Source organism: Mus musculus, chromosome 11 (genome assembly GCF_000001635.26).
Source record: "Mus musculus strain C57BL/6J chromosome 11, GRCm38.p6 C57BL/6J".
NCBI lineage: Eukaryota > Metazoa > Chordata > Mammalia > Rodentia > Muridae > Mus > Mus musculus.
Window position 1 is genome coordinate 28,648,036 of NC_000077.6, and position 72,089 is coordinate 28,720,124.

At 39.5% G+C, this 72,089-nt stretch overlaps 1 long non-coding RNA gene across 1 annotated transcript; it reads left to right on the forward strand.

Moving 5' to 3' along the window:
* Positions 1 to 33,528: 33,528 nt before the first annotated feature.
* 2810471M01Rik (RIKEN cDNA 2810471M01 gene) lies at positions 33,529 to 45,241 on the forward strand. The gene is made up of 3 exons (NR_045906.1): positions 33,529 to 34,084; positions 35,489 to 35,641; positions 44,354 to 45,241. It is a non-coding gene; the product is annotated as an RIKEN cDNA 2810471M01 gene (long non-coding RNA).
* The last annotated feature ends 26,848 nt before the right edge of the window (positions 45,242 to 72,089 follow it).

Sequence of the window (72,089 nt, forward strand, 5' to 3'; positions counted from 1 at the left end):
TATCTATTCCTGTTGACTCTTAGCCCTGTTCTTAGATCCCTCTAATGCTTCTATTTTACAATGGATAGAGAAGACACAATATGAAGAAGTGAACAGTCTCCCCATGTTAATGACCAGAGCTCTCCTTTTTCTCAGTTCTTGATTGGAAAATATGGAGGAAATAGTGCAGGGATACAGAAAGCAGAGTACTTGTATCTGCTGGAGGGCAAACGAAGTTCTGATGGGAAGATAATGATACAAAGCAGCTATGTAACAGAGGGTGCTTTCTGTAAAATGTTTGCCTGTTTCACTGAGTCACACTATCATGGCTATGCAGAGTTACAGAGAAGTGGACCCATTGTTGCCCATTCCATGGTGGCTCAGTCCAGTCCATAATTTCACCAATGTCACAGAGTATCCAGTCTCATCAGTCTAGTGATTGACAGCTCTTTCTAGTAACAGCCATTCAATTGCACAGACCTCGTTGCACTCAGCCACAAACTCATTTAACAAACAAGCAAAATAGCACTTGAACACACAGGAGGAAAAAAAATTAAAGCAAGGCAGGTGCTGGTGCTAAACCCTCAGGACCCATGTAGTGGAAGGAGAGAACCATTCTGAAGGCTGTATTCTGACTTCCAGGAGCTCACAGGGTCAAGCCTCTATCACCCATAGGCAGATAAACAATGACACTTAAAATATTTTTAAAGAAGTAAATAAAAAACTCCCTCCAAGTTTTCTAATATCCTAGTAAGTAGTGAAGCCTCTGACTCCTGACCTGATCTGTACCTCCTCCTTCATTTACATGATTTGATCTAAATGTTTCAGAATTACCCACAATTCTCTGTACAGCTGGAGCTCTGTATAGATAAGGGAAACTAGTATATGGAACTGTTGTGATTTTTCCATGAACTACCTTCCGAGAAAGTCATTCTCTAGCCCTTTCACATAGTTATTGCGAAGAGGTCAGCTCAGGAACTTTGAAAAGGTCATGGAACATTTGCCCCCCTGGAAGGGAGAGGCTAATTAACATTCCTCAGACCACAGAGGGGTGGGGAACCAACCTGTGGGTGGGTACAGACAAAGGAAGTCCCTACCATCTCATTCCCTAAACACCAATAAGTTTAAAAGGTCACAATGTTCTGCCAATCACATTGTGCCTAGTGGCAGCAGCTCTGAGAACTGTATAAAGGCTCACTGGATGGACTGGGTGAGGTCGTTCTCTCTCCTTGTGCAGGGTGACCCCAGCATGCTAGATTAAATAAAATTCCTCTTGCTTTTGTATCAATTCCTGTCTCCATGTTGTTCACACACCTGAGTCTTACATTTGGTGCATTGGCCGGGAATCTGACTTCTTGTAGGGACACACTGGAGCAGTGAATTGGAGGTCTCTAGCAGATTCCTTTTTTGTCTGTCTCACTGTTTGTCAAAGTCTGAGTCTATAAGCCTTTCAGTTTGCTTGCAAGCATCTGGGAGGCTTGAAGAACCTACAGTGTCTGGTTCAGAGTGCAGCCTGCTTCGGTCAGGTGCGGTGGGCTAATGGGCCGGGAAGGCTCTGCTCCTGGAAACAGCAAGACAGTATCAGCAGGAGCCCAGTCTTGATTTAACCTGATTTATCTGGCTCCTGCCTTACAGGCGGGGGAACCTGGTTTGTTTCAGCTTGGCTAGAGCTGCCAACAACTCTGTTCTGCTTCTGTAGAAGGGACGAGCTGTCTGTAATTGGGTCATGGATGAGGCACACTTTGTGTTAATTATTGTTCTCTGTGTTCTTAGACCTGAATGCCCGCCCATGACAGAGTCGATTTGTCTGTGTTTGTTGGTTTCTTATTCTGTGTTCTTAAACTTAGACTGGTGATATTTTTTGGACATTGGACAGACTGAAAGACAAGTTAGTACTCTCTGCTTCTCTTAATGACCCACCATCAGAGTAGGGTGGCCACCCAAAGGGACCTTCAACTTGTAGGTTATCAAAGCAGTAGAGGAGGGAGTCTTTAGGCCAGGATCCCTTGAGCACCGGGACCAAGTGCCCTATATAGTTACCTGGAAGAATCTTGTAGAGGACTCCCCTCTCCCCTCATAGATAAAAGCCTTTTTTTCCCAAGACCCACCTCATAGGTTCTGACCTTCAGGAAAAAAGAAGCACAAGAGGAGAGATCTGGACCTGAGAAGAAGCAACAGAGGACCTGTTGCTCCAAGACCCTGCTCACCCATCCATATTTCCCTACCCTTGCCTCCATGGCCCTGACAGTGCTGGTACTGGTTCTGGGATCCTCAGCCCATACGGGACCAGGGAGAAGCAAGAGGAGACCTGAGAGCCACCTCCCCTGATACCACGGTGGCTCTCTCACTGAGGGCATATGGGCCTCTGGGAAAAGGCAATCAGGCTATACAATATTTGTCCTTCTCTTTAGCCAATTTGTACAACTGGAAGGCCCAATCTACACTCCAACCCTGTCTTTCCAAGGGATGGTTAATCTCTTTGAGACAGTTTTGTTTATAATGCAGGAAGCTAGAAAGAATGCCCCCTCAGACACAGGGGCACCATGGATTGACCAGGTTGTCATGGACAGCAGGCTTTCCCTGACTAGACCTAACTGGGACTTTAATATGGCAAAAGGTAAGGGGCACCTGAAGGTCCACCACCAGACTCTACTGGCAGGTCTCAAGGGGGCTGCATGACGACCCACAAATTTGACCAAGGTACATGAGGATAAGCAAGGTCCAGATGAGTCACCCACAGCCTTTCTAGAGTGGCTCATAGAGGCATTCCACCAATATACACCCAATATGACCCCAGCAACAAAGAACATAAAACTACTGTGACAATGACTTTTATAGAACATGCCAGTAGAGATATCAGGAAAAAGATTCAGAGGCTAGAAAGACTAGATAAGCCATTGAGGGATTTAGTGCAAGTTTCTGAGAATGTCTACCATTACAGGGAGATAGAGAAAAAGAAGGAACAAAAAGAAAGAAAGGAAGAAAGAAAGAAAGAAAGAAAGAAAGGAAGGAAGGAAGGAAGGAAGGAAGGAAGGAAGAAAGAGGGAGGGAGGGAGGGAGGAGGAGGAGGAGGAGGAGGAGGAGGAGGAGGAAGAGGAAAGGAAGGAAGGAAGGAAGGAAGGAAGGAAGGAAGGAAGGAAGGCAGGCAGGCAGGCAGGCAGAAACTCGACAGGGAAGGAATCTACAGAAAGTCCTGGCTACAGCAGTAGTTAGGGAAAGCAGAGAATAAAGACTCCAACCAGAATGTGACAGAAAAACCCTTGAAAAGAACAGGGTCCAGACTGCCTCCCTGAATCCTGGGTAACTCTGAGAGTGGAGGGAAAACCAACTCAATTCTTGGACACAGGGGCTAAATACTCGGTCCTCAAAGCCAATGGCCTCATTTCCAAGAAAAGATCTTGGGTCCAAGAAGCCACTGGCACTAAAATGTATTCATGTACTACCCCAAAAACAGTGAACCAAGGGATGAGCCGAGTATCCATCTATTTAGGGTTGGCCCAGACTGTCCCTACACCTTGTTGGGGTGAGACATACTCTCCAAAATGTGGACCCAGATACACTTTCTGCCCAACAGGCTGCAGCTAGCTGGTCCAAAAATAGAGACCTCTCAGCCTGACCTCTCTACCAAAACCTCAAGCTACCTGGTTTACAGATGGGAGCAGTTTTCTCCATGAAGGTCAGAGACAAGCAGGTGCTGCTGTGGTGGACAGCACAATGTCATCTGGGCAGAACCTCTACCCCCTGGCACCTCTACCCTCTGGCACAGTGATACAGAAAGTGGAGCTAACCAACGCCTTAGAACCTGGAGCCAGCAAGAAAATTGACATCCATGCGGACAGCAGGTATGTCTTTGCCACAACCTATGTCTACAGGACTATATGCCAAGAGAGAGGACTGCTCACATCAGAGGAAACAAACAGGAAATATTGGACCTCTTAGATGCCCTAATGAAGCCGGCAACTGTGAGTATTATTCACAGCCCAGGACATCAGAAGGAAAGGGACTCAGTGGCTGGTGCAATAACCAGACTGATCGAACAAATGGCTCAAGAAGTGACTTTGCAGGAGCCTATCCCGGTAATGGGCCTGCAAGAAACACCTGCTGAGAAATGGGATTGGACTAAGGGATGGCTTCACATAAAATATATGAAAAAAGAAAGGGCCCAGATTGCTAGCCAATCTACCAACTATTACCAAGAAAAGAAAGGACAATGGTACACACAAAAAGAACTAACTATGCATCCCAAAAAAGTAAGCAAAAGACTTACTAGGCCAAATGCACCAGATGGACTCATTTAGGGGATAAAAAGCTTGTTCAAGCAGTTAAGGGACCAAAAGTATATATAACAGACCTCAGGCTCTGGGCCAGAGAGATAGTAGAATAGTGTAAGGTATGCCAGCAAGTAAATGCTTATGTAGCAAAGAGTAAACAGGGCAAAAGACCTAGATGAAAACAGCCTGGAGTATATTGAGAGATTGATTTTAGAGAAGTTAAACCAGAAAAATATGGTTACAAATACTTTTTAGTGTTTATAGATTTTTTTCTGGGTGGGTTGAGGCATTCCCCACCAAGCAGGAAACAGCTACCATGGTAGCTTAAAAGAGATTAGAGGAAATATTCCCAAGGTTTGGAGTGCCCAAGGTAATTGGATCAGACAATGGTCCTGCTTTTGTCTCTTAAGGTAAGTCAGGAATTCGAAGAGATATTGGGGACTAAATTAGAAGCTCCATTGGACGTAACATCCCCAGAGCTCATGGAAGGTAAACAAAATGAACAGAACCCTATGAGAGACCTTAACTAAGTTGACCTTGGAGACTGGTATGGACTGGGTGGTGCCCTTCCCCTTAGCCCCATTCTGAGCCCGGAATACTCCTTACCATTTTAACCTGACCCCTTTTGAGATCCTGCTTGGTACTCTAACTCCCTTGGTGTCCACTAGGCCCTCCTAGGAGGTATCCCACAACATGAGATTTGGCCCAAACTGTCTGCCTTAAATGCTCCAGGGATGCGAGAGACCCCTCACACTGTTCTGCCAATCACATTGTGCCTAATGGCGATGGCTCTGAGAACTGTGTAAAGGTCCACTAGATGGGCTTCATGAGGTCATTCTCTCCTCTTGTGCAGGGTGACCCCAGCATGCCGGATTAAATAAAGTTCCTCTTGCTTTTGTATCAATTCCTGTTTACATGTTGTTCCCTCAGGGGTCTCCAGTAAGTTAAGGCTTTCCAGAGTCTTACAATTAGTCTCCTTGCAGTATTGTGGGGTCAACTAGTAGATACCATGCTGTTACTTGCATAACTAAATCACTAATGTATAATATTGATGTGTTATATATTCTTGGCCCCTGAGCAAACTGCAGTGTATAGAACTCCAATAGCTGATTTCTTCCTTTGCCTTCTGTGGCATAATCTCTTGTAGTGTTAAGTAGAATTATTATTGTACTAATAGTGACATGTGTTTCATGAGTACCCATGCTCTGCTAAGTGTCTTTTTATCATTATTTCATTTAACAGAACCACTAACTTAATATTTTAGATAGTAGAACTGAGGATGAAGAAGGTTATGGAATTTATTTAATCCATGACCTGTCTGGTTCCTGATTCTCAAAGACTAGGCTCTCTATTCACCTTCACTAGCAACTAACAGTACAGCTACTAAGTGTTTTGTTAGAACAATAACTCATATACAGACAGATCCCATCAGGCCATCACAGCCCCAGGGAGATGTTTATTGGGGGGAAAGGAGGAAAGAGAAAAGGATGATGGGGTGACAAAGAAGGAAAGAGAGAGAGAAATTCAGGGGGCTCTGCCTTTTATTTGGGCCATGATCTAATCACAGGCACCACTGTGCACAAGTAAAGAAGGGCAAGTGAATTCTGGAATGTATGACAGTTCTCACCACAGCAGACATACTAGTCCTTATCGCCTATGGGTGACATCATCACTGGATTCAGAGATTGTATGCTCTGATGACAACATACCTCCATTTTTCTTATCAAAAGGGGGAATGGGGAAGCCAGTTGGTGAAAGGGGAATAAGGGAGTCAGATCTCTTAAATTGCCTCCTGTTGTCTAGGTGTGTCATCAATTTTGGGGAATAGCTGACTTTCACCATCAGGGTCCACTTAGTAAATGTTAGCATCAGGCTCTTCTGTGGACAGTGACTGGTAATCTTGTAACAGGAACTGGGATTCCCTGGATCTTGTATGGAGAAAAAGAGTGTCTTGCATTGTTGATAGAAGTGATTTGTCCATGATCCTAGCATATGTATCTGGCAAGACCAATATGGGCAGCCCCCATATTCACCTGGCCATCCTTTACAATCATCTTTTGTCTAGTCAGAGAGAAAGCAAGCAAAGAGATAATGATATTTAGATGGTAGGACAGATACAGGGATGACAGCAATTTGGATCAGTTTCTGGCATTTGGCTTTGGAGCAATTTCCTGACCCAATTTGGAAAGACTGTTTGTTATTGTCAGTGGGGGTTTCTTGAATCTCTCCAGATATAAGGGCTACCCTGAATGGAAATGACAAGCAGGGAGAGGATGAGAAGCCCATGTCTAATCCAGTGGTGTGGAGCTCAGCTGCTGAAGTGAAGTTTCATTTTCTGAGACTGGGGACAAGATGGGTGGTCTTGATGTCTTCTGGAGCTTAAGAGAGCATGATCCTATTAGGGTCGATGCGTAGGAAGAAGAGTCATTTTTAGGCGGAAGGGTGAAAGGTTTGAGGTGAGACAGGTGGACCCAATGAGGGAGTCCCTTGAGTTTAGCAGCTGTAAAAGTCACGAGAATTACCTTGAAAAGGCCCTGTGATTTAGGAGAGGGGGATGAGGGCCGATGGTCTGGAGGGAATAGAAGAACTTGGTCTCCAATGTTAACAGGCAGCGGACAAGGGACAGTGTATGGCCATGGTACATGGTGGTTAGCAAAGTTCAACGGGAGAGAGCACAGGTGACAAAGTAATGGGGTAATTAGATGATCAGGGAGGGGAGAGCATTTAGGTGAAAGATCAGGAGTTGATATCAGATGTTCAAAAGGTGAGATGAGGAGAGGTCACTTGAGGAGGGCTTGTAGCCTGAAAAGAGCCAGAGATAGTTTTACCCAATCAAGGTCTATGTGGTAGAGATCTATGTTCCCCAGCAGCAGCAGCTCACATGGTAGAAGTTCATGTGTCCTGTGGAAGCAGCAGCTCACCTAATAGAAGTCTGTGTGTCCTGCAGTGCAGGTAGCAGCGGTCTGCAGCAGTGGTAGCAGAAATCCATGTGGCAGCATCAATGGCTACAGCAGCGGCTGCAGCGACGGCTAGGTAGTAGTCCACATGGCAGTGGCTGCTGCGGGTCACTGCCTCTGCTGCAGCAGTCACACCTGGGTCTAGTGATTCCCCAGTCTCAACACCCAGTGTTGTATTAGAATGGTGGCTCGACTCATATATGGACAGATTATACCAGGCCATCACAGCTCCAAGGAGAGATTTATTGGGAGAGAAGGGGAAAAGAGGACAAAGGAAGGTGAAAAAGAAGGAAGGAGAGAGGTCAGGGCACTCTCCCTTTTATTTGGACCGTAAAGTAATCACACGCACCACTGCACACAGGTAAGGGTGGTCAGACGAACGCTTGGAATGTATGGTGGTTGCCATGGCAACAGACATGTGGGTCCTTGTTGCCTATGGGTGACATCATCATTGGATTCGGAGGCTGTAGGCTCCGATGCCAACATTAAGAATTTTCAATTTTTTAAATGATTGGATGAAATAGATTTATTGCTTTTGTTGCAATCTCTCTAGAAATACATTTTAATATCTACCCTAAAATGACACTGCAGGCAAGGCTAGATGGGAGGTGGAGTTGGAGCTATGTCTGCTAGACATGGCGAACCATATAATATTTAAAAGGCATTTTAAGACACAAATATAAAACTAAGCCCCTGCCTCAGAGATCTTGTAAGCCTCGTTCTGTTAAAAAACAAAAACAAACAAACAAAAAAGAAAACTGGGTAACAACTGTTTGTTGTTACAGAAGCAGTTACCGGAAGTTACAGAACAACAATAACAACAACAAAAACTAACGAAAGAAAGAAAGAAAGAAATTAAGAAAGAAAGAAAGAAAGAAAGCAGAACAACCCAATACAGTAGAATTTGCAAGTAACAAGGGTAATTCACCCTTGTAAAAGTATAATAATCACCCTTTGTTTAGAATGAGATCCTGTGTTCCAGAGAATATATAAAAGGGTCGGAAAGAATTTGAGAGAAGGGAAAAACACTGAGAAAGGAAACAGAAATACTTGATGGTGCAGTCAATCACGGCAGGGAAGAGAGAGGCTGGGAAAGGCAGTGGGTAGGTACTGACTGTCACGGTTATGGGTGTAGATGCAGGGGAATAAGAGTGAACAATGAGGTTCGTGGACCCAACAAGAAAGGAGGAAAAACCAAAGGTCTGCTTAAAGGAAAACTCAAAAGAATACTCTCTTTGAATATCCCTTGACTATACTCCCTCTGGAGGGTTCAAGATTGTTACTTTTAATTTGAAACCCCTTGGGAGGAAATTTGTTCAACATGGTTTTGATTCATAAGGCTGCAAGAAAATGGGTTTAGGTCCATGAGCATATTTTGTAATTCATCTTCCATTCATGAACTAAATGTATTGGTTCAATTAGGGGTAAAACAGTACAACTTCAGACCCTCTCAAAACCTCATTTTCCATTTGGGACAGGTCACTGCTCATTACAGAGAGGGAACTATTTAGTTCTGAAAATAACATAAATGTCTCTGTGTTCCTGTCTGATGTGGAAGTATGAGAAGAGAAGTGTTCATGACCCTAACACTTGCTGCAGAAGCAAGGAGGCATGAGATGAGTCTCTCTTTGGTGCTGTATCTCTAGCTGACTCAATGCAAGTTTCATACCAAGCCAGGCTTGGTAGATCGTGCCTGTAATTCCTGCCTTGGGAAAGCAGAGGCTCAAGGATCAGGAACTCAAGACCAGCCTATGTATATGAGACCTTGTCTCAAACATTAATTAATTAAACTTAAAAGTCTTCTATTATAACAAATAATGACTGACATATATGCTTGATCCTGTGTACTTCACTTCCTGTCTTTTCCTAGCAATTTATCACTCAGTTATTTCATGTATCTATTAATAAAGTATGTTTTTAAATGGCTTGTGTTTTGAGTGTTTCATCCAGTTCTGCTGTTTTGAAATGCAACTCACTTCCTGGAAACATGAGGATAGAATTTCAGTCACCATTCCTCACAGCTCAGATGTTGCAAGTAAAGAATTCACAAATGTTTAGAGTCCGAGCACATGGCACTGGTAACAAACATTGCATCTCCAGATAGAAGTTCCTAGATACAAAAAACTAAGCCACAATTCACAGCTCCAAGCATCACTCCTAATGGGGCTTTAGGAAATTGAAAGAAAATTAAACAAATTAGATCAACTGTAAACAAGATCTCTTTTTTAAATTAAATACATTATATTAATAAATACACATTTATTTTTCCTTTGTACAATAGTTGAGCAAATGACATTTTATCTTGATTTTAACACTTCTGACACCATGGCACATTGAACCAAATTGCATATTTTTTTGAAGCACAACCTCATTTTCCCAATCCTATATGAATGTGAACACAGAGAGTTTTCCTCTCCCTGTCACACCCTCCCTCTGTCTGTTTTACCTTGTCTCTGATCGTCTAATGCTCAGAGTGAAACAGACCTTATAACACTGAACTAGATGGGAAAGACAGTTGGAAAAGGTGATAGAAACTGAACTCAGAGTGAGAGAATTTAATTTTGGAGACACATGAAGTTCAGTGGACAGCATCAGCCTCCTGTGAGCAGCTTTAGGACAAGCAGCTTTAGGTGGTTCAGAAGTACAGGACCCTGAAATTGCATCATCAGAAAATGGAGCTGAGGATGAGTGTAAGCAAACAGAGTCTCTTCCCAAGAAGCTTTGCTGGAGAAGCATGTACTAGCTGAGATTGCTAAAAGCTAAATAGCTTCTTTCCCTTGTTTTATTTTTCTGGGTCACTTCTGTTTCCAATGTATTTGCATTTGTAAGAATTACACTGGACATGTTCAGAGGGACCTTTGTTTAGCTCAGCCCTAACGAAATTTTCTTCAAGTGCTTTAAGATGAAAGGGCAGGCCTAAAATGTAGGTTTGGGAGTGCTCTGTAGAAGCTCAGACACACTGGTGCTATGTGCTCCTATTCTTGGTATTGTCTAAGAAGACAGTCTTCTCTGAAGCCAAGGGCTTTCTCCCTTCACCAAAGGTTTGTTTTTTTGTTTTTCCCCAGATATTCAGTCACACTGGGAAGCCAACGATGGGTGTTAATCGTATTCTATTCATTGGCAAAAAGGTAGACTACTCAGAATACTCTTATTAAAACATGTAATTTTAAGTGTCAGTTACTAATCCTACATCATACAATAAGAAATTAAGGAGAATGTAACACTTTGAAACTCCAATGTCTTCCTCCCTTCTCTAATAGTCTAAATAAAAAGTCTCCACCCCCGACTATTCCGTAGTCCTTCGAGTCCTGAGATAATCTCAATGTCTGTCTATTCACCCCTCTCAGCACCTGACCTGAACATGAGAATGCTTCTGTTAGCTTAGCTTATTTGGAGTGTTCATTCCTGGTGCCCAGCTGCACTGTGCTGTGCAGGTGAGTCCATGTATTTCTCAGATGAGGCACTGAGTGAGGCCACAGTAGACAGGCTGGCTACAATACAGGCTCCCAGTAGACACAAAGCTATACAAGCCTCTTCACTTCCTCTTCTATTTAATAAGTAAGCATTTTTCAGGATGCCATCAGCAAGTGATACACAGAGAGATACATTTGTTTAATTGTGGGTAGAGGTTAATCAATATTTCATTTCTATTTCTGAACAACCAGACACTCACTTGGGTTACTTGGTTGCTCTTTAGCTTCATACTAGTTAAAAAAATTCAACAATTATTTCTTAATTGCCTGCAACAGCACTTATTAAATAGCAGATGCTTGTAACTGCTGATTGACATGTATCAAGAACTTGCTGTATGCAGACGCAGTTGTTTCTTTGCCAAAATGGTTCATAAGCAAAGATAGCTTTGTTTTGTTTTTTGTTGTTTTCTTTGGGGGGGGGGTCTCTTTGTTTCTTTTTGTTTGTTTGTTTTTTGTGGAAGAGCCCTGACTGACCCTGAAGCCATTTGTGGACACAGTGTCTTCCTGTCTGGCTTGCTGCTTTCTCTACTCCCACCATTCATTCTCACTGCTGCTGATGCAAAGATAACACAAAAGCCTGAAAAGCAGGGCCTGAAAGGCCTCCTCTCTAGTTCCCCCATGTTGGGCCCACTGTGGGAAAACATGCTCCATCCAGTAACTGAACCATTCTCTGCCCCAGCAGACCTTCCACCAGGCCCCTGGCTGTTGAGTGCCCCTGTCTCCCTCTGTGCAGCAGTGCCAGAAGCTGTTACCAGAAACACAGGTATTGCCAAAATGACTCATGTGCCAGTGAAGAACTCAACTTAAAAAAAAAAAAATCCTAGGATACCAACAGACCTTCCCCACCTGGGAGCCTGTAGAACATCTCACATTACTCTCAGCAGAGATTCCTCAGTTCGTTGGGTTTTGTTTTGGTTTGTTTTCTGACTGCCCATTTACTTTGAAAACTCTCAGTAGAAAAACTTAGCACTTTCCATTACAATTCTTTATCTGTGCCCTTGCCTGGACTTCCCAGAGTAGGCAAACCATTCACTGCTCCATTCCCCTTCCTCTCCAAGGTATTAAGAGCAAAAGCCTTAATCCCAGGTATACAAGTAACAAATATGGAAAAATACAATATATGCTGTTAGATGTATATAAGCAGTCTCTCATGGACAGGGGGAGTTGCCTTTGGCTAAATCTTTGGCAGTGAATGAGCTATAGAATAGATCTTTAGAGTGACCGTGTTTGAAATCAGTGTCCCAGATGGGCCTGAAGTATAGAACATTCATGGTTTAAAATAAACAAAGAAATAGAGAACAAATATACACAAATAATAAATAAATAGATAAATAAATAAAGGAGAACAACATTTCCTGAGGTGCTTATCAGGAAAGAGCTTCTTCCATTAACTTCAAATGTCTATTAAGCAGGTGTCTAATGCAGCAAGGAACTGAATTCTGAGCCTACAACAATGGGTGAAACAAAATTCTTAGTCTCAGGCTCTTCAACATTATGATCAATAACTACCAGTAATTTTAGACAGCCTAACATACCAATCCTTCACACACACACACACACACACACACACACACACACACACACACACACACACACACGCACACACAAACAGTGTCAGAAATACAAAGTTCTGTGACTCAGGATTTGCTGCTCAGCACTCCCATACTACTGCTACAAGCCACAAACCTTCAGTTTTATAAAAAGCACTGTAGATCCTGTATATCTCTTTCAAGTGATCTCCAAATTGAAGGCAGCTGTGTCTAAATGCTATGAAGTTTTGTGGATTATGCTGCTACAACGGATGGGAGCAGCTTCAGAGCTGAGCAGAATATAAGCCACAAAGATTTCGGCAAGAGGAGAGACAGCTTAAATCCCTCAGCAGTCACCGTCCTCTAGACGGGAATGCTGTGATAGATTCTCACATAAGTCACAGTTATTGCCTCCCTTCAGTTGCCAATGTGAGATTTTGGAAATACTCACAAATCAGAACTGTATTCATAGAAGTTACAGACTAAGACTGGAGATGATTCCACAGTGTTATATAATACACATTACTCAAGTTTACCTTTATATAGCTCAAGATATAAAGTGATATGTAATGAATCATAAAAACTGTTTGAATGGCAACCAGACAGATGAATATCCAATGTTAGAATCAAGATTACCTTTAAATTTCTAGAGATAGTCAAGTTTTTAAAATGAATTTAAGAAAGTTTAAAAGAAATTGCCATATTTTTCAACCATAGTTTTTATTTTGCCTTACTTTTAATAATTTCCAGTTATCATAGGAGAAATATAACTTTAATACATATAGAAGGAACAACTGAAATTTTATATTGTGTTTACTCCATTTTTAGCAGAAAAAATTTAAACTACATAGTTTGTTCACAAGTATATTATTACTATTCATTACCCCATTTTTTATTACGTATTTTCCTCAAATACATTTCCAATGCTATCCCAAAAGTCCCCCACACCCTCCCCCACCCCACTCCCCTACCCACCCATTCCCGTTTTTTGGCCCTGGCGTTCCCCTGTACTGGGACATATAAAGTTTGCCTGACCAATGGGCCTCTCTTTCCAGTGATGGCTGACTAGGCCATCTTTTGATACATATGCAGCTAGAGTCAAGAGCTCTGGGGTACTGGTTAGTTCATAATGTTGTTCCACCTATAGGGTTGCAGATCCCTTTAGCTCCTTGGATACTTTCTCTAGCTCCTTCATTGGGGGCCCTGTGATCCATCGAATAGTTGACTGTGAGCATCCACTTCTGTGTTTGCTAGGCCCCGGCCTAGTCTCACAAGAGACAGCTATATCACGATACTTGCAACAAACTATTTCTAAAAATAGTTATTAAATTGTGAAAAATACTGAGTATAATAACATAACTAATATTTTCACTAAAATTGTGTTGATTAGATTTATGTTAACTCAATTCAAACTAGGTTCATTTGGGAAAGGTTCATTTTTTTTCTCAGTTGAGAAAATGCCTCCTATAGACAAATCTGCCAAGAATTTTCTTGATTAATGATTGATGGGTGAGATCCCAGCTCACATGGAGTGTTGCTACACCTAGGCAAGTGGTCCTGAGTTGTGTAAGAAAGCAGCCTGAGCAAGCCATGAAGGACAGGCCAAGAAGAGTTTCCCTTACATGGCCTCTGCATCAGCTCCCTGCCTCCAGGTTTGTGCTCTGACTTCCCTCCATGATAAAGTGTGATCTGTGAGCTATGAGCTGAAATCAACCTTTCCTCCCCACACCATTATTGGCCATGGTGTTTAAGTAATAGCAACCCTAATTAAGACACACACAACCCCACTCCTAGTGAGTAGCAAGCACAAAAGTGTTGGAGTCATTCCTTGTGTCCTAATGACCCCAACACAATGCCTTGACCTAAGGTGTTTTAGAAGCAGTGAGTGAATAGAGAAAAAATATTTCCCAGCATTGAAAACTTCTTTCCCCTAGTAGCCTCAATAGTCAGTGTGAAGATACTGCCAATAGATAGCAGTACCATCTTGATACCTGATGCTTCTAACACTGCTGACTATTGTGTCTCTATAAATGAGTTCCCACATCACCTGCTCTGGAATTATTCAGGAGATGAATTTAGAAAGAAACTTATAGCCCTGACATTCAACATCTTTGGAATATGTATTTTCTATGCTCCTCAGGTGGCTCCAACACATTCCATGATGAAAGAACCTAGGTGATTCTTATGAGTGCCCGTACATTAGAATCATGTGGAGAGGTCTTGTGACACAACAAATCCTAACTCATCCCAGATTGAAAAATACAGAAACTCTGGGGATGAATCTCCTGAAATAATTCTAAGGTGTATTGAGGTTGAGCGCCATGCTACAGACTCTTCTTTCTCCATGTTAGCCTAGTCACTACAATGTCATCTCTAAACAGTACAGGGGAAACACAGAAAGGATCAAGGAGAACGAGACAACAAATGTCCAAGTCGATGGGAAAGAGAAACTCTGGGAAAACCTCTTCATAGCACAGACTTTCAAAGACAGTCAGCATCAAAGTAGGGTAACTACTTCTGGCTAGGCCTGGAAGAGAGTGACATTCGATGCAGTCTCCATAGAGACTATGTATGGCCCATAAATAATTTAAATTGAATCAATGTCTGACTGACCCATGATATGCCTCATTGGGATTCAAAATACATAAAGGAATCACTTATTTTATAAAACCAAATGTTAAGACTCTGAAAAAGAATCTATTTTTCATAAGCTATTCACATAAAAATGTATCTATTGTCTGTTATGAACTTTCTAAAACTACAATCTATAATTAGGAAAAACACTATTGTCCCCACATTCAAGACAGTAAAACTCCATGGAGCAATTAGTGTTCTGTCCAGAGAGCTGCACACCAAGAACCAAAACACCAACTAGATATTCTGACCCACATCCAATTGTCCTTACTCATTTCAAGGTCATTAACACTAACGTCCCCCTTAAAAAGAAAAAAGAAATTCTGATTATAAAGTAAAATCTCACCTCTCAACGTCTTTTATCTGCTTTACATTTTTTTTACACATTGTTTACACAACTGCCTATATCCTGCTGTTCTATATAAAGAGAAAGGTATGCATATAGTTTGCCTTTTTATTATCATAATGATCCATCCTTTAAGAGGACAGGCAATCAATAAATGTTTCTTGAATAAAGTGAAAAATAAAGATATGGGTTTTAAAATTTCAAATTATAAAACTTCAGTACCAGAGAAAATATACTCTTGTTGACCACAAATTGTCATGATCTATTCTTGAATATCATACCTCCATGTTTCTCTAATAATGACACTATTAATTGTTAGTCTACAAGTGAGATTTCTGATAGATTGCCAGTATCACATTATAAGTCCTAAATATGTGCATATGTGAGCAACACTAAATGGACTATATTATACAAAGAAGTCATGAATTTAAGAGTGGATTGATATGTTGGAAGTTGGAAGAGGGGAGGGATAGAAATGTTGTAAATACAGTACTCAAATATGAATTTCTCAAAAATTGAAAATTTTAAATAAAAAAAATTAGTATTCTCAGACCAAATTTCAAACACAATTGAAAGAATACTCAGTAGGGTTAGGAAGGCTAATTAACAATAAGGATGTTTGAAAAAGACATATGAAAACCTGCTATATTATTTTTTTATTTTTTTATTTTTATTTTTTTAATTGGATATTTTTTTAATTAGGTATTTATTTCATTTACATTTCCAATGCTATCCCAAAAGTCCCTCACACGCTCTCCCACCCACTCCCACTTCTTGGCCCTGGCATTCCTCTGTACTGAGGCATATAAAGTTTGCACGACCAATGGGCCTCTCTTTCCACTGATGGCTGACTAGGCCACCTTCTGATACATATGCAGCTAGAGACACGAGCTCCGGGGGGTACTGGTTAGTTCATATTGTTGTTCCAACTATAGGGTTGCAGATCCCTTTAGCTCCTTGGTTACTCTCTCTAGCTCCTCCATTGGGGGCCCTGTGATCCATCCAATAGCTGACTGTGAGCATCCACTTCTGTGTTTGCTAGGTCCCGGCATAGTCTCACAAGAGACAGCTATATCAGGGTCCTTTCAGCAAAATCTTGCTAGTGTCTGCAATGGTGTCAGCTTTTGGTGAGTGAGGTGACCCAATCACAAAAGAACTCACACAATATGTACTCACTGATAAGTGGATATTAGTCCAGAAACTTACAATACCCAAGATATAAGATACAATTTGTAAAACACAGGAAACTCAAGAAGAGCGAAGACCAAAGTGTGGACACTTTGCCCCTTCTTAGAATTGGGAACAAAACACCCATGGAAGGAGTTACAGAGACAAAGTTTGGAGCTGAGACGAAAGGATGGACCATCTAGAAACTGCCATATCCGGGGATCCATCCCGTAATCAGCTTCCAAACGCTGACACCATTGCATACACTAGCAAGATTTTGTGAATGGATATTTTCTTTATTTACATCTCAAATGCTATCCTGAAAGTTCCCTATACCCTCCCCTCACCCTGCTCCCCTACCCACCCACTCCCATTTCTTGGCCCTGGCAATCCCCTGTACTGGGGCTTATAAAGTTTGCAATACCAAGGGGCCTCTCTTCCCAGTGATGGCCGACTAGGCCATCTTCTGCTACATATGCAGCTAGAAACACTAGCTCTGGGGTTACTTGTTAGTTCATATTGTTGTTCTACCTATAGGATTGCAGACGCCTTCAGCTCCTTGGGTGCTTTCTCTAGCTTCTCCATTGGGGGTCCTGTGTTCCATCTTATAGATGACTGTAAGCATCCATTTCTGTATTTGCCAGGCACTGGCATAGCCTCATATGAGACAGCTATACCAGGGTCCCTTCAGCAAAATCTTTCTGGCATATGCAATAGTGTCTGGGTTTGGTGGCTGATTATGGGATGGATCCCTGGGTGGGTAGTCTCTGGATAGTCTACTCAGCTATTAAAAACAATGAATTTATGAAATTCTTGGACAAATGGATGTATATGGAGGATATCATCCTTAGTGAGGTAACCCAATCACAAAAAAAGTCATTAGATATACACTTATTGATATTAGCCCAAAAACTTAGAATACCCAAGATACAATTTGCAAAACACAAGAAAATCAAGAAGAGGGAAGACATACGTGTGGATACTTCATTCCTCCTTAGAATAGGGAACAAAATACCAATGAAAGGAGTTACAGAGACAAAGTTTGGAGCTAAGACGAAAGGATGGACTATCCAGAGACTACCCCACCAGGGGATCCATCCCATAATCAGCCACCAAACCTGCTGTGTGTGTGTGTGTGTGTGTGTGTGTGTGTGTGTGTGTGTATGTGTGTGTGTGTGGTGTGTGATATAAGAGAGTATAAAGCCCTAGGTTGCCAAATTCTAAGCCCATTTGCAGTATAGGATTCCTCAAGCAGTTGGTCAAGGGTGCTGCAAAGATATCCTGGAATAATACAGGAGCTTGGATACCTTTATGTTTCTCTAATAATGGCATTATTAATTATTAGTCAACAAGGTGAGATTCCATTTGGATATCCACCAGAACTTGATGGTAAGATGTTATTGCTGAAGACTCCCATAATTTGTTCACAGAGCATGAAGATATCAAATTGGAACTGACTAGGAAGTATCCTCCCTGATGGCTAGCTCTCATAGTACAGAAGGTGCTATATGGGCTGTTGTGGGGGAACGTCATCAGTAATTTTAGCTGTAAACCCTTCATCCACAATAATGACCAGCATGGCAAGATATAGCCATGGGTACAATAGAGAGGCACACATGTTAGAGGAGTAACCGACCAAATCCTGATAGAATTTAAGGCCTATTATAAAGCAAGAAATGCATGACTTATACTATTTGTCCAAGAGCCTATGATTGTCACATACAAAGACCCCAGGAGTGAACCTACTATCATTATTTTGATAAATGTACATAGTATCAAACTGATAGCTCTATATCCATAAATTAGTGCACTCTAAGGTAATATCAGACCAGCTTCTTTGTTCAATAGAAGGTGGTTAATGCAGAAAAATCACAACAGGTACAGAGAAAGAGTGCCTGCATTTGGAGCCAAAAACTGAGATAACCTTATTAAACTCTTTCCCACAATGTTCAGAGACCACAGTGGAGAAGAAAGACCATAAGTTTCAGAGACTGGAAAGAAGCAAAGTAAACAGTATCTCTTAAATGTGATAGGGCCACTGTACTAAAACACACATAGCAGTTGTGTTTGTCTGCATGAAACCTACAGAAGATCAATCCAGTCATCATTCCTTCTAGGGAGGGAAAGTGGCTTGTGAGTCCTTACCACTGATTAAGGAGTTGTTGACAGTTTATGACTTCTAGGTGAAGGAAAGTCAGTTTTCTAACTTTCACTTAAGAATGTGGTCCTTGGTCCTTGGTCAGTCATGTTCCAGTAAATGATCCCATAGTGATGAGCATATGAATATCAAAACTTGGACTTGGTAGGTTATAAAAAAAAAAGGAAGACGCATGTTAGGGATGGGTTAGGGTGGGAGGTCAGTCTGGTAGGACTATGGATGGAGGTGAATATATGATCAAAACACACTGTGTGCATAAGTCAAAGAACTAAATAAAATGTTATACAATTTTTATTTAAAAAAAACAGTATTTAAATTCTAAATCATAGGAACGAGAAAGATGTCTAGGTGGCCAATAGTACTTGTGCTCTTCCAGAGGAACCATATTCTATTGATAAAAACTCCTTTAGGGTGCCACAACCAAAGTCTGCAACTCTAGCTCCAGGGGGTCCATTTGTCTTCTGACTTATGTAAGCAACTCCTGTATATAAAACACAAGCTCTCTCGCTCTCTCTCTCTCTCTCTCTCTCTCTCTCTCATATCTAAATATTATTTCTCTTCAATGAGGGGAGCACATAGACCACACATATATACTTTTTAGAAGCATCTTTAATTTAAAAATTCTTATGCTAGAAAAAACAAACCATCCAGTTAGTATATACCTATCAAGGTGACTGAAATGGAAAAGGCCAAGGATGTGCAGAGGGAGTACTCTTATACAATGCTAATACGAGTGAAAACTGGATTAACACAAAATTTGGGGAAAAAGTATACCAGAATTTATCTACTGCATTTATATCTTTGCCAAAGGACATATGCAAGTTGCTTATTGCAGTATATAAGAGCCAAAGACTAGATTATAACTCAACTATTCAACAATAGAATTCATACATTTTGGTACACTTACAGAATAAAATTCTAATTTACAACAAGAATGAATAGGTTGTAACAATACACAATGAACACACACGAGTCTTACTCAGTTTTGAAGAAAGGAATCAGGATCAGGTGGTGCAGTGGTACATGCATACTCCATCATTTAGGATGATGAGGCAGTTGGTAACTGAAGGCCAACATGGGCTACAAGATATATAAGATCCTATCTCAGGAAAGAAGAGTACAAATGGAAAGGGAGGAAGGAAGGGAAAGGAAAGGGAAGAAAGGTCATATCCTACATGTATATAAACTTCAAATCCAGGAAAACCTAACCTATTGTTAGAAATTAGCATCCTTTAATCTTTAGCCATCATAATGAATATGGGCTAGAAGTGTGGTAGAAATGAGATGTTTCTGGATTTGGGTGATGGATACACAATGCACTTACACTGTGAATATCACTGACTGTCTTTCTTATGTCAAACTTAAAATTAGATCTAAAAGAGAGTAAGATTCTTGGCACCATTTAACTAGTGGTACACAAATACAAAGAAGCTCCTAACTGCTGAGGGCAACATGCTATTTCTATATAAGAGTAAGATTTTGACAGCAATGTTTTAGACCAGTTCAGAAAGTAGATGAATACCCACATTCCAGGGATTTGGGATTTTTAAAAATTCACATTCATTTACTTCCTCCCCAGGCCCCTTCCCAGCACAAACACATACTCCTAAACTTCAAAGATTTCCCCTCCCTGAAATCCAACTTAAAGAAATGTTTAGAAAACTGTCTCTCTTTTTTATTAGATGTTTTCTTCATTTATATTTCAAATGCAATCCCCAAAGCCTCCTACACCCTTCCCCCACCCTGCTCCCCAGCCCACCCACTCCCTGGGATTCCCCTGTACTAGGGGCATATGATCTTCACAAGACCAAGGGCATCTTTTTAAAATAGAGTTTCTACCCTGTTGTGGATAGCTAGGGCTACACTAGAAGGTAGAGGCTTCATTCTTATCTCTTGAAGCCCCTAAGAACTATTGAAGAGCATCCATTTGTCCAAGAATTTCAATCAGACCAAACTTCCCTGCTTCATCTCTGTCTCATGGTTGTCTGAATCCAGGGAAGTCATGGGTGGTATTGAAATCCCTATCAGAAACTGTCTCTAAATGGCTAAGAGGTCATGGGCATTCTCTTGTTTATAGTAATTCAAGGTGCATTCTCAGTATTTAGGATAATGATAATGACAAAGATCACATTGCAACATCTGGGATCATTACAGTGTTGTCAACTTCAGCTAGTGAAGTTAACTCCAAGTACATTAGGAGATCAAAGACAAGGAAAGGACACCCCAAGTTCAAAACAGAACTTTGATACGCATAGAAGTAATTTCTTTGTCTGAAAGTTAAGATCCTAGAGGCAAAGGGTAAATTTTAAATGTACACTCCTTTTTGGTATTAATATCTACCCAATATTTCTGATTCAACTTGTTGACCCTCGCTAAAGTTGCTGCCTCTTTTGAGTTTTCAATCCTATTCAAATAACAGTAAAGGCATTTGTAACAATAGGTCATCTGTGGCAAAAGAATGAGGCCATTTTCCTGACGGTATGTGGCATATGAGATTACATGGATGAGGAAGGCCATACACAACAGGGATAAACAACTCAGAATGTAAGAAAAGCACCAAAGGAGCTGCAACGGAAGAGGGGGATGTCACTCTATGGAGAGAGCTGGAATTGAGGACCCAGAAAAGATCAGACAGAAATTTAGCTGGAAAATCAGTGGCTTAGCAGTGGTGTATTATGAGGATGGCTCACACCTCTTGAGTCAGTGAGAAATATTAAAGAGAATTACAAATCTCAAGAAAAAAAGTAAAATTTTGTCTAAAACATCATGACATATGATGGTTCATTGTAAGAAGTTTCTGGAATCTTAGAAAAGAGAATTTTGACTTAGAACGTGAAATAAACTTCAGGCAGACCTGGTTTAAGACCATGGATAACTTTTTCACCAGAGCATATATCATCAGTGGGTAATGTTGATCATCTGGGAAACGATGTTTGTAACTTTCTTCTCAGAACCAGTGTTGACAAAGTCCAGATGAAGTACAGAGGCGGCCAGGAATTCCACCCTCTTGGATTTCTAGATAAGAGAGATTGAGTAGCTGTAACTTAGAAGGCTATTTTCCTAGCTCGTAGGGTGATGACAGTGCTGCTGGACCTTCAGGATCTAAATGTCTACATTCAATGACAGAGGTCACAAATCTCAGGAGCAGGCTCTCTTTCCACTTTAAATGCCAAAGAACTAGGGAATACAGTGTAAGGCTATGTAACTCACCACCTTCTCTTGACCCAGTGTTACATCACTTCACCTAGTAGCCTGTTTTCTCATCAGTCGACAGCAAGCTTTCATACATAATGTAATACTTAGAGAAGAATAAAATGGATGCTGCAGTGGACATGCTACAAAGCTGCTCAGAGAGACAGATGATCGAGTTTTCCAGAGAAAAGAAAGAATGAGGGAGAAGGAAGGAGCTCAGTTTCTGAAGTGAAATGAAGTTGCCCTATAGTGGGTAAGGCCACACAGCTTGCAGATGTGTGCTTTCGTACCTAAGTAATGATTGGGAGTAAGGGAGATGATGATCCTCAGACCTATAAATCTACCATACCCTTAATGCATATTGCTTGGCCTGAGCATTGATGGTGGTACAGATTTTAATGATGATACAGGTGTGTGTGTGTGTGTGTGTGTGTGTGTGTGTTAGCAAAATTCTACTGAGGTTTAGTCTAAGCCTTTAGGAGCATACTTAAGTGCAGGAAAATAAAAAAAGTGCATTTTCCCCTTCACATAAATTACAGAGGTTGGGACAGAAGCCATTCAACCTGATTATACAAATCCTCAAAAACAAAACTCAAATCCTTTAGTTCTGAACAGTCGGAATTACTCTAAGGTGGACCTATATTAATTTCAACATTGTATAATTAAGATAAGTACCTTTTTAAAAATGTATCAATTGCTTATTATAATAACTAAATGTGAAATGTAAAATATATTATTATGGAACTTAGTCAAAGGAGTTCTAAAATAAATCTGCTCTAAATCTACATTAGATGTTTCTTTTAACTAACTCCATTATTTTCGAGTTTGAACTTTGGAAGCTATATTATTTGTTAAAATTCATCTCTGAAGATAATAGATGTCACCTAGTAGTATCAACTGTAATGATAAATACTTGGAGCCTTGCATTAAGAAAGATCTTAATCCTGCAGCCAAACTGGATGACAAAAAAAAAAAAAAAAAAAAAAGACCATAGCCAGTGAGCTTATGACTCCTACCAGGCGCTCAAATCTAGCACATTTTTAAATGCTGCATTTTTATATTTTCATAAATACAATACATATTTGTAGGTTATAGTCCAGTTTTGTAAAACCTAGACTAAGACTTGGGAAATCACAAAATCATTAGATAGCCAAGGAAACCCTGAGAGAAGTGAGAACCCAAGACCTCTTTTTAGCACCACCCACTCCTGAATTCCATCACTCCCTTAGGAACCTTTCCTGTCTACAGGCTAGAAAGAATTCCTTTAAAAAGATTTCTTGTTATATAAATGAGTCAACAGAACAGACATCTCAGCAACATTATCATATGGTAGATGCAGATGTATGTATATAAATTTAACATTATCAGTGAGACACTACAAACCTGTTAAAAAAGAAAAAGGAGAAATCAGGTACAACCAATTAGCTATTTTATTATTAAAACTGTTTCCATTACATACTTACCACATACATACACCAAAATAAATTACATGTAGATGAAATTTAAATGTGAAAGGCTATATCATCCTTTCCAAATCTATAGGAAAAAATAGAATGTATTTTATCTGATCTGTAATGAGAATACAAGTTGGAATGCAACAGAAATAATCCTAATGAAAAAATCAGAGGTGTAGCTATCTAAAACTTTAGAGTGTGCATGCATGTGTATGTTAAATACAAAAGCACAACTGAAAGGAACTTAAACTAAAAGTTAAAAGAGAACACTGAAGAAACTTGATGTAGTTAAGTGGGCTTTGGTTACAATGAGAAAGCACCTGTTTACATGACATCTCTAGGAAAACTATTAGGGCTTTGTGGAACCAAACAGGAAGGAAAGGTAGACTTCATAAGAACATCAAAATGACCAGACAGACAGACTCACCATCTCCATCCCTCTCTTGGCCACATGATTTCTTTTTTCTTCACATATTTTCTTTTCTTAAGGGGTCTGCACCTGCCCATTCCTGTTGCCAGTGGCCTTCACTAGCCTTCATGCCCGATCTGGCATCAGATCTAGCACGATCCCAGTGATTCAATTTCTCACAAGCCAAGTTATTCATGTGTCTCCAAGAAGTTCAGTGTCCCACAGACACAGAACTAGTGAGGCCCACTCATCTCACAGCAGAGCTAGATGTCTGGGATACGAGAGGTCAGTAGCAAAGATGGCCCACATACAATGCAATACTAGGGCATAAACATACAGCTTCAGAGCAGGAAGTTGAGTGAGAACATCTCACTATGAAGAATCAGAGCCCAACTTCTGCAGGAACAAATGCATGCGCATATGGTCAGTTGTCCGAGACAAGGGAAATCTTTCCTGGTTTTTATTTGTCACAGTCATTTGTACTGAGCATATTTTCTAACATCAACACATGTCAATGTGATAATCAGAAAAGAAAATAAATAAAAGACCAAATAGGAAGATTAAGAGATGTGGATGTGACTTGATAGTGTTTGTCTCCTGTGAACAAAGAAAGGCCCTGAATTCAATCCCTAGCACCTCAAAGAGAAGAAAAGGGGTGTGAAGTATGAGCACTGAGTATGGGGAACTAAGTTACAGGTATGCAATTTAAGCTGAGTTTCCAGGTTGCTTTTTGTGAGATATTCCAGTTTTAAATTCTTCTAGTCGCCTCTTCATTCATTGCTATATTCCAACCTTAATAAATGATCCACATGTGTCTATCTATGGACTACAGGCACACTCATTTCCATGGCCGTTCTCATGATCATGTGTACTAGACAGCCTTTCCAGGTTCTCCCTGTCCAGTGGGGGCTCCTTAACCCCAGCAAGGAAGAAAGATGGAGCCTTCCTCAAAAGTTATTGTTGAGCACACCTCTCTCCCATCTGTCTGTCCTGAGTTTGCAGCTCCACTCATCCCAAATGTAGTCTGATTGACCAGTTTGTCTCTTCTTCCTGATGCAGTGAAAACTGCTCTTAGGGAGATGTGGTTCCTGTTCACTGTTGTTACAGCCACAGACCTTCAAGGATGCAGACAAGAGAAGATTCTCAGTAAACACAGCTGAATGGTCCTGGAAGATTAAGGGATGGTTCTGTACTAAAAATGGATTTTTTTTTACATTGTTCTCCACACTGCGAACAAATTTTAATCAACAGAGAGAGTATGTTTCAGAGGGAAATATGGAGGACTTCAGACCCAATAAGATAATTTCTGCATCTTTTAAGTCACTGGTTATGTAAATTATTAAGCTTTTCAGAGCTCCTATTTCTTTTTTAAAGTGCAGTAGACCATGTATTTCTTGTAGAGTTGACTTAAGGACTAAAGGTAAACATATAAACTTACTGACATACACTAGGGGCTTAACAAATGTCATCTATTACTTTTATACTATTAATGTCTTTGGTGAAATAGCAAATACTAAAAGTCCTGTATCATAGATATGTGTAATGCTTGGTCTATTTCTCCATGATTAATAGTGATTTGACCATCAAAAATAGCTAGTATATTTGTAGATCTATAAAAAGTCTAGAAACTTTAGGATTAACAAAAATAGGGAAAATGAAAATCTGTTCATATCTTAGCCTGCACAATTTCATTTCAGATTGTCTCCTACCTGAAAGATCTGTAGTTAATTTAAGCACAATATTTCCACCAAGCCTAAGTTTAATGAAAGTATGCCAACCTGATAAATAGGATCAGATCCTTCTGCTCCTCTTCTCTGTGACTTATACAAAAGCAACACAGTCTTATTATAAGATGGAACTTTCTGATTAAAAAAAACAAAACAGCAGAAATTCCCATCCTGGACTGGCATGCAGCACACTGCTGAAATACCAGGTTGGAAACTGAGTTGGAATCATGTAGTATCTTTTCCTGAAGCCTGACACTGAGAGAATTGCATCTGCTTTGAGGGGATGTGGGTGGGACAAAGCACGACATTCAATGTGTGCTGCATACTTTATGTTTTAAAAGATAGATAGAATGGTGATAGATAGATAGATAGATAGATAGATAGATAGATAGATAGATAGATAGATGATAGATAGATAGATAGATAGATAGATAGATAGATGATATACTTTGAAAAAAGTATTCACTGAGCAGCAAAGTAGGTGATAGAGTAAAAGAGTGAAGACAAAGCCTCTGAAGAGTTACTACCCCAGACAAGGAAGTAGCTCCAGCCCATAGACTGTGCCAACATTCATCCACATGGGTTCATATCATAATACATACCACACTTCACTATGCAGATGTTAAATGGTTTCAGAAAGTTCTTGGCATCTCAAAGATTACAACATAGGAAAAGATGTCCAACACTTTCTGAAAAAGTGATTACATAACCAAGCAATCCTGGGCTTACGTTAATAAGATCTTTATAGTAGATGATTCCTGGACCTCATAAATTTTCTAAATAGTTTCCTTCTACAAAGTGGATGCATTAGGGAGTCCACAATTACTTCAGATGTTACGGCTTATATTACTGATCTTTGAGTGGGGCTTTGTGATTATGTGTGTATGTCCATGATACACATGTGTATATGTTTGTTAGAAGCTAGAGGTAGACAGTGCTGACTTCCACAGTTGCTTTACACCTTGTTTTTTGAGACTGACAGTTCCAGAACCAGATTCAGCAGGCTTCCCAGTGAGTTTCAGAGTTCTATCTGCCTCTCTGCACCCTACCCTGCCCATGCCAGCACTAGAGTTTCAGATGTGATACCTGCTGCTGTATGCTGCTTTTTACAAAGGTGCTGAGAAGCCATTCAGTTCCTTACACTTATATGGTAGGCACTTTACCCACTGAACCAGCTCACCAGCCTCTCACAGACTTTCCTGTGCTGAATTATAATATCTCAGTGATATATATATAGACAACAGATATCAGTCTGTGACTTCAATTGTTAGGGACAGTAGCTGAACTAGGTGGGCTGATGCTCCTTTCTGTTTCCTGGATGCCAGAACCTCCACTCCTGTTATAACAGCCACCCACCACCACTTCCATAATGCAAACCCCATGGCTTATGCCCTTTCAACTGAGAATCAATCTAAATCCTTTCTGTTCTATTACTTCCTTCAGATATTTGATTACAGTGCAACAGTGAGAAAAATAAGGGACACATTATTATCTACAGTTCATGTGTAAAGGTAACCAGAGTGTCTGCCATTCTAATCCCATATTATGGAGAATCCAGATTTCAGTAGCTCAATGCCTGTGTATTATGACCCAGAACATATGGATACTCCCAATATGTGAGAGCCCAAAGCAGGAGACCTTGTCTGTGGATGGAGGAAACCCCACAGTTGGGCTCCTTGTCCATTTAAATTTCTGAAATAATGGGTCCCCAAAGATACTTTCCCTCCTACCCATCCCCCTTCTCTTCTCGGTGGACACCACTATGATACCTTGAGAGAAATATTTGGTTATTATATCTCCTCATTAAATTTCAAGAGTCCATGTGTAGTTCAGTACTATAACTCAAGTTCTAAGATATTACTTGCCCGTAGAAATTATTTTACAGTGTAGGATAAGAATAAGTAGCCATCTCAGGAACATTCTGTTCTTTTAATATTACTTCAAAATGATAAATATTCATCTAGTTAGAAAAATGTAAATCTCTAGATCAGTCAAGTTCTCTTATAAATGTCTGATAAAGCTATTGTCCTTCAGCTACCAATTCAAAAATATGCATGTGTATTCTGAAATGATGTTACACCAGACATCATCTCAAGTTCTGCATTATTCACTTTGTTAAAAGGAAATGTGCCTTTGAGTTAAGATAAACTTTTGGCTTTCTTTTGGAGGCATTCTAAGAACCTCCCACACCTAGCATCTTGGTTGAAAGAAAAGGAAAAACACCCAGAAACTGTGCATGACCCTGATGTGGAGAATCTCGTACCTTTGTTCTTAAGAACCTGTTCAGTCCCCTGTGATTGTATCTCTTGCACAGAAAACCTCCTGGGCCTTGGAACATCCTTCAGAGCTGGACAGAATAGGTTATTGCAGCAAGATCTTTTCAAAAACTATTCCAGGTGGTCTAGTAAGCTGTGGCCTGGCTCACCTAAATACTATCCACCAGTGAGAAGTGTGGAAGCCTATGAGCTGAAGCACTGGAATTGGATAGAGTCAGAGATACAGAAGGTAGTAGAAGTAAAATGCCTAAAGATTAGTATAAATAACACATATAAACAGATATATCTTTGTTTTATTTCCCCCTTCTGTGTCTTAAAAAAACTAAATAGCAAGTTACCCTGCCTTGTGGTGGGATCGTATAGAATAAGTATATGTAATTCTAATCCTCTTGGAGTCTGGTGATGCTAAGTACTCATCTGTATCTATCATACTATCCATTTTCAATCTACTGCAGAAGACTAGCTCCCTTCCAGCACACAAGTCAGCACCTATCACCTATCAGTAAGAAACTACAAAGCACGACGTTTTGATGTGTCTTCTTTTTTTTAATACATTTTTTTGCATTTTTTTATATTTTATTAGGTATTTTCCTCATTTACATTTCCAATGCTATCCTAAAAGTCCCCCATACCCTCCCCCCAACTCCTCTACCCACCCACTCCCAATTTTTGGCCCTGGCGTTCCCCTTTACTGGGGCATTGTTCCACCTATAGGGTTGCAGATCCCTTTAGCTCCTTGGGTACTTTCTCTAGCTCCTCCATTGGGGGCCCTGTGATCTATCCGATAGCTGGCTGTGAGCATCCACTTCTGTGTTTGCTAGGCCCCGGCATAGTCTCACAAGAGAGAGCTATATCTGGGTCCTTTCAGCAAAATCTTGCTAGTGTGTGCAATGGTGTCAGCGTTTGGAAGCTGATTATGGGATGGATCCCCGGATATGGTAGTCTCTAGATGGTCCATCCTTTCGTCACAGCTCCAAACTTTGTCTCTGTAACTCCTTCCATGGTGTTTTGTTCCCAATTCTAAAAGTGGCTATCTTGCCAAAAGCAATCTACAGATTTAATGCAATTCCCATCAAAATTCCAATGCAATTCTCCATCGAATTAGAAAGGGCAATCGGCAGATTCATCTGGAATAACAAAAAACCTATGATAGTAAAAACCCTTCTCAAGGATAAAAGAACCTCTGGTGGAATCATCATGCCTGACCTAAAACTGTACTACAGAGAAATTGTAATAAAAACTGCATGGTACTGGTATAGCGACAGACAAGTAGACCAATGGAATAGAATTGAAGACCCAGAGATGAACCCACACACCTATGGTCACTTGATCTTTGACAAGGGAGCTAAAACCATCCAGTGGAAAAACAGACAGAATTTTCAACAAATGGTGCTGGCACAACTGGCGGTTATCATGTAGAAGAATGCGAATTGATCCATTCCTATCTCCTTGTACTAAGGGCAAATCTAAGTGGATCAATGAACTCCACATAAAACCAGAGACACTGAAACTTATAGAGGAGAAAGTAGGGAAAAGCCTCGAAGATATGGGTACAGGGGAAAATTTCCTGAATAGAACAGCAATGGCTTGTGCTGTAAGATCGAGAATCGATAAATGGGACCTCATAAAGTTGCAAACCTTCTGCAAGGCAAAAGACACTGTCAATAAGACAAAAAAACCACCAACAGATTGGGAAAGGATCTTTACCTATCCTAAATCAGATAGGGGACTAATATCCAATATATATAAAGAACTCAAGAAAGTGGACTCCAGAAAATCAAATAACCCCATTAAAAATGGGGCTCAGAGCTGAACAAAGAATTCTCACTTGAGGAATACCGAATGGCAGAGAATCATCTGAAAAAATGTTCAGCATCCTTAATCATCAGGGAAATGCAAATCAAAACAACCCTGAGATTCTACCTCACACCAGTCAGAATGGCTAAGATCAAAAATTCAGGTGACAGCAGATGCTGACGAGGACATGGAGAAAGAGGAACACTCCTCCATTGTTGGTGGGATTGCAAGCTTGTACAACCACTCTGGAAATCAGTCTGGCGGTTCCTCAGAAAATTGGACATAGTACTACCGGAGGATCCCACAATACCTCTCCTTGGCATATATCCAGAAGATGTCCCAACCGGTAAGAAGGACACATGCTCCACTATGTTCATAGCAGCCTTATTTATAATAGCCAGAAGCTGGAAAGAACCCAGATGCCCCTCAACAGAGGAATGGATACAGAAAATGTGATACATTTACACAATGGAGTACTACTCACCTATTAAAAAGAATAAATTTATGAAATTCCAAGGCAAATGGATGGACCTGGAGGGCATCATCCTGAATGAGGTAACCCAATCACAAAGGAATTCACACAATATGTACTCACTGATAAGTGGATATTAGCCCAAAACTTAGGACACCCAAGATACAAGATACAATTTGCTAAACGCATGAAACTCAAGAAGAAGGAAGACCAAAGTGTGGACACTTAATGTGTCTTCCTTACCTCTAGATCTTCATCCACAACAAAACTCTACAATCTGTGCTTAGTTATAGTGTCTGTTTTGCCTATATAGTACACAGAAGAGCCTTCTGCTAGGAACTTCTTTGGGTTCCCATAACCTTTCCAGAACAGCAGACTCTGACAAGTGGAACAACCAAGTTAAAATGGCCAACTCTGGGTGGCTACAGGAAGCATACAGCTATGGCTTCTGATGGCTCTTAAATAAAATATTAGATGTGTGTCTATTGCCTGTGAGATGTCTGTGGTCCTTTGTTCAACTGGCTGGGATTAAAGAGTATGCAGATTAGTAAACCAGCTGTTTGATAATCGTCACAGCCAGTTACTTGGTTACACATATGGGAAGCAGAATCTCAGTTGCTAAGCAATGAGTTTGGGAGAACCTTTCTGCTGTTCTTACCTATCGAGTTTTAGAAAACATGTTATAGAGAAGGGTACCTCGCCCTTAAACCTACATCTTTTCCTATTTTTCTACTTAGGGCACAAAGTGAATGCAGATTACTTCTCACGTAGGGCATTTCCATTGTTGTTATGGACTGCAGAGCTACTTATATTGGGCCATTGTCATTAAGGTCCTTCTGGATTTAAGCTTGGGACCTGCCCTGTATGTCACTCAAGAAAGCCAAAACATAGCAAAATCAGTAGAGAACTGTGGAAAGGAAGCTAAGTGTGTCTAATGATATTTTGTTTACTTACTCACCCTTGTATTACTCTTTGCCAGAGTCTTAAATGCCTACTTTCAATATTTGCATGCATGCTTTTAGAATAGGTTACTGTGCTAGAGAAACCACCAGGCCTCGAAAGAGGGGCTTGGATAGGAATACTTTATTTCGGTTCATTTGGAACAGGTTTGAATTAGCCTCCTGTTCTAAGGGGTGGCCTGCAAACCAGACAAACAAGTTCATAAGTCTATGTTTCTACTTCAAAGTTTTACAAGAACTCAGAAAGTGATGTCATAAATCACTCTCTGGAATATATCTCACCACATTTGTTGTTTTACCCGGCAATGTTTATGCAGAAGAAAAAAATAAAGGAAGAGTGAAGTTCTGAATCTATTGAAAACTTACCAGTAGTTGAATATTCTCTCTACTTACAGCAGAAAAACCACCCCCCTCCTCCAAAGGCAGTGAGATTCCTATGTACTAGGGCCTGCTACTGTATCATCACCTATGGGTGAGCCTTGGCTAAGGTAAACCCCACAGATAATTTAACATGCAGATATTTATTTTCTTTCTAAAAATTACATTCATGTTCAAAAATTCTCAAAGAATTTTTCCAATAGCAATTCTTTCCTAATAAATGTGAAAGAGAAATTATTTTTATAATGAGCTGACATTTATTAGTAGATAGAAAACTACATGTGCTGCACATGTAGCACAGAGACAGGCCCTGTATCATTCCCATTTCAATGAAAAAGCTTCTGATAGATTGCCTCTGCTGAGCCACACTGAGTGGGTCAGAAATTCAGGTAAACCATTAGTTTGATAGTCATTCTCTGACTATCTCTGAAGGGGGAGGGAAAGGGAAGAAATGAAAGGGGAAGGGGAAGGGAAGAAAGGAAAGGGAAAAAGGGAAAGGGAAAGGGAAGGAAAAAGAAAAGAAAAGAAAAGAAAAGAAAAGAAAAGAGAGGAGAGGAGAGGAGGAGAGGGGATGAGGAGAGTAGGAGTGAAGGGAAGGAGGAGGACAAGAGGAGGAGGGGCCAGGAGGAGGAGGAGACAGGACAAGGAGAGGAGGAGGGGAGGGGACAGGAGAGAGGAGAAGGAAATAGAGGGATCAGGCTCAAGACATTTCTTCATGGTTTTGGTTTCTCCTTTTGAAGTTTTTCAATGACCAGAGGTAAACTAGAAAGGAATCTTATTACTCCAGTACATGAATACAAGGCCGCAGAGAAAATAAGCAATTGGGAGAGAAACCAAAACTAGAATGAACAAACAACAAAGCATTCATCTGGATAAAAATCTATGCAGGCCTCCCAATGTCTCTTTCAACATCTTAATTCATAGGGCATCCCTTGAAAAGTCAGTTTATGTAAATCACCAGTTTCACATATATAGAGATGACCTGTGTCCTTTAACAAAAGGAACATATAAGAAGAAGAGATGTAAGGTACTACTACTGCATCACACTCCACAAACCCTCCTGCAGCTGACTTCCACAAACTCCTCTGTTGAGCAGACCTTACCAGAGGCTTGGATTCAGGACTAAGAACCACAAGGTAATCAGGACAGACCCATAGCACAAAAGAAATCCCCTAGCAGAGCTTTTGTGAGGCAAATGAGGGAAAATCTGAGCCTGAATTCTGACTGTTTAATTTACCCAATTCTGTTTAGATGCAATGTGACAGAGATTAAGTAGCCACTAGCTTCACCTGCTACACATGCATTGTTAACTGTTCCTGGTGCTAATAGAACCACAAATAAAGTATCCTGTTACCTGCAAAGTATGCCAAATTAATTTTGTTCTCCAAATCCCACCCTTTGCTGAATTAAGAGCAAATTTAATATAAAGCCATAAAATTAAAAGTGAGCATATATAGGTCTTAGATTTGCACTGTGTTCTTAATGCAGTGTCCTTGTTTCTTGGGGTGGCAGTTTTGAAAGCATCACCTCATAAGAAAGTAATTTTGAGATTTTAGAAATAAAGCACTTTTGGCTAGTGTCCAAGAGTCATTGTCACTTTAAAACAAATTGCTGATTGTGACAAAAATATATTAACTCCTATGTGCTTTAGTGATGATGATTTTGTCTCCTACTCTGAGATATGCTCACAGTTTAGTGCTCTTGAGGACTGAGAGACATACTGTTTTGACAGTGATCTAAAGCACACTTAATACAAATAAGGCAAAATTGCACATTTATTGTCACCCAGAGTAAACCTACGTAAATCTCTCTCTCTCTTTTTTTCTATCACACATATATATATTATTTACTCAGATAACATTATTTTCTCTTCTTTATTCCTGTTTGAACATGGTATATTTTAACAACATTTCCTTCTATTCCTGGAATTAGTAGTGAGCAACCAGAATGGCCTGAACATGATATTACAAACCATTGCCCTTTTTATAAGACATCTTATTTCCCAAACCCAAAGCCCTTTACAACTGGATCTTTTTGAATTTTGAGACAAGGTCTATTGGAAACATTCAAATAGAGGGTAAAGGGTGTCAAAAAACATGCCTGTGGGTGTGTGCTTATGATTAGCACAGCTCAAATATGCCTGCTTATTATTTTATTTAGACAAAACTATGGTGGGGATATTTTTTGTTAGGTTTGTTTTTTTCTTTTTTCTGTCTCACAAAAACCAAGTGTTCTCTAGCAATGAGGCAGCGGAAAAAATCAATACTTGCCATGTACCATGTAACCAATAGAATAAGGGGAATGATTTATGTATGGATGGATGCAGCTTGAATCAGCTGGGGTCTCATACAGGGAGCAAGAAAAAGAGAGGAGACGGAGCGGAAGAAGGGAGGAAGAGAGAGAAGGGCCAGGCAAGCTCAACTGCAAAAATTATTTTTAAAGTGTGTCCAGATATTTTGTTTTCTTTTTTTTTCCTCCTGCAGCAATAATGCCCATCTCTGGCTCTGCAGGACATAGGAGAACCTGCAATTTGTGGACTATGTGATGGCTCAGCTTTCCCCTCCTTACCTCAGTCTTGATTCCATGTTCATATAAAGGTGTTCTGAGAAAAGGAGAATGATGCATGACCTGCAGCCCTTCAGCTTTCCAGGCGTCTGTCTCCACCCTACGAAAGCCTAGTAATGGGTTGACAAGCACTGGTTGACAGCAAATCAGGCCATCAACAAGATTTTACACACACACACACACACACACACACACACACACACACACACACACACAGAGCACCGGTTCCTGAGGAGACCAGCGGCAAGGGCTTGCACAGGAAAACTACTCTATACCTCATGAGTTCCTGCTGGAAATAGAGTTTGATTAACTGGAAATCCAGGGAGCTGCGGCATTTAAAGGTATTTAATCCTCAAGGTAACTTTTCAAGGGGTTGATGCCCTCACTGAAAGCTGAGCTTGAAGTATAGTTTTAAGCCTACAATGGGAGGGCCCTACTTTAGAGCTGGGTATGTGTCCTATTGTATGCTGAATTCTAGTTATGTTTTACGCTGGGTTCTTTATTTTTATTTTTTATTTATTTTTTTGGTTTAAGATAACACTGCAATTTTTTAATGAAAAATAATTTCTCTAAGCTCCTACTTTCTACATCAAACTCAGAATGAACCATGTAAAATTATCTTAGAGACAGATTTGATCATTTCTTTGGAAGAGATTAATTTTAAAGATGTATTTGTATAAATCTAAGTTCATTTTTTCTGGTTATTCTATATATATAATGTATGAGAAAATGTAGGAAGCTTGACAGTACCCTGTTTGCATCAGTCAGTTGAAAAAGGCTGACTTGTGTCCCTTTCTGAGGGAAGCAGATGCTAAATGAATGTTCCTATGTTTTTATGTCCTTTAACTCAGACACAGTATTAATGTCAAACTTGGGCAGTCCAGTACAATATACTGTATTCTGTATGTGATTCACTGCTCTGCATATAATACACAGCAAATGTGTCAGAATAATGTCATGTAGTTATGACTCTCTTAATTTAAAGTTAGTATTGTTAATATTTAACCTCTATAAAGATAACTTCCATCTTCAGTTGACAAATATATTAATATTAACTCTCTTGATAAAATTCCATTAATTTAAAAATAGGTATACCTACATGATACAAATATTTTTAATCTCAATATCAAAATTCCATGCTGTTTTAAATATAATGTATATGTATATGCATATACATATATATTCATGGTGTAGTAGATGACAATTTTTAGTGATTTTCTTTATGTATATTTATTTACTAAATTTAATAAATTATATCGATATAGTCCTATTTATTCTGTAGAGCTGTGCATTTATTTAGTAGTTGGGTTTGCTTGCATAGGAAATAGGATTGGAAATGAAGTGCAGATATTAAGAGAACAGTAAGAACTATTTTCAGTGGCAAGACGGGCCCTAGTCTTTTAAGTGACTGTTCATATTTATACCATTTTATAGAAGCCATTGAAGATTGTTAAGTTTTAACTTTATTATTATAAATGATCTACCCTCCTTATAAAGTTTTTGGGGGAAGATTACTGTACAAACCAAGGAAGTGCATCTAATTTCTCTCCTTCAAGTAAAATTAAGAAGAACAACAAAAAACATAGTACAGAAGTAAGGCATACATAATAAATTATCTTTCAATAATTATAATTAAGACTGTTTCCTTGAACATGCGAAAATGAGCCTACTTTCTTGGTGTAAGCAAAGCCTAACAACTGCTGATCTTGACTAATGCCTGCCCCACTTGTGTTGTCCCCTAACAGGTAAAACAATGGGACTTTACTTTTGAATCTTTTGCCTCATCCAAGCTGCCTGGGTGACAGATAATGAGAAAACCTGGAGACATCCAAATGGAGTGGAGACTGTGAAGCTCAGAGCTGAGGGAGCCTCAGCCAGAGGAGTGTCACTACAAGCAGGTACGCACTTAGCAGAAAACTCACTGGAAATTAAAGAGCACAGGCACCTGCAAGGTGATGCTGAAATGTGAGGTGAGCAAGCACATCCGGAAGGCTGTAGCATTAACAGAGATGGGTTGCTGCAGTTAAGGAAAACTGTTACCTGTCGCAGAGAAAAAGACGAAGAGCCCGCCAGTAGTCACAGAGTGCTCAAGGAGTCCAGCTAGATAGAGAATAGTATTTAAAGTGGGCCTCACAAACACAGGAACCTAGCGTGTTAGCAGGCAGAATCCTGGACTCACAATAGGAAGAGCACACAAAAACCACTAACTATAGGCAAGGAACAGATCTATAAACAGTACCTTCAAGAACTAGATTTCAACACTGGTAAATTTTTTTTTTTTTTTTTTTTTTTTTTTTTTTTTTTTTTTTTTTTTTTTTTTGGAGACAGGGTTTCTCTGTGTAGCCCTGGCTGTCCTGGAAAACTCACTTTGTAGACCAGGCTGTCCTCGAACTCAGAAATTCGCCTGCCTCTGCCTCCCTAGTGCTGGGATTAAAGGTGTGCGCCACCACGTCCGGCTCTGAAAGGCCTTTTGTCTAAAAAGTTTATTTGTGTTTACACAACTTTTCTGGGTTCTAATGAAAGCCAATACTCCTTTGCCCCCAACGTGAGATTAATTTCCTGTAAACATCCTGAGTTACGGTTGGCAATGAAACTCATGTGACCATCTTCTACTATGACATAAAAGCAAATCTCCTGGTAAGCAAGGGTCTTTAGCAAACACCTGCTATACTTTATTTGCCATTATTGGTGGTTAAAATTTCGCTGATGAAATGTCCATTCCAGAGAAAAGTCGATATCTGAGCTTAGCCTCCTGCTTTGTTTTAATACCACAAATTACTTTGAAACCAATCAGATAAATAACTACTTAGGAAATATAAGGAACGAGTTTCATTTTGTTATTCTAGCAGCCACTAAAACCAAGATAAGATAATATCTGTTTCCTCTTCCTAAAAAATCAATTAATCCATTTAATAAGAATTAACAAAGGAATTGATCTTAAAAGCTGAAATTTTAAATCTAATTTCATGAATGCATTAGGAATAAGGTTAAAGACATTTTAATGCTAAAAACAAAAATAGTATTAGCTCTAAAGAAGAGATAAAGTGCTCAGACCTGAGAGAAAACTGGTAAGCTTCCCAGAAAAGAACTGATTCTTGCTCATTCCATTTTTTTTCTCCAATTATTTTGGTACAGGTAGAGCATCTTGAATTAGCCCAGTTCAATCTGAGCAGAATTAGATGGCAAATTACTATTTTCAAATCTAAACTTATTCACTAAAAGCATACAGAGCTTGGATTCCATTTAGCAGAAAAGCTAAACAAAAGCAAGTGTTGATCCATGACTGTTCCCTGTCACACTGTTAGAGCACAGTCACCTGGATATCAAGATCTTGCCAAGGCACAAAGGCACAGACACATTCGATTGAAATACTAAAAGGTGCCTAAGCGAAGCCACACTTCAGCTGGTGCTCCTAGTGGAGTGAGCTTCCTTAGCCCCTGTCCTGCTCTTTGCATTTGCATCTTATAGATTATGGGAAGATATAGATCCATTTGTCTCTCACAAAGCTGTCCAACTCTGGTCACAACCTCAAATGGTTTTACTGTATGGGTTGTCTCATTTATTCAAGCAGATTTTTATTTTCTTTACGATCTAAATGAGAACACATCCACCCTTCACACCCCCAGGGAATGATCCAAAAGATGGGAGGATCTTAATAAAACAATTAATTATGATAAATTTCTGAATTTTACTCCTTCATCCAGGGCTATTTCCATGGCAACATCCTTTCTTTCTATTGTTGGGTTGTTGCTCATTAACACAGCAGGTTAAGCCCAGGGCAGCCAGGGCAGGCTGATGGTCAGCTTTTATTTTCTCTGGCCCTTCAACAAAGGTTAGTTGAGGTCACTAGGAGCCAAAGGGTAATTACTTTTCCTCCTCAGGGTTAAAGGGACACAGATTGCTATTGGGACAACTGTATGGATGACCTTCAGCTTTTAATGTTTAATCTTCCCTGCTTTCATCAGACACAGAAGTATGACACAGCAATCATGATGCTTCCTCTATAACTAAAATGCAGAATAGAAAGCCAAATGTCTCCTCTGAAGCTAACAGAAATTAGCATAAAAATGTCCTTTCGATCAACTTGGATAAGCCAATGCACAGAATCTTTGGAATAAAGAATAGACAAATCATGTCAGAAAGATGCAGTGGGAGAGCAGCTTTTCCTCTTCTACTCATCTGTTGTTCACAATCTTCCAGGCTTTTTCCTGAGGGCATGTTAAGGCTGAGAAATATAAGCTTTCTTCCTCCATTGGGAGCTCTGTTCTTCCCCTTTAAACACCAATCTTTTCCCTATAGTGGACGAAGAATAAATCAGATTAAATGAGTTTTCTTTAATCTCTTTTCAATTCTTAAAGAAGATCAGTCTTTAAAATAATTAGGAGAGGGGTGTCTTTTCAAAGTCAAATTTCAAAACATTTTCCCCTATTATTTGAAGTAGCATTTTCAGATGAGACATGTATTTTTTATCTGAAATTTCAGAACATAGGTTCTATAGATTCCAAAATTGGAGACAGATACCAAATGGAATGTGTCTGTCATTTCTCAATCACCTAGAAAAGTATTTCCAGGTACCTGGCCATGATGCTTACTTATGGCTTATATCAAGAGATACATAGAAGAAGGCTAGTGCTCCTTCTAGAACACTAGGCCAGGGTCACCTTGAAAGGGCTCGTGACCCAAAGTCTTAATAAAAAGAAGCATCCAGAGAATCAAAAGCAGACCCTATTTCATCTAGAGAGAGGGGAAACATCACTTCTGTCCATTTTCTAAGATTCAGCTGAGTGTGAGTTGAGAGATGTATGACTTCCCTCCAGGCCTCTTTATGCAGTAATCAAGCTTGTTCTAGCTCTCACCATATCTCTCTATGAAGTTATCTCTCTGCTCAGAAACCTGCTAGGAAACCCCCAGATGTACCTTCCAAGGCTTCCTGACCAGACTGCCTGCTCCATCAGCTTCTGCCTCTGTCTTGACCTGTATGTTCTCTACTTCCTGTCTCAGCTTCTCTGCCCTGCCAAAAAGACTTCAAGTGCCCTGTGTGCGTTTTTCCCTTCTCCTGGTTAACGCTACCCCCAATTAATATAAATTCTCTCTTACAGCTCTTCGTCCTCTAAAAGAGTGGCTTATAATGTAGTTCTCTCAGGAATTTCTCCACATTTTATTCTGTGTTATGACACATCTGAACAAATTTGATGAAAGTCTTACATATAATGCACATAATATCATGTACACAATGCTCTGAAAACCTCACCTAAATATCTGAAACCCATAAAATAGAAACTTTTAAGCAACGATGCGTTAAATTATTCTCATTCAGAAATTCATTGACCTCTTACAAAAAAATTATATTAATACTCCTTGCATAGCTATCCTTGGTAGTAATCCTGAAAATTTCTTTTCTCACTTTATTTTCTCTTGTCCCTTCAACATTTCTGTGAAGTCTTTGAAGTTATCACTCTTGAAAGCACAAGTTTGGCCTCATCATGCTCCAGACTCCCACATTTTTGTCCTTCCTGCTGCCAGTAACCAATTCACTGCTGCTGTTGATAATGCTAATAATGGCTATGCTCAAAGATATCATTTTAGAAGCAAGTCTTGGGTCTTCAACACCTATGGAATACAGAAAAGGACAGAGATGTTGGGCCTGGTATTTAGAAAGGAGTATAGGAACTAAGGAAGCAAATATTACCATCTACTATGCTACTTGGTTAAAAACTACCCAGCGAGGGGCTGGAGAGATGGTTCAGTGGTTAAGAGCATTGACTGGTCTTCCAGAGGGCCTGAGTTCAATTCCCAGCAACCACATGGTGGCTCACAACCATCTGTAATGGGATCCAATGACCTTTTCTAGTGTGTCTCACATACATAAAATAAATAAAATCTTTAAAAAAATTACCCAGTGAGAAGGGAAAGAACAAGACCCATCACCATGCAAGGCTAGCTGTCAGTCGTGACTGATTTAGAAAAGAAAAGCTCTTTGCTCCTTTATGGACTAAAGCTACAAGGATCAGTGTGTTCTCTGCTCTGCTTGGGGCATTTGATCTCTGCACTCCTGTCCATGCTGTTACTGACATGCGGTAGTTATTTGGGGCTTCAGGAAGTGAGATGGACTCAAGGAAGGTAAATTTTAAGAAGGGTTTTGAAATCCATCTGCTCTTAGTTACTAAAGATGCCTGATTGATGTATTTTCCTAAAAGCTCCACATCTCCAGCATCTCAGGCATGTTGTGAGGGAGATACTTAGGAGCATCACCTTCTCGGCTGCTGTGAGGTTGCCATTTGAATACTCTCTAAGCCAGGAACAAATCATAAGAAAATCACATCAGATGTTTTAGGTCAGTTTCAGCCCACAGAAAACTTCACACATATTCATATTTCACTTATTTCAAAGCAAACACAAGCATTTTGCTTTACAAGAAATGCAAGCATTTCTTAGCTGTTTCTTGCTAGTTCTGGGAGTCCTGTTTTCTCTTACACACCAGTGTCCCTAAATCTTTGTGTATAGTCGGCATTTCTCTTTTCCATTTTGTAAAAAAACTGTTACCAGAAGGTAAAGCCTATAGGGATTTTTCACAATTGGCTTTCTACTTTTTGTGCCAGAAATAGCTGTGACCTGCAATTCTGCAGATTGCCGGGCACATACATGGAATGTAAAGCTGTGTCCTTCTAGGAGGCTTTCCCAGGAGGTATTTAGTAGTTCTATAACCTGATAGGGAAGTGGCTGTTTTAAGGCACCAAGTTCTGGTGCCAAGTGAACAATGAGTGTTCAGTGCCCAGTGTTTTGGGGGGTAAGATGATATTCTCAGGGCCAAACTGAGCTAGACTTGGGAAGAAAATCATTTGACACCATATGGAGATTTTCACAACTGTACCAAATTCAGATTTCCCAACCTTAGCTCAGACGTGCTGATTCTGTATCTCCAGAAATCTGTTTTTGACACCCTGCTAGGTGATGTCAGTGTTCCTTGACTGTAAACTCACTGGGCAATGAATTTCATGTCATAAACTGATTTATGCCTCTAAAATGGATTGGCACCCTTCTCTTTGCTAAATATTTTCTCACCTTTCCAGATATATTTGTTTTCTAGATACTAATTGGTCTCCCTTCTGGTGTTTTACCTGGTTTTGATATAGAACTTTGGCTTGTGTGAAACATGAACTTTTGTCACAGAGCCCTCCTCATGTTTACTGCTGCTGCCCTACTACTGGCACAGGGAACTTGTCTTGCACCTCACCTATCATCTGTATCCAAAGAATCAGTTTCTACAATTTCATTACAGATGGTTGTGAGCCACCATGTGGTTGCTGGGATTTGAACTCGGGACCTTCAGAAGAGCAGTCGGCACTCTTAACCACTGAGCCATCTCGCCAGCCTGCTAACAGAGTTCTATAACGCATAAGGAAACATCATTTCTTACATAAGAAGCTCATGCTATTAGGAGACAATAAACTTAGTACAGTGAAGTACACAGATCACAGGGGCAGACAGACAGACTAGATTAGGGTGTCACATACACAGCAGCGGAGGTGGGTGGGAGACACAGAGACACACACCTTAGGGCTGTTAGACTATCTGGGTGATAAAACACACCACACAACAAACATTGAAGAGCTAATCACAGTACTCAGAGAGTAGTAATACCTGGATAAATGGTAGCTGTTAATCATATGGGACCCACATTATAGACAGTCAGCACAGGTTGGAAGTCCAACCCAAAAGCTTTCTTGTTGGTTGTTTTTGGGAAAACTAATCTCACATTGAGGCTCAGTTTCATCATTTCTAAGTAGGAATTCACATTGCATTTTAGGATGCTGTAAGGTTTAGGTAAAGACATGTAAATTCCTAGCACTGTGCCTGAAGATATTTATTGTGTTAGTTTTTTAGTTTCCACGTGGTTCACACAAACCAAAGTTCTATGTTAAAAGGAGGCAAAACATTAGAAGGGAGACAGATTGGTATCTAGAAAGTACAGATGTCTCTGGAAAGGTAAATAATAATAATAATAATTAATGAAGGGAAGGGTACTTGTTCATTTTAGAGACATGAATCAGCTTGTAACATGAAATTCACTGCCCAGTGTGCTCTAAAGCCAAGGCACACTGGCAACACCTAGCAGGGGGTTAGAAACAGATTCAGGGAGATACGGAATCAGCACATTTGAGCCAAGATTGAGAAATCTGTACTTGGAACAGTTGTGAAAAATCTCCATATTTAGTTATTTAATTTAGTGATATAGATACATTACCATTGTTCCAACTTAGAATTCTGCAACTGACATTTGAGATATATTGTCAGAGAAATACCAAGTGTTCTCTCCTCTCTGGTATGGCTCATGTCAAAGGAAGACAAGTGTCAATTTGAAATTTCTCTGAGGAAAGCAACATTGGTTAGCTCTAATTATATGCCTCATTTCATCAAGAAATTGCTATGAGTCAGTAGAGTAAGATTTCTTATGAGTAGAGCATGAAATAATTAAAATGGGGCTTTCTACTCGGTCATGTACACAGTCTGGGCTGGGAGGAGGTAGTATGCCATTTCACATTTTATACTTGGCAATGGAAATGCATTGCTTATAGTAGAAAGCTGGAGTCTTTCTCAGTCAGGTGAGCAGGCTTCGAAAGTTTCAGCTTGCTCTTGAACCTCTGCCTCCTTCTTTTGTGCAGCTCTGCCCCTGCTTAGACAGCAGTTCTGACCTAGTACAAAACACTGCAAAGCCAGCATTCCAAGACAAGAGTCTCCTCTTCTCCTCTCCACATTGGAGCCAGAACCAAAGCCCTATCTTGTACTCCAGACTCAGTAGTTTCTTGAAGACCCTCTTACAACTTCAAGCCTCTGAACAGAGTGACAAATGTCACAGCTGCACTTCTTACTCAGAGCAATCTGAAAAACCATCCACAGATGGTTCCCAGGTCTTAGGAGTCTGAATACTCGTGATTTTTTAATAGTGGAACTTAAAATATGACAATAGTTTGTTTTTCCTTGTAAAGAGGGTTTGGTTCTAGACATTTAAGTCTTGGGGGGTCTTCAAACTGTTATTTATTATCTATTTCATTCAATAAAAGGCACTAAATTATTAAGATGTAGAAACACAAATCAGAGCGGGAAAAGCTTCCCATACACTCATGTGTGAATGCATATGCAGGTATGTGCAGGCATGTACAGGTGTGTACACACATACATATGCATGCATACACACAAAAAGCATAATCTCATGTTATATTTTTACCATTAAAGGGCAAGATATTACACTGGAAATCCCAGTATCCACAAATGTGCATGCTGGCATCTCTGTACCCTCAAGCACCTTCCTTCCATGGCTTGGCATGGGGATAGCACAGCCTACTCCAGGTCTTGAATCTCCTAGCTACTTGCTCTTCTTAGCCTCTGTCAGGTTTGAAGGGGAAAGCCTTCACTGGAGTCTCTTGTGAGAGTGTATGGAATTCTCACATCCTGTCTGAGGCTGTACCTTCTGGGATCCTTGATATTGGATGTTCCATATTGCTCCGGCCATTACATCAGGCCCAACTCTGTACATCCCAACCACCCTCACTTCAGCTGACTAAGCATTTGGCATTTTGCTGCAATAGAATTTTCTTCAGTTACAATTTAAACTCTCTTTTGTTCTCTGTCAATCAGTGACCCTTACTGAGTTTCTATATTGTGCTAGGTGCATGGAAAACAAGCATGAAGAAATGCAGTCTATCCTCAAAGCAGTTATCAACAATTTATTTCTCCTTGGAGACCTGAAGTATCCCATATACTTTTCCCAGTGAGCCAGAGACCTAAACCACAGGCAAGTGATAGAAAGCAAACACAGAAACTAAAACTGATGCAGAGTCAAGGGCTCCCAAGGATCTTTGCAATGTGTAATCTGCATGCAAGGACATGTTGTACCCATGTTCTCCTATGGCTCTTCCATCTTCCTGCACAAATGTGACTTCCCCTCCCTCAATGTTGCTTGAATAATTTGCACATATCATCTCTCATTTAAAACTTTTCAACAACCATAAATCATACTTACCAAATCAACAAGAGGCAGAGAGAAGGAGTAGGAATATACCTACCATAGAGGGATAGCAGATAAATTCTTACCTGCCCTGCCACCAAACTAATAATGCCTGGAGCAAATCAGCTCACCCCTCCAGACCACAGCCTTCTCTTTAGAAAAACAAGTCAGTTGAAGTAACCCTGTCAGTACAAGTGGTACACACTGCATGTGCATGTGTCCTCTTAAACATTAGAACTCTATGAAATATCAAGCATCTTGGCTCATTTCATAGAAAAAGAAACTGAGGCACTGAGCAATAAAACAGATTTGGTCCAAGTTCTGTAACAAGCAAGCAGACGAGAATTAAAATACATGCCTTCTCTTTTGAGCACCTCCTCCATTGATCTCCAAGCTAGGCCATCCCCCAGTAGATGAGATTTACTGGTACTAATGACCTCCTTGGTGCTCATTTTATTCAGGTCTGTATGTGTAGAATGACTGCTGAGAGCTCATATCACATAGACTTTAGACCAGCTCAGCAAAGAGCATACAGAAAGAAAACTATGAATCAGGACTTCATCATCCTGAGACTAAAATAAACATCCTCCAAATGTTTTCTCAGGTACTTTAGAGAACAGCTGCATCCTGTGGAAGCAGAGAAGGAAACAGCAGCATCCACTAGAAAGCAACACTGGGAGTCAAGACATGACAATATCCAAATAAAAGCTCAGAATATGGCTTATTCTCCAGACCAAGGCCATAACGTAGTGCTCTCACCCCCATCACCAAACCAGGTCTCATGTTCTCTAGGACTTTTTCTTTGATTTAGCAGGGAGCCACTAAATCCATAGGAGTGACAGAATAGAGCCCTCCCTCCCCTTGACATTCTTTCTCTGAGCACCTTGGTGGATATTGGGTCTCTTGTAACAACACTATAATGTCTTGCTGCAATTGAGGTCATGGCCTTGCACAGCCCTTGAAGCACAGGTGCTTGTGGGCTGGGGCTTGCTATATGATGAACTACATCTCTAGCCAACTAAAGAGTAGTCTCATCTTACAGCATCTGCTAGCATCTCCTCCTGCTTCCTCTGCCACAACAAATAGCAGAACCATTGCTTCAAATGCCACCTGTAATATCCTAGTCCATGAAGCAGCTGCTTCTTGCTAGGACACACGGTGCTTTCCCATCAAGCCCTGCCCCCACCCTCCCCTCCTTCTGGCACAGACTTCTGAGCCTTCTGGCTCTGCTGTCATCTGTTCCAGGATGCCTTTCCTGTCCCTGAGCAACACGAACAGCTTTTCTCAGGGTCCACAGGGAATTTCCTGTGCTTTCCTCACAATTTTGCTCTTCAATGTGGTTTCTCCACATCTGGTCTGTGTTTTCCTCTTCAAAGAGCTTAGAGCAGTGCCTGTCCCCTGTAAATATCTGCTTGATTTTTCAAACAGCCTTCCTCCAATCATTAGAAGAATACAGTCTGTAAATATACAAAATAAAAGTAGGGATCCTTTGACTTTTGTTTTTTCACTCTCAAATTGTTCAGTTGTGAAAAAAAAAAACCCTACTTTAAAATAAATTGTTGACTGACAGAGATGATGAGAAAGGTGAGAAAAGGCTTGCTGTAACAATTATGTACACGGCCTGTCTCAAGTTTCTGAGTACATACATGCCAAGCCAAGACCTGCTAATTGGACCTCCAGCACATCAAGGTCCTTGCTGCACAGCTGCTGTTTACCCCAGCTCCAGAAGAATATGAGCAAAGTAGCCAACACCAGAAGGCATCCATGCTCTATTGGGCATTTCATCACCCTTGCCAAGATAGAGGTTCAACAAAGGCAAGAGCAGCTGGTGTGTTTTGTCACCCACCACTCCACACATACCTCTAACTTCAGTTGAAAACCAAGAGTGTTATTCAGAATTTTGACAGAGAATTGTTTAAACAATTCTGATGGAAAAGGTAAACTTTTCCTCTAGAGACATCAAAGTTGGTAAATGTGAAAATTCTCCCAGGATTTTCATGCCTCAGAATTTCTTATACTAATACCCTGTGTGCTAGTGTGAGGTGCCTGAAAACCATTAGTAGTGTGGACATTGTTTCTGACAGCCAGATGTATAGGTCTACAGGGGAGGAACTAGAGGAAATTGTGTGAGGCATTGCTTTGAAGATTATGTCCTGGGAGCATGGAGCCTGAGGGTGTCCTGCTGCATATAGGTGAATACAGGCTATCTTTGGACTTATGAATGACCTGCCAGCAAACTTTGATTAGTGTTCACTTGATCAAAGGCAGGAGTTACTGAATGGCAAAGGGACCTCCTTCACCACAAAACACCAAGAACTTTAGCAAAGGATCACTTTTTAACAAGTGGATAGACTTTTTGTTCCCTAATTCATCTTTCTTGACTTTTTAATGTTATATATACCATATTTTTGTTCCTGTACTGTGCCATTCAGTAAGCCTTGAATGTCGGGAGAACTGAATGGAGCTCAAGCACTGAGCCCTTAATAAGGATGAAGGTCCAAATGTGACTGTGTTGAGAATCAACAGAGCATTGCCTTTCTCACATGTTTCTTTACCCATAGAAGCTTGTGCCTTGCAGGTTCCAAAGCTAGAAGGCCTAAGGTGAGAGGGTGACACTGAAAATCACAGCTCCCTGAGAGCACCAGCGCAGGGAATGGAGGGACAATTGCAGAGAGACAGTTTCATTCCATAAAATGTCAAATTGCACAGTAGTAACTATAGCAGCAATAGCTAGAAGATGTGAATAAGAATGGGACTTTCCCTAGTCCACTTTCCTAAAGCAGACTTCTGGAAGGAGTACCCCATTGTCCATCGACCTTTGACAGACAAACCCAGGGGGCCGAATTGCATACTCCTTCCCCTGAGTTCATTTTCCAAGCATTATAATCAATTGGACACTAGTTGTCAATTTCTACACCTTCCTTTTGTCTCAACATATTCTAAGGCACTACGTAATGGTTGTAGTTAGGAGCACCCTTTAGGTTGTGTATAAGAGGGTTAACAGTACATTAGCATGCCCACTATCAATCAGAAAATTGCAGGTCAGCTCCTTGAATGATATGTTGCTGAGCACATTAAATTCTTGAACTCAGCAAAAATATGCAAACACTTTTACTCCTGAAATTATGGTTTAGGAGGGTGGAGTAAATGGACAGTAAGGAGGATGATCAATTTAGAATGGTTTAAATGGAACAATAATGGATTGCTACTTTTTCATCTTATCTAGTGTAGAAACTAAGTGCCCATGCTATCATTTTAGTATGAAGGAGATGGTGATGAGTAAGAAATCAAAAATAACTTTCTCGGCCTCTGCTTATGTGGCAGTACTTAAGCACCTGGGACACACACAGTGCCTTGACAGGGAGCCAATAGATATTTACCAACTGATAGCACTGGAACAAAGTGAAGAACAAATCGTTCTCCTTTCTTCTGGACATTGTAGACTTCACTTTCCATCTAAGCTTATGCAACTCCGGGCTCTGGTTACCATAGATTCCAAAGTTTATTATTAACCTCCCATGTAGTACTCCTGAGTGACTCTCCATGACACTACTCTCCACACCAAATAGAATACACATCCCTCTGTACTCTAGAGTCTATATTTTCTATAAGATGAAATCAAGAAAGCCCTGCACTGAGAACTAATCGCATCCTCTATTTTCTATTCCATATTGGCTGGCCCCCATAAATTTTGGTGAAAATAATGACTGGTCTGTTTTTTAGAGAAAGTTTGCTGGCCCTCTTTTTGAGATAAAAAATAAAAAACAAAACTTAAGCTCTCTTCTTTTAAAACTTGAAGTACTCTTGGGTATGAAATTTAAACACATAAATCCATAAATTTAGTCCATGTTGTTATGGGTAATTCTGTGGGAGCACATAGTCTATGTGCAATCCACTTTTCTCTTTGAAGAGTAAATGAGGATGCCCATTTTAGTACAGCTAGTTCCTCCACAACATGCAAGATCATCTCAAACTATAAATTCTATTTTAGAAATAGATATAGAATAGACTTTTCAAACAGATGTATACAGCATATACTCAATATTGACATGTGAAATGTCCTTTTAACTATGACTAAGATACTGTCATCAAGTGTGACATTAGTTAGCTGCATCAGCGACCTGAGACTATAAACACAACAATTAGCAGTTTTGAGTTTTCGTTTCTTCTACAATTGTATTTTGATATCTAAGCTCTGGAAAATGTCAATATGCTAGTTAACTATACTAATCTGCATTAAATGTATATTTTAAATATTAAAGTTATTAATGTAACCATACAAAATACTATGTACTACTGAGATATAAAAGACATAGTCCCTGCTCTCAGAAAATTTTAAATCTAATGGGAACACTTTATAGATTTTTAAATTTCATATAATGAATATACATAAGGAAAGGAGATTTTGCTTAATTTAAGCAATTGTGTAAGTATTATTTCCCCAACAGTGAGGAAAAACCCAAATGCACCCCTAAAACCTTCCTCCAACTTTCCTAGGTTTCATGAAGACTGGAATTCTACTATATTCTGCAAATTCACTTCTTTTGCTTAAGCAGGATCCCACTGCCCTCCAGTGTCAGTGAGCATATTTAATTATAGGCATGTAAAATAGTACAATCATTTAAATACATTACTACAGTAGGTTACTTTTTTAAGGCAATCAGATTTATGAATTAGCCATAAATGAGTTAATACGTTGTTATATTATCTATTAAATCATTTTCCCCTGTTTAAAACAAATAAACAACAAAAAAAACAAAACAAACAAAACAGGATCCCAGTCCCATAAACTCTCTGGGAATTGATGTGAAGGGTTGCACTGCAGGGCATAATGCCCAGATGGGTCAGAAAATCACAGAAAACCAAGTCTGATCTCTCATAGTCTGTAGAAACTGGGTGTGTTAATGCAATTGATGGTACCAGAAAAACAGAAGTCGAAAGTGGGGAAAGGTGCTCTCCTTATTCACCTTCACTCCTAAAAATCAATCAATCAATAGTCTTACAGAAATACATGACAGTGATAAAGGAAAAGAGAAAAAAAAAAAGAAAGAGATTTCCCATAAATTCTGTTATTGATGACTAACCACACAGAGGCTAATAATGTTCACAACAGGAACAAGCGTTTATAAACTGTGCATTAAAACTGTTTGGTTCTGATGCAAAAATAAATAAATAAATAAATAAATACCCTTTGTCAACTCAGTATTTTTATCCCTTGGTCACAGGAAGATCCACATGAATTTGCTAAGCTCAAAACAAAGTGCAAAGTATTGGAATTATAACAGACTCGTGGAGAATTCAAACGCATTATTATTCACTAATAGACTCCAAGTGAGGCAGTAGACATTACTAAAGCTATTGCCACTAACACAGCAGCTATAAATATGACTTGATTGAATAACTATTAATTCATTCCTCTAGCCACAGCTAATGAGTCTGCTCAGGATCCAGCAGCACATCTAATTTACTCTCTATTTTATTTGTTCTGTAATATTTTTGTATACTGATGTGATATCAGTAATTTCATATAAGTAACAAGTAACTTCCTTTTTTGGATGTGTTTGGTTCTGTGAAATTTTAACACATGTACCAAGTCTTGTAAGCACGACAAAATCAAATCACAGAGCTAAGCCATCACCTCCAAGAATTATGTTTATAGTCAAATTTTATCCCTAATACCTGGAAGCTACTCATATTTTCTCCATTTCTGTAATGCTTTCTGTTTCAGAGTGTTCTATGTAATCAAACCATATGTAAAATGAAATCACAAAAATAGATATTTCTAGGAGATTTCATCTGTCTTTAAAAAGACATATTGCTCATATACATACCTTGTTTACTTTTCATAATCTTAATTTTATTTTTGTAAATATGTTTTAAATTCAATTAGAGACTGACTGGGGATAAATTTTCCAAAGTGTCCTCTGACTGGTGCCCCATTTTCTGATGAAAACAGAGCTCTATGCATATTTGGAGATTCAGTGACACGTGGGCTGGATTCTGTCACAAAGCCACTGGTTCTACAGTATCTGGAGTGAGCCTCTCTAGCAAGAAGCTCTGGCTTTGAGAGAAAATTGCCATAGGGAAAAAGGAAGCAACACACTTCGCAAGCACTGCATCCACCCTGCCCTCCCTGTGGCTTCTAACAACAGAGTTCCACAAAGAAATCTGCTGGGCAAGCAGAAGATAAAGAGTTAATTGCTTCTAACAAGGCCATAAATTAATCTGTTTTTTAGAGACCCGAAGGAAGATGTGTTCCTCGGGACTAATGAACACACATCTAAAAATACCTCCTTGTTTAATTAACAGCATACCACACAGCCGCTTTAATTAAAACTGCTAGCCAGATCTAGGATTATTGGTTCTACATCTTTCACAGGCACTTAATAAGTCCAATGAAATCATTTGAATATTACTGGGAAATAACAGCAGGAACTGTGCAGAAGGATGTCTGAGCGGGAAATTAACCCCATGCTAAGCAAGGAAGCTGCCACGTCATAGAAGATAAGCTGTGTACAAGGCCAGAGAGATGGAGGCATCAGAGGCAGAACTAGTTCCAGACAGTTTCCACGAAGGCTTGAAGTCACAGCAATAACAGTGGATCACTGCCTTCTAGAGCTGAGCCTAGCCCCACCTAGGAAAAGCCAGACATCTGTTCAACAAGGAGGAACTGAGTATCCCACACTAAACAGCAACTGCCAATGTTTATTGATTGCTTTGTGTGTGTGTGTGTGTGTGTGTGTGTGTGTGTGTGTGTGTGTGTGTGTGTAATAGCTAACCTTTATAATCTCATGTTATACAACATACCATCTTACCTATGATAAAAATGAAGCTTAAAAAAGTAAAGTTACTTGTCCAGGATCTTAAAGCAAAGGAGGAGCCAGGAGATAAATGTAGGCAGAGTTGAACAATGGATTGTCTGCTTAGCATGCTCACTAAATTTCCATATTAAGTCTTGATGGGCTGCAGAAGGAAACTAACACGTACAGCACTTAACAGTGGCACGCTTTATAATACCGACATTAGCCCTTTTTGTGTATCCAGTCATTTTTATTCCATTTAAAACAAAAAAGGCCAAACTTAAATACAGGTTTCTATACTGCTAAATATGGATAGAAAACAGCCTCAAGTCTAAACTGTCAGGTAGTACATTTCCAACAAACTTGAAGATTTTCCACAACTTGGCCTGGGCAAGGATGGAGTTCATGCACATTTATTGCTATAGGAAGGTCGTGTACTATATTACAGTCCAGTTACTACATATCAGAATTCAGATGTTTTCATTTATAAAATTAAATGAAGGCTTTAAGGACAGACAGGAACAGAGGTGTCACAGAACCTTGCTACTCAACTGGAAAACTCTGTCAGGAAACGTGGCACCGTGATGTGAAATTCCCTGGTTTTTAAAACTAAGTTTATTACTTAACACAATGCTAGCTAAAGAAAACATTTCTGAGATTGGCTCTAACCTGCAGATTAGGAATCTACCCACTCTAGGAAAAAGACATCCAAAAGCAAGTTTTGATTAGTTGCAAAGGAGTAGTCTGGGTAGGCAGAAGAGTGGGGTCTGCAAGTGAAGGTGAGGACGTTATATTCAGACCCTCTAGCTGTGACAGAAATTGTGGAAGAAACAGGCAAGAAGGTAATGGAGAGAGGCCTGCTTTCATCACATTATGCATATTGTTTATAATGGCTAGGGGGAAGCTAGAGAAACAAGTTTCTCTTCTACTTCAGGAAGTCAAAACCTGAAATACATGTTCAGTATTGTGGAGCACAGAATGTGGCTAAGCATTTCATCTCTGTAACTCCCAAGTATGCACTGACAATAGCTAACCTGGACCTTTCAGATGTTGATGTGCCTGGCTTTGTGCTGTTGTCTGCAGGAATGTTATTTATTTCATCTTGCCAGTAGGCAAGTAGGCACACTTCCTCCATCTGCAGATAAGAAAACTGAAGGTTAGAGAAGTTAAGCATCTAGTCTAAAGTCACAGGATTGTTTGAAATCAGGAGCTGAGTTCCTAGCTAGGGTTGATTGGTGTTTCTCTTGCTGGTCCTCAAGGTCCTTGAACCTTGGGACCTTAAGAATAAAAAGGCAAAGTCTTAATGGAATGCTGTGACTATTCAACAGCCCAGGAGTTCAAAGTCTAGGAGAGAGCAAAGGAGGCCTGTGTGCTCCTTCTTTCTGACACTGCTTCCTCCCAGGGCAGAGTGGGGGTTGGAGAGAGCAGGGCACCCATAGTGCAGAGTTCTCTCTGCCTTCTACTACTAAGCCCAGGCTGGTGAGATTGGCCAAACCACTCATGTTCTCTGAGGCTCCCAGAGAGTCTGTACTTCATCTGGTATAGGGAAATAATACTAAAGCTGTCAAAGAAACAGAATCTAGGCGCTCCTCATGCCCATCCCAGGTTAGCTGTTAAAGATGCTTGCTTTTTTAAGGTTTACATGTTATTTTATGTGTTTGCACTTGTGTCTGTGTGTGAGTTTATATAAACCACGTGTGTATGGGGACCTGCTTCTCTTCATCCCCAGAAAACACTGTAGAAATGCCAGCTTTCTAAATTCTTTCTTTATTCCAATGTCACTCCTTAACACAAGAGCAAACCACTGCTGTGCCTGATGCTTGGCCTCTCTACAGACCCTGCTGTGGTCTAAGAATTCTAACCTAGTGAGTTACTGGTTTTGAAGATATGGACTTCATTTTCTCCTTTTAACCAGAGGATTGGTAGACAGTGTCATAGAAGATATAAAATCCCATGGCCTGCAACACCTGGCCTAAAGATGGAGGCTAATGACAAACACTTATCTGTGGACTCAGCTTTATCAGTTTCTTTTCAATAATTTTGCTAATGCCCCAGATACCAATAAATTAATCATTTAGTCACCTATTTGTGAAGAATGAAAACTAAATTTTATGCCAAATCTCTCAACCTCCACAATTAAAGACTTTAGTGGTAATCCATCACAACAATAAAACAGCAGTACGGAGCTAGAAACCATGCTTGTTGATGGAGATTGTCTGACACACCTCACCCCCTAAGGCTAGACGAGTGTACAATATATCATTTTAAGTGAAATCTATTAGAATTACAGCAACTGTTATGAGGCAGTCATCTAGCTCTGCCTCAAGTGCACCTCTTTTGAGCTACCCCCTCCTCCACTCATAGCTGTGCACCTCTTTTGAGACACCCCCTCTTCCACTAATGGCTGTGCACCTCTTTTGAGACACCCCCCCCTTCCACTCATGGCTGTGCACCTCTTTTGAGACACCCCCTGCTCCACTCATAACTATAGCACACAGTTATGATTCTGACCTTAGGAACCATTTTCCTTGATTCACATGTTTCCAAACTCTGAATCATGACTTGGTCAACAGCAGCAACAGTTTCTGAGAGCCTACATAGTGCTGAAATTGTAAAGGTTTTTCTAAAGCTTGGACCTCCTCTAAGGTGCTCTCCTGATGCCTATTCATGCCAGAAGCAGCTTGGCATCTAACCCTTCATCTGTGCATTCATACCTAAAAGACGATCTGACAGCAAAGCTACCTCACATACCAAACGAGCTCATGTTTCCATGTACCTACTTCTTCCTTATCTTGGACGTTCCCAGCTCTAGCCATGCACCATCATAATCTGTAAACCTGATAGTTGTTTCCAGTTTTCCAGCTCCTTCATTTCACATATACCCACTGGAGTCGCAGGTGTTGGCCAGAAAGCTAACACCTATGATGGTGGCCTGCCTCCCTGGTCCTAAAAGAGGAGATAGGCATAATCCTCCCTTCATCCAGCAAGAAGCTTGAATATGTGACAAATATGTCTACCACCCAGACAATAGAATCAAGCCAAGACTGCAGAGTATAAAAATAGAAATAGCTGAGCTGTCCTGTTGGCAGTATGAGGCATTTGCAACACACAAAAATAGAAAAGAGAATAACAATTTAGTTCCTATGCACAAGTAGCTTCTGGCTGTGTATGAAGCTACCAATGCACAAGTCATACCTGGGAGGCAAATGGCAAAAGAAAAAAGAATGATGTCTGGTAGGAAGATGACTGGAATATACTTAATTTTACATAAAAATGTATATTTTCCAAAAATTTGACCTAAAGTGTTAAGTCAGCCCTTCCATTGTTCTTTCTCATCAGTTAGACCTTCTGACACCAGCACATGGCCAGGCATCATGTTCTCTAATGATTAGGAAAATCCAAACAGACTAGTTTTTTTCTATTATTATTATTATTATTATTATTATTATTATTTTGTAGGGGGAACTTTTAAGCAGAATTAAAAATCTCCATAATCAAAAATAATAAATTGTCATAAAAGTATATTCATTTATAAGGAAGAAACAGTCAAGTGCTACTTGACTTGGGATTTGTCACTATTTTAAGATTTTAGAACTAGGGTTTTAATATGTAAGAAATCTTATATAAAATTGTTCAAGATAGGGAGCCTTCAACATGGCTCCAGTGTTGAAGCTGTAGACTTTCCAAAGTCATCAAAGTGGAGTTAGAATGAGATTAGAAATAATTATTAGGAATAGTCCCTTACTTACTTTTTTCCTTCACTGTGGAAATGCATCTACCACTGTGACAGGATTGCTATTAACAATGACAATAGCAATGGACTATTAAATGAACACTTACAAGACACCAGCTGCTCTATGCAGCTCTTTATCACACTTGATAATCACACTACCACTGAGACTTTCAGTGTTCCTAACCCTGATTCACAGTCTGGAAGACTGTGGTTACCGAGTAACAATTATTGATCAGTAGATGTCAAAACATAAGGCTAATCAAATAAGAGCCCCAGCACAAGAACTTCAGAGAAATGACTTGTTCCACCATCCAAATAGAGTAACAAATTTTGAGACAATATCTCTGGGTAAACAAAAGTTTGCATCAGCATATTTTCCTGAGAAATGTCAATAGCATCATTTGGTGACATAATGAGCATTTGAATTGCTATTGATTATTATATGTTCCAGAATACAGAGAAATAAGTTTGACTCATTTTTTTTCCTTTTTTTTATTAGATATTTTCTTTATTTACACTTCAAATGTTATCCCATTTTCTAGTTTCCCCTCTGAAAATCCCCTATCCCCTCCTACCTTCCCCTGATCCCCAACCCACCCACTCCTGCTTCCTGGCCCTGGCATTCCCCTTTATTGAGGCATAGAACCTTCACAGGACCAAGGCCCTCTCTTCTCATTGATGACCTACTAGGCCATCCTCTGCTACATATGTAGCTAGATCCACGAGTCCCTCCATGTGTTTTCTTTAATTGATGACTTAGGTCCAGGAAGCTCTGGGGGTACTGGTTAGTTCATATTGTTGTTCCTTCTATGGGGCTGGAAACCCATTCAGCTCCTTGGGTACTTTCTCTAGCTCTGTCATTGGGGAACCCTGTGCTCTGTACAACGGATGACTGTGAGCATCCACGTGTGTATTAGTTAGGTACTAGCAGAGCCAGTCAGGAGACAGCTCCATTAGGCTCCTGTCAGCAGGTTCTTATTGGGATCTGCCTAGTGTCTGGATTTGGTGGTTGTTTATGGGATGGATCCCCAGGTGGGGCAATTTCTGGATGATCATTCCTTCAGTCTCTGCTCTGAACTTTGTCCCTGTAACTCCTTCCATGGGTATTTTGTTCCCCCTTCTAAGACGAATGGAAGCATCCACACTTTGTTCTTCCTTTTTCTTGAGTTTCATTTGTTTTACAAATAGTATCATGAGCTTCTAGGCTAATATTCAATTAACAGCGAGTGCATATCATGTGTGTTCTTTTGTGATTGGATTATCTCACTCAAGACGATATCCTCCAGTTCCATCCATTTGTCTAAATATTTCATGAATTCATTGTTTTTAATTGCCGAGTCTTCCTCCACTGTGTAAATGTACCACATTTTCTATATCCATTCCTCTGTTGAGGGACATCTGAGTTTTTTCCAGGATCTTGCTATTATAAATAAGGCTGCTATGAGCATAAGGAGTATGTGTCCTTATTATGAGTTGGAGCATCTTCTGGGTTTATGCCCAGGAGGGGTATTGCTGGATCTTCTGGTATGTTCAATTTTCTGAGGAAGCACCAAACTGATTTCCAGAGTGGTTGTACCATCTTGCAATCCCACCAGCAATGGAGAAGTGTTCCTCTTTCTCCACATCCTCGCCAGCATCTGCTCTCATCTGAGTTTTTGTACTTAGCCATTCTGACTGGTGTGAGATGGATTCTCAGGGTTGTTTTGATTTGCATTTCCATGATGATTAAGGATGGTAAACATTTTTTTAGGTGCTTCTCAGACATTCAGTATTGCTCAGTTGAGAATTCTTTATTTAGCTCTGAACCCCATTTATAATAGGGTGATTTGGTTTTCTGGAGTTTAACTTCTTGAGTTCTTTATATGTATTGGATATTAGCCCCCTATCAGATTTAGGATTGGTAAAGAGATTTTCCCAATCTGTTAGTTGCCGTTTTGTCTTATTGACAGTGTCCTTTGCCTTGCAGAAGCTTTGCAATTTTATGAGGTCCCATTTGTCGCTTCTTGTTCTTTCAGCACAAGCCATTGCTGTTCTATTCAGGAATTTTTCCCCTCTGCCCATAAGTTTGAGGCTCTTCTCCACTTTCTCCTCTATAAGTTTCAGTGTCTCTGGTTATATGTGGAGTTCCTTGATCCACTTAGATTTGAACTTTGTACAAGGAGATAAGAAAGGATCAATTCACATTATTCTACATGATAATTGCCAGTTGAGCCAACATTATTTGTTGAAAATGCTGTCTTTTTTCCACTGGATGGTTTTAGCTCCTTTGTCAAAGATCAAGTGAGTATAGGTGTGTGGGTTCATTTCTGGGTATTCAATTCTATTCTGTTACCTACCTATTGTCACTGTACTAGTACCATGCAACATTTATCACAATTGCTCTGTGGTACAGCTTAATGTCAGGCATGGTGATTCCACCAGAGGTTCTTTTATTGTTGAGAATAGTTTTTTCCTATCCTAGGTTCTTTGTTATGCCAGATGAATTTTCAAATTACCTGTTCTAACTCTGTGAAAATTTGAGTTGGAATTTTGATGGGGATTGCATTGAATCTGGATATTGCTTTCAGCAAGATAACCATTTTGACTATATTAATCCTGCCAATCCATGAGCATGGGAGATCGTTCCATCTTCTGAGATCTTCTTCAATTTCCTTCTTCTGAGACATGAAGTTCTTATCATACAGATTTTTCACCTCCTTAGTTAGAGTCACACCAAGGTATTTTATATTATTTATGACTATTGTGAGGACTGTTGTTTCCCTAATTTCTTCCTCAGCCTGTTTATCCTTTGTGTAGATCAGGCCACTGATTTGTTTGAGTTAATATCATATCCAGCTCCTGCACTAAAGTTGTTTATCAGGTTTCGGAGTTCTCTGCTGGAATTTTGGGGACCCCTACATATACTATCATAGCATCTGAAAATAATATTTTGACTTCTTCCTTTCCAATTTGTATTACTAGTATCTCCTTTTGTTGTCTAATTGCTCTGGCTAGAACTTCAAGTATTATATTGAATAGGTAGGCAGAGAGTGAGCAGCCTTCTTCTAGTCCCTGATTTTAGTGGGTTTGCTTCAAGTTTCTCTCCATTTAGTTTGATGATGGTTACTTGTTTGCTGTATATTGCTTTTATTGTGTTTAGGTATGGGCCTTGAATTCCTTATCTTCCCAAGACGTTTACCATGAATGGATGTTGGATTTTATCAAATGCTTCCTCAGCATGTAATGAGATGATCATGTGGGTTTTGTCTTTGAGTTTGATTATATAGTGAATTACATTGAAGGATTTCTGTACATTGAACAATCCCTGCATCCCTGGGATGAAGCCTACTTGATCCTAATGGATGATCATTTTGATGTGTTCTTTCTTGGTCTGGGTTTGTGAGAATTTTATTGAGTATTTTTGCATCAATATTCATAAGGGAAATTGGTCTGGTGTGTTCTTTCTTTGTTGGGGCTTTGTGTGGTTTAGGTTTCAGAGTAATTGTGGCTTCATAGAACGAATTGGGTAGAGTACCTACTGTTTCTATTTTGTGGAATAGTTTGAGTAATATTAGAATTAGCTCCCCTTTGAAGGTCTGATATAAATCTGCACTAAACCCTTCTGTTCCTGGGCTTTTATTGATTGGGAGACTACTAATGACTGTTCTATTTCTTCAGGGTATATGGGACTATTTAGATCGTTAATCTGACCCTGATTTGCCTTTCGTACCTGGTATCTGTCTAGGAAATTGTCCATTTCATCCAGACTTTGCAGTTTTGTTGAGTACAGGCTTTTGTAGTAGGAACTGATGATGTTTTGGATTTCCTCAGGTTCTGTCTCCCTTTTCATTTCTGAGTTTGTTAATTAGGATACTGTCTCTGTGCCCTCTAGTTAGTCTGGCTAAGAGTTTATCCATCATGTTGATTTTCTCAAAGAACCAGCTACTGGTTTGGTTGATTCTTTGTATAGTTCTTTTTGTTTCTATTTGGTTGATTTCAGCCCTGAGTTTGATTATTTCCTGCTGACTTCTCCTCTTGGCTGACTTTGCTTCTTTTTGGTCTAGAGTTTTTAGTTATGCTGTCAAGCTGGTAGTGTATGCTCTCTCTAGTTTCTCTTTGCAAGCACTCAGAGCTATGAGTTTTCCTCCTAGGACTGCTTTCACTGTATCCCTTAAGTTTTGATATGTTGTGTCTTCATTTTCATTAAGCTTTACAAAGTCTTTAATTTCTTTCTTTATTTCCTCCTTTACCAAGGTATTATTGAGTAGTGTTGTTCAGCTTCCACATGTATGTGGGCTTTCTATTATTTATGTTGTTATTGAAGATTAGCCTTAGTCAGTGATGATGTGTTAGGATGCATGGGATAATTTCAATATTTTTGTATCTGTTGAGGTGTGTTTTGTGACCGATTAGATAGTCAATTTTGGACAAGGTATCATGAGGTGCTGAGAAGAAGGTATATGCGTTTGTTTTAGAATAAAATGTTCTATAGATATATGTTAAATCCATTTGTTTCATACCTTCCATTCATTTCCCTGTGTCTCTGTTTAGTTTCTGTTTCCAGGATCTGTCCATTGATGAGAGTGTGGTGTTGAAGTTTCCCACTATTATTGTGTGTGGTGCAATGTGTGCTTTGAGCTTTACTAAAGTTTCTTTAATGAATGTGGATGCCCTTGTATTTGGAGCATAGATATTTAGAATTGAGAGTTCATCTTGGAATATTTTACCTTTGATGAATATGAAGTGCTCCTCCTTGCCTTTTTTGATAACTTTGAGTTGGAAGTCAATTTTATTCTATATTAGAATGGGTACTCAAGCTTGTTTCTTGGGACCATTTGCTTGGAAAATTGTTTTCCAGGCCTTTACTCTGAGTTTTTGTCTGTGTTTGTCACATAGGTGGGTTTCCTGTATGCAACAAAATGTTGGGTCCTGTTTACTTAACCAGTCTGTTAGTCTATGTCTTTTCATTAGGGAATTGAGACCGATGATATTAAGAGTTATTAAGAGAAAGTCATTGTTGCTTCCTGTTATTTTTGTTGTTAGAGTTGGAATTCTGTTCATGTGGCTATCTTCATTAGGTTTGTTGAAAGATTACTTTCTTGCTTTTTCTAGAGCATAGTTTCTCTCCTTGTGTTGTAGTTTTCCCTTTATTGTCCTTAGAAGGGCTGGTTTTGTGGAAAGATATTGTGTAAGTTTGGTTTTGTCATGGAATACCTTGGTTTCTTCATGGTAATTGATAGTTTTTTTTTTTTTTTTTTTTTTTTTTTTTTTGGCATATAGTAGCCTGGGCTGGCATTTCTGCTTTCTTAGGGTCTGTACGACATCTGCCCAATATCTTCTGGTTTTCATATTCTCTGGGGAGAAGTCAGGTGTAATTTTGATAGTTCTGCCTTTATATGTTACTTGACCTTTTTTTTCCCTTATTGCTTTCTTTGTTTTGTGCATTTGGTGTTTTGATTATTATGTGACAGGAGGAAATTCTTTTCTAGTCCAAACTATTTGGAGTTCTGTAGGCTTCTTGTATGTTCATGAGCAACTCTTTCTTTCAGTTGGAGAAGATTTCTTCTATAATTTTGTTGAAGATATTTACTGGCTCCTGACTTCCTTCCTAGGTTTTCTATCTCCAGAGTTGTCTCCCTTTGTGATTTCTTTATTGTTTCTACTTCCATTTTTAGATCCTGGATGGTTTTGTTCAATTATTTCACCTGTTTAGATGTGTTTTCCTGTAATTCTTTAAGGGATTTTCTGTTTCCTCTTTAATAGCTTTTTACCTGTTTACCTGCATCCTCCTGTATTTCTTTAAGGGAGTTATTTATGTCCTTCATAAATTCCTCCATCATCATCATCATAAGAAATGAATTAAGATCCATATCTTGCTTTTCCAGTGTGATGACTTGCCATGATATCCATGACTTGCCATGTTGGGAGAGTTGGATTCTGATGATGCCAAGTAACCTTGTTTTCTGTTGCTTCTGTTTTTATGCTTGCTTCCTGCCATCTGATTATCTCAAGTGCCCCCTGCCCTCAATATATCTGATTGGAATCTATCCTTCCTGTAATCCCAGTTGAGTCAGAACTTCTCAGAGTCCAGCTTTCCTTGTGATCCTTTGGTTCTGGGACCCTGTGATGCTGAGATTCTGAGTGTGTCAGAGTTCTTGGTAGTCAAGCTTCCTCTGAGACACTGAAATCCTGGTGTGACCAAGCTTCTGGGATCCTGTGTTCCTGGATCCTAAGTTCCTGTGCATGTTAGACTGTCTGGAAGTGGTACATCCTCTGGGGACCATGGGGCTGTTCACTGAGTTTGAAACCAATGTAGACCAGTGCCAATTGGAAGGAACCGGAGCCACTGGTTGGGCGGGGTTCCTGTTTCCCTGCTCCAGCTGGCCCAAGGCACTCCCTGTTCTGTTGGAACAGGTGTCATGATCCACTCACTACTGATCCTAAGATCCTGGCATGCTAGGGAACCTGGGAGGTGAATAGTCCTCGCGGGACCGTGGGACTGTCTGCTGAGTTCACACCCAAGGTGCCGGTGGAATTGGGAGGGACCCCTTGACGAATGTTTTAAGGTTTTTAGTATCACACATTACATCTACTACTTTGTGAATTTCTTTATATTTTTCATATAGACATGGTTAATCCCTTTCATATTTCAAGCAAATATAGATAAATACTACTTAGAGGTAGGATCTAATTCTCCAAGGGGAGTAAGAGTTAATTAGCTTGGGATTGTGGGAAACATATTTTTTGTAATAAATATATATCAAAACTGAGGTTTTGGTAGCAGCTTAGAAGATACTATTACAGTTCCAAGTGCCTTTTAGAAATTTTAACTTCAGGACATAAAGTGTAACTCCTCATATGTGACAGCCCAGTGTTCTTGCTTTGTGTAATATGAGTTATCAGCTCTTCTTGTTTCTACCCAGGTCAGCAGTAGGAAACAAGGAGAATGAGCCCTGTATTCACAGCAGACAAAGAAGTGAGAAATTGCATGGTGGAACAAGCACAGTTTTATTGATTAGTAATCTGTAGCTATGGCTTACAATATTATCATAAGCCTATAATTCAGCCAATGAAGTCACTAATACTGGATACCCTTGACAGTTGGTATTTGTAGCAATGATTTCAAAATTCTGTGATTTTATTAATGGCATCAGCAAATACTCAGAAATGTTCACCAGTATCTACTCAGTCTGAATCCTTGGAATTGATCTTCCCGTTTTAAAAAGTGTCTCTAAACCCCAAGTACGAGGTGATCAATAGATTTTCCAAGTGCAATAATTGTTTCTCTCTGGGAGATTCCCATTAGTCCCAGAAGGAAGAGTACTTTGATTGACCTCAAAGAACATGGCAGATGTGAATAAGCTGTGTGTGCTGCTGACCTTATCAGACAAAAGGCAGGCCTTGAAAAATCACAGAACACCCTGGGCATGTACATATCGGCTATGGGAACTAAACAGCTGGTCAAGAATGTGTCCTAAATCAGCCAAATAACAAGCTGCAGATCATGAGAGAGGAAAGAGGAAAACAAGTCCTTTAACTAACAATCTCTGCATACTTAAAACAATTAGAGAATAAAATGAAAAAAAGAATTAGTATGTTTTTAACACCTGGGAATTTTTGACACATCAAGAAAAAATATTCTACATAAAACCCTAAGGACCTAATTGCTTAAGCTTCTGGATAAAGAGTTCACTTTTGATATCATATTTCTTGCTCTCCATATGAGTTCTGTAGCCAGGAAGATGACTGGAAGAGGTCAGAAAATGAGTACATAGGTAGTTCCAACCCACTGATAGTTCCATTCCATTTTAACCTGGGGAAGGGGGTAATCAGAAAGTTTATATACTTTGAAATGAGTGAAGTTTTTAGTTCCACCAAAAAAAAAAAAAAAAAAAAAAAAAAAAAACTCTTCTCAGGATCAATTAGGTATCAGGGGCAATACTTTGTCTCCCACTATTAGCCAGACCAAGAACTTGAATACATCTTTAGTGCTGAAAAATTCCAGACCACTGCACTGGCCATTTCTAAGAAAGCAGCATATGTTCTTAAGTGAAGCACAATAATTTTCTTCAAAGGGCAATGCTTTGACTTGCTTGTCTTTTAATTTCTAATTATTCTGTATGTTAGCATACAGAGTACTGAGTTTCATCACAGTGTCTTCATATAAATGTATCATTACAGTTTCTTCTCAATGATTCCCAGCTACTGTCTCCCTCTCCTATCCCCTCTCCTTTATCCCCCTAGTTTCGTTGCTTCTCCAGCCAATAAGCTAACTTTCACCAGGCACATTTTTGCAAACTCAGGTTTAAATAATTTCTATTTGTAGTGAAACTAGTACACTATTTAACAAATGAAATAGATTTGATGACTGAAAAGCAAGCCCTGGCTTAGATGCTAGGAGGGAACTCAGAAGACAAGAAAACTCAAAGGAACCATCTTTCTGAGAATTGGCATGGCCTCAGGGAAATATTTCTAAAAAGATTGTTTGTAATTCACCCTGAGAGAAAACATGTTGCCTTACCTGTAAAGGGGGCAACATTTTCTTCTTTAATTAGACATATCTGACTTCCAAATAAATTTCTTTATCAGATTGAAAAAAATGTTTCTTTCATGACAATTTCACCTCATACTTAATCAAAGAAACTTGACAAAGGGATAATGAAACCTCCTTTAAGGTTTTAGCTGTAATTCTGCTCTCTGGATGCAAAGGCAATGCACTGGTATTCTATATAGAGGATGAGAGAAGGTCACTGTCCCCAGTAATGATCCCGGGGAAAACTTCTGGAGGTGTATGCTGCATGAAGATAGAGTATTCTATGAGCAAAACACCACTTCAGTTTTAAGTAGATAAAATAGAAGCAAGAATGATCTTGTGTGGGTCATCACAGTCATTAAGTAGCACCAAGGAACATTCTGAAGAAGCAAAGGGGAGAAGTCTGCTTTGCTAGTAGAAGCAGAACTGTAATGCTATAGTTAGCCCCTACTCTCCTTACTTCCAGCCTTCTTATAATGAAAAGGGGTAAGCTTCTACCCCTTTCTTCCCCTATCAGTCTACCTCCTTTGCTAGGAAGATTCTATTGCCTTATTATTGAATAGAGAGATAACCCAAGCAGAACGGTCCCTTCCATTCACACTGTTTCCACTGCATTTTCTTAGCCACTTATCCATGCAATATTTATTTAAAAGGGCACTCTGTATACAATGATTCTAGGTCTGGACAAAATCAACACCATACAGGAGTCACTGCTGGAACTCAGAATGCAATGGAGTGGATGCTGAATAGATAGAGTTAGTGAGCAGAGAAGAGCAAAATAATTGCAATGGGCGAAAAAACACACACAGAAAATCCACAGGGCATTAGTCTATACTATGATAAAAATGACCTAAGCAACAAGAGAGCCTCGATCTATCAGGGCCATACCACCATGTTCATATATTGGCTCTGCCATCACAATTATCTCGGGGGAAATTGTGTGACTTCCTTATGATATAATTTCCTCTGCTATGAAGTGGAAATGACACTATATGCTTTGCAATACTGAGGGTTAAATGAATTGATGTGATTTTATTAGGTACATGAGACACGAACATTGATAAAAAAGCTCTTCTACAACTCTTGATATGATCATATAATCTTTAAGATCCTTCCCAGGCAGCCAGTACACATTTCTTTTTGCATTTCTTCTACAGACTTAAAAAATACAAAAACATTATTGATCAACAGAGCCAGATCCTGTGTTTCCTTGCCCCATGAATGGGGCTGCTAATAACAGCATAGTAATCTTCTCAATGTATTACTATATAAAAGGAAAATGACCAATGCCTGTCTTACACCATTCTGCAAGAAAATCTTACCTTCTAGTAAATATAAGATCCTATGGGGAGGTTGCAGCACTGAACAGCTAACACCGTGTCATAAACATGTGTGAAAGGTCAGATGTAGCCATAACAGTGCTGAGAGATAAACAGTCAAATAAACACAGCCTTGGTAATTCCCAAGTTAAAAAAAGAATGAAAACACACAACTTCAATATGTAATTGAACACACATAGGGATGTAGGGTCAGGAATAACTCCAATTTTAAGTAGTGAAACCTTACCTCAGTCATTTTATCCCCAATACAAGATCTTGTGGTACAGCAGGTACTGGAATCATTAATAGGAAATGTACATTAATAATACTAGAAAAATAACCCTCCATATGAGACAAAAATTGCTTTGGAATGAAGAAATAAATAGAAGAATAAAGTTTTCAAAAGTTAAGGTAAGAAAATTTTTCCTCTTGTCATAAATCAGTACTGAGTTTAAATTTTGGATCGTACTTACTATTTCTTGCTTTATACTGATACAAACCACAGGTTTCAAAGCTTACTAACTTGTTCTTAAATGTTTACATAGCAAATGTGCCATAGAGGGAGCATGTTACATTTACAGATTGTTGTGTATTGCAGCTGTCTTTAAAGGGAATTTAAACTGTGCCTTGAAAAGGTGACTTCCCTCCTGAAGTATCATTCAGAACTTTACTCAATTAAATGAAGGTAATTCCAGCTCTATTGATGGAGCTCAGATTCCTGGGAAACACTTTTTGTCACTTAAGTCACATTTCTCATTGATTATGTATTATCTGCCTATATTAAGAAGCTACTGTGAGCAGTTAATGTTTATGAAACAATCAATAAACTCCAAGTGCAACAAGAATTAATTCAAACAAGTAAGTAGACTGGAATTGAGAAAAACCTGAGACCATGTGAACTTCAGAACAACAGCCTCTATGAGAACTCTTTTCTGCTCAAAAGATCTGTCTTTTTAATGCCATCAAACTTAATAATCAATGGTGTGTCTTATAGATTCAGTGATTCAGCAACTTGACAATAAATCTAAGAATTTAGAAATCAGTTCACTGATTCAGTTTTTAATTGGACTGTATATGGTTACATTTAAGTGATTAAACTGTCCAATAATAGAAGTAAAGAGAAAGTTAATACAGATGTGAATAGCTGCCTCTACATTATAACCCCGCTTCTATTTCACCCCAATAACATCCAGGAACTTTCCATTGTGAGACCCACTGAGTGTTATAGACATAAGGCATGTGTAATGAGAAAATGTGAGACAGAAGCATAGGAAGAGTGGGATCATGTATGCGTGTGCACATATATATTTTGCAATGCCCTTCTCAGATACCTACAAGTACAGTAGAGTCTAGGCAAACAGGAGGAAATATAGATTTTCTTTCCTTCTGCATTGAAGGGGGAGATTTAAAGGAGACTGATGTTACATCTCAGGTCTGCATCTAAGTGGAGAGTTGTACTGCTCACAGATTTCAACACTGAAATCACATTGAATGTCCAAGCTAGATAACACCTGTGACTGTCTTTGAGTTTCTTTACATAGTGGATTAAATTGACGGTTTTCCATATATTAAACTATGCCTGCATCCCTGGGATTAAGCCTACTTGGTCATGATGGATGATTGTTTTGATGTGTTTTTGAGTTCCATTTTTGAGAATTTTGTTTATTATTTTTGCATCAAAATTCATAAGGGAAATTGGGCTGAAGTTCCCTTTCTTTGTTGGGTCTTTGTGTGGTTTAGGCATCAGAGTAATTATGGGTTCGTAGAATGAATTACATAGAGTACCTTCTGCTTCTATTTCATGAAATAGTTTGAGGAGAGTTGGAATTAGGTCTCCTTTGAAGTTCTGATAGAATTCTGCACTAAACCCATGTGGTCCTGGGCTTTTTTTTTTTTTTTTTTTTTTTTTGGTTCGGAGACTCTTAATGACTGCTTCTATTTCTTTAGGGGATATGGGGATGTTAAGATCATTAATCTGATCCAGATTTAACTTGGTACCTGTTATCTGTATAGGAAATTGTCCATTTCATCCAGGTTTCCAGTTTTGTTAACTATAGGCTTTTGTAGTAGATCTGATGCTATTTTGAATTTCCTCAGGTTCTGTTGTTATGTCTCCCTTTTCATTTCTGATTTTGTTAATTAGAATACTGTCCCTGTGCCCTCTAGTTAGTCTGGCTAAGGATTTATCTATCTTGTTGATTTTCTCAAAAACAAAAACAAACAAACAAACAAACAAAACCAAAAAACAGCTCCTGGTTTGGTTGATTCTTTGTATAGTTCTTTTTGTTTCTACTTGGTTGATTTCAGCCCCGAGTTTGATTATTTCCTGCCATCTATTCCTCTTGGGTGAATTTGCTTCCTTTTGTTCTAGAGCTTTTAGGTGTGCTGTCAAGCTGCTAGTGTATGCTCTCTCTAGTTTCTTTTTGGAAACACTCAGAGTTATGAGTTTTCCTTTTAGGACTGCTTTCACTGTGTCCCATAAGTTTCCACATGTTGTGTCTTTATTTTCATTAAACTCTACAAAGTCTTTAATTTCTTTATTTCTTCCTTGACCAAGTTATTATTGAGTAGTGTTGTTCAGCTTCCACATGTATGTGGGTTTTCTATTATTTATGTTGTTATTGAAGATCAGCCTTAGTCAGTGATGATCTGATAGGATGCAGGGGATAATTTCAGTAGTTTTGTATCTGTTGAGGCCTGTTTTGTGAAAAATTATATGGTCAATTTTATCTTTACCAATCCTAAATCTAAAAGGGGACTAATATCCAATATATACAAAGAACTCAACAAGCTGGACTCCAGAAAATCAAATAACTCTATTAAAAACGGGGTACAAATACAAACAAAGAATTCTCAACTGAGGAATAGCAAATAGCTGAGAAGAACCTGAAAAAATGTTCAACATCCTTAATCATCAGGGAAATGCAAATCAAAACAACCCTGAGATTCCACCTCATACCAGTCAGAATTGCTAAAATCAAAAATTCAGGTGACAGCAAATGCTGGGAAGGATGTGTTGAAAGAGGAACACTCCTCCATTGCTGGTGGGATTGCAAGCTGGTACAACCACTCTGGAAATCAGTTTGGTGGTTCCTCAGAAAATTAGACATAGTACTACCAGAGGATTCAGCAATACATCTTCTGGGAATATACCCAGAAGATGTTCCAACTGGTAATAAGGACACATGCTCCACTATGTTCATAGTAGCCTTATTTATAATAGCCAGAAGCTGGAAAGAACCTAGAAGGTCAACAGAAGAATGGATACAGAAAATGTAATGCATTTACACAGTGGAGTACTACTCAGCTATTAAAAACAATGAATTCATGAAATTCTTAGGAAAATGGATGGATCTGGAGGATATCATCCTGAGTGAGGTAACCCAATCACAAAAGAGCACACATGATATACACTCACTGATTAGGGGATATTAGCCCAGAAATTTAGAATGCCCAAGATACAATTTGCAATACACATGAAACTCAAGAAAAAGAAAGAACAAAGTGTGGATACTTCCATTCTTCTTAGAAGGGGGAACAAAATACCCATGGAAGGAGTTACAGAGACAAAGTTCAGAGCTGAAATGGAAGGAAAGAACATCCAGAGATTGCCCCACTTGGTGATCCACCCCATAAACAACCACCAAACCCAGACACTAGGCAAATGTCAACAAGAGCCTGCTGACAGCAGCCTGACATAGGTGTCTCCTGCAAGGCTCTGCCAGTGCCTGGCAAATACAGAAGTGGATGCTCACAGTCATTCATTGGACAGAGCACAAGGTCTCCAATGAAGGAGTCAGAGACATACCCAGGGAACTGAAGGGGACTGAAGCCCTATAGAAGGAACTAACTAGTACCTTCAGAGTTCCTTGGAACTATACCACAAATCAACAAAAACACATGGGGAAATTTATGGCTCTAGCTATATTTGTAGCAGAGAATGACCTAGTCAGTCATCAATGGGAGGAGAGGCCCTTGGTCCTGTGAAGGCTCTATACCCTAGTATAGGGGAATGCCAGAATCAGGAATGGGAATGGGTGGGTTAAGGAGCAGGGGTAGGGGGGAGAGGATAGGGGATTTTCAGAAGGAAAACTAGGAAAGGGGATAACATTTGAAATGTAAATAAAGAAAATATCTAATAAAATTGCTAACGTATAAAAAGTAAAAATAAATAAATATTTTCACAGATAAAAAAATCTGTGACTGATCAACCTCACTCCCTTCAGATGTGGGGACCTAGAGGTTCAGGAATATGAGAACTGTTACACAGTGAGTCAGAAACAAACCCTGTCCTTCTTCTCATGCCCATGCCCAACAATCATTCTACTGCAGCACATTTTTCTGATCGTCCTTCCCCAAGCACACATTTTCTGACACTTAACAGTGGGGAAATTAATGAGTCTGTGAGTAAAAGATTGGCTGTAAACAAATTGGTTCATTATTAATTAATTGAGGAGGCTTTGAAGCAATAAAAGCCTTGCTTATGAAAACCAGATAAGCAGGCCATGAAACATTGAACTCAAGGAATGCAAAAACTGTCACTACTCAGTATGTGCTGGCTTCCTGGTTGAAAAATGCCACCTGATAGTTTTAGAAGCATCAGAAACTAGTAGTGTCCCAGTACTCTGTAGGAATACATTGATGTGATTAGAAGCATAAAATCTAAACAATAATGTGCATATTGACATTCTGGACACTTGCAGTCTAACAAATACTTGAAAGGTCACTCATTTTATGTGCATTAAATTATTGATATGTCATATGCTTGAGGCTGAATATGTGATTCTCCTTATGAAGTTATCTCATGACCTATAAACCATAGCTTCCTTGGGCATGAAAAACATATCAGAAGCACTCAAGGCTATAATGCATCTACCAATAAACAATTTATACACTGCCGGGAAAGGTATTGTCTAAGAGAAACTATTCCTATAGGCTGAATAAATGTCCTGAAACAGCATTTTCACTCTGGCAGAATGTTTCAGGGTTTCCGTAGGTTGACTAATACATGAGCCAACGTATGCTTCCAGGATGGTAAAACATAATAATATGTAATGTCACCATTTACTTTTATTTTTATCTAAAAAAAAACCCTAAATTTTGACTGACTAATAAACTAGAGTTTATCTTCAGACAATTTTCTTTTAAAGCAAAAGATTTATATAAGGTTATCTAGATGTCCGCTGTGTGGAAAACCCTATTTCTGGAACTTTCTCAGAGAGATGAGCTTCCACCGAGCAGTCTGCCTGGCACTTCTGCTGGTTATCAGAAGATGTAGTTCACAATCCCACAGCCACTTCTCTGACATGATAGACATTTCTTCAGAGTTGATATCCTTCTGCTGGCTTCCAGCAGTGCAAGGACTTTGGGGTTGGAACATTTTCAGTTTGTGTATTCTATGAGAACAGTAACTCTAGCTTTTCACAACGCCTCCAACTATTCTAAGCTTCAGAGGATGCCCCGTATGATTGTTCATGTAAGGATATCATTCTTGGTTAGAGTTATAAAACAAACTCAGGATTTCTTCTGGCCAAGGCATTATTGTATATTCGGGTTAATTAAAGAGGGAGGAAGGAAGGGAGGGAGAGAGGGAGAGAGAAAGAGAGAGAGAGAGAGAGAGAGAGAGAGAGAGAGAGAGAGAGAGAGAGAAAGAAAGACAGAGAGAAAGAGAAAGACAGAGAGAGAGAGAGAGAGAGAGAGAGAGAGAGAGAGAGAGAGAGAGAGAAAAGACAGAGAGAGAGAGAGAGACAGAGAGAGAGGTATCTGCTTTTAGGTAGATATCGAGACCAATCATTTTTATTTGTTTTGAGCTAAGGTGGGGCCAGACTTACAAAACTTTCTCACTAACTCATCTAACCTCCTACAACAGCTAAAACTAGACTTAAAATCAAATTTCTTTTGCTCATGAGTTGATCCATTTTGAAAAACACTTGTTAAACTCATATTCCTTTAGTTAGAAGTTGATATCCATAATGCATATTTCTAATTTATACTAAGAGCCCATAATTCTAATGAGTAAAATGGCAGAATTACAAAGCCAAAAAGAAAATAGTGGTGACTTAATAGATAGCCAAGTGACTTGATTTCAATGTTCCATACTTCATTTCATACTGAGTACATGTATTGATGTGTGTGTGTGTGTGTGTGTGTGTGTGTGTATGTGTGTGTGTGTGTGTTTGTGTGTGTGTGCATGATAAAATATGGTCTCATATAGGCCAGACTAGCCTCAGAGTTACCATTAAGCATGTGATGCTGCTGCCCCTCATTTTCAGAGCTCTGGAGTATGCACTGCCATGCCAAGTTAATGAAGTGCTTAGGGGCAGAACACAGAGCTTTGTGTAAGCTGCACAGAGCTCTATTTGCCACCACTTCTATTACAGTTTCCATTATAAAAATTTATCTATAGAAAACACTATTTTATCTTAAAATAAGCCTAAAACACTAAATGAACTGAAGAAACTAATAAGTTTAAACAAAATCTAATTAACAATTAGTCAAAAGAGGTACAACATTTAAAAGCTTTCCAAATTTTTATTAAACATATTTGCTATGAATTTAGTTCCTAACATAAACTAAATTCTGTTAATAAAGAAATATGGATTATTTTTCTGCTACTAAGATTTTTCAGGGCCAATGGGTGCGAACTCAGCAGGCCCTAGCAAACCCAGGATCTTGGGATCACTGGAGGCTGGGGTTCTTTCCAGTCTGCACCACCCCACCCAATCTTTGGCATGAACTCAGAGGAGGGTCCACAGGTCCACAGAGGATTCTCCATACTGTAGGCGCCCTAGCCATCCAGGATCTTGAGATTACTGGTGAGTGGAATGCAACATCTGTTCCAAAAAACCCATAGGGTCTTGTGCCAGCAGGGACAGGGACAAAGGAAACCTGCCCAAAGAGCAGCTGGTGTTCCTTCCAGTCAGCACCAGCCCCACGCCATCTTGGACACAAACTCCACAGGTCCTAGCACACCCAGGATCTTGGGATCACTGAGAACAGTCTACGCAGGACAGCACATGGGTTGCAGAAACAACAGAGCTTCTTGGACAAGACCCTTCGGACCTTCATCCATAGCCAGGAGGCAGAGCTGAGACCCAGAACCCTGGGCACCTTTCCCAACAAAGAGCTCGACTCCCAGGAGTGGTGACAGAGGCTAACAGAATCACAGGAGGAACAGGCTCCAACAAGAGACAGCTAAAACATCTAACACCAGAGATTACCAGATGGTGAAGGTAAAAATAAGAATCTTACTAACAGAAACCAAAACCACTCAGCATCATCAGAACCCAGTATGCCCACCACAGCAAGTACCCCAACACACATGAAAGATTCAGATCTAAAATCATATCTCATGATGCTGGTAGAGGATTCTAAGAAGGGAATTAATAACTCACATAAAGAAATACAGGAAGGAGAAAACTGCTAAACAGGTAGAAGTCACTAAAGAAATACAGGAAAACACTGCTAAATAGATAGAAGTCCTTAAAGGGGAAACACAAAAATCGCTTAAAGAATTACAGGAAAACATATCTGAACAGGTGATGGAATTGAACAAAAGCATCCAAGATCTAAAAATGGAAGTAGAAACAATGAAGAAAACTCAAAGGGAGACAACTCTGGAGATAGAAATCCTACGAAAGACATCAGGAACAGAATATAAGAGATGGAAGAAAGAAACTCAGGTGCAGAAGATTCCATAGAGAACATGGACACAACAATCAAAGAAAATGCAAAATTCAAAAAGATCCTAACCCAAAATATCCAGGAAATCCAGGAAACACTAAGAAGACCAAACCTAATGATAATAGGTATAGATGAGAGTGAAGATTTTTCAACTTAAAAGGCCAGTGAATATCTTCAACAAAATTATACAAGAAAACTTCCCTAACCTAAAGAAAGAGATGCCCCTGAATATACAAGAAGCCTACAGAATTCCAAATAGATTGACCAGAAAAGAAATTCCTCCTGACAAATAA